We start from the raw sequence: 56046 nt of genomic DNA, 5'->3' as shown, positions 1-56046 counted from the left end.
GACTGACAATAGACTCTCGGGTTACCTATCCTAAAACTACAATCTCCATGTAATGCATTTGATGTATTACCCTTGCTTTTTGTGAATAAGCGTCTACTAAAATAATAATTGTCTCCGCCAGGCCGAAAGGCATGGCGAGAGAGTATGTTTTACCCCCTGTCCGTCCGTCCGTGTGTCCGTGTGTCCGTGTGTCATTCGATCTGTCTGTGTACAGCTAATCTCCGGCACCGTTGGCTTGCTCGCAGCCAAACTGTGCACACACAGTCCCTGGATACCAGAGCAGAACCTCTGCCCCAAATTTTTCACAGGGGCCTGTTATAGCGCCACCAGGAGGCCGATTTGTGCAAAACACATTTTTTGACAGTACTCCTACAGATTTTGTCAAAAAATCCCACAAATCGGTACACAGTATCTCTACAGTCATTAAACGAAACGGGTCTTTCAGATTTCTCATATTCCATCCTGATTGGCTAAAAATGTCTTCCAAAGTTTGCAGGAGTGCTCCGTTTTGAACAAAATGCCTCAAATCATGAACACAGCATGCACTTTCCGAGAAATTTTGCAAGCACATTCCCATTAGGCCGAGGAAGAACTACCATTTGAACATTTTTAAATCAGCCTCATGGTGGCGCTATAACAGGCCGATTCGTGTTTTTACCTATAATTGCACCGATCTGTGTAAAACTTTGTATGCACACTCCCTATAGGTCAAGGAAAAACCTTTGCCCTGCATTTTTCACATTTGCCTTTTATAGCGCCACCAGGAGGCCGACTTGTGTAAAACACATTTTTTTATACTACTCCTTCCAACTGTATCCAAATTTCACGCAAATCGGTACACATGATCTCTATAGTCATGTGATCACGACGGATGTGTTTGATTTTTCATACTCCATACTGATTGGCTAAGATTGACATCTAAAGTTTGCATTATTGGCTTGTTTTGAACAAAATTCTGCAAATCATGAACGCACCGTCCAATTGCGCTCAAACTTTGCACGCACATTCACACTATGTTGAGGAACAAATGCCACCCTTTTAACATTGGCCTGTTATAGCGCCACCAACAGGTCTAATTCAGCAAAACACATGTTTTTGACAAAATGCCTCAAATCATGAATGCAGTCAGTGTCCGATTGTCGTGCAAGGCCTAAGAAGAAATGGCACCCTTTTCACGTTGGCCTATTATAGCGCCACCAGGAGGCCACAGTAGCCTACCTGACCTGGCGGAGACCTGTGCTCCGAGGAGCACTTTTTCTAGTTTGTAATTGTTTTATACAGGTTATAATTTACAGTTGCAAAATCCCCTACCAATAAGAACCTTTCAAATCCCATAGAACCATATGAGGAATATGAAGAACTATTTGTAATATAAAATGGTTTGGAAAATAATTCCCCCTTCCTTGAACCTTTTAAATCTTGAGAACCATATGAGGAATCTGGAGAACCATTTGCTCTATAAAATGGTTCTCTATTAGGTGATGGTTCTTCAAAGAACCATATAGCGTTTTAAAGAACCATTTAAGAATCTAAAGAACCATTTGCTATATAAAATGGTTCTTTAGCAGGTGATGGTTCTTCAAAGAACCATATAGGGTTTTAAAGAACCATTTTAAAGAACCAAAGAACCTTTTTTTTTCTGTGTGTAGGGTGCCGCCAAGCTCTTACAAGGGGGCGCCATTGAGTTTTTCTCTGTGTGCTGCTTCATTCAATATCTGTTCACTTCCTCCGTAGTAGGCTACTGCAGGTGTAATCAGTGTTGCCAGATTTTGCAAGAGAAAAAAAGCGGCCAGGTCTAGTTTTACCACTTGTAGATCAAAACATATTGGGAACAAACGTAAAATGTTGTGAATATTTGTGAAACATTTTAACAACATAAATCTTGTATGGGGGTCCCTGCTACCACATATTTTCAGATGGGGGTCTGCGACTCTGCGGACAAATACATATTAATATGGGGGTCCTTGACATGAAAACATGTGGGAACCACTGGTTTAAAAAAAAACATTAGAAAGCATGACCAATTAACAACTACACTTAAAAAAACAAACCTTATTATAAGCAACACTGGCTCTCCACCTCCCCTACTCCCCTACCTGCCAGGCCCAGGCCAGGATTGATGTGATTATACACCAACATGCCAAACTGTCATGACCCCCGTTGTAACAAGTCAATAATTCAATAATTCAATCCGTACCAAACTTGGCTGAGCCTGGCAGGGCCTCTGCGGGGCAGCATGTGGTCCTTGGTGTGAAAGGGCCCCTTTCAACCTAAATTCACTCTAAATAATCATGTTTTCCTGTTTCAGGATGAATTATTTAACCAAGTAAAGAGCTGTGCAATAGACGCCTTAACAGACGACGTCACACTGATACGAAACAGTATGCGCGCGCAGGTCGGCAGCAAAAGAACCCCACCGCTCATAAGATGCAATGTAAAAGTGGTCACAGTTTCACGTGTAAAAATGCATCCCATCAAACTTTCAGATGCTGTTTTTCTCCCAGTATGGAGGAAGAATGCTTAGGATTTTTACTGTGATCTCTCGCTCTTGAAATATATAATCCTTGGTTTCTGTTGTGTGTAAACAATAATAACAATTCAAAGCAGTTGTCCTCAAAACTCCACCTCCAGTGGCTGTCATAATAACCGAGGGAGCGCTCTATGATCATGGCACCAGAACCTGCTTGGCTGGCGCAGCTGCAGCCCGTCAAGACTAATTTATGCTCCGTCCCGCAAAGGTGTCGCGCGCAGAGAACGGCCGAGAATAGCAGATCTCCAAGCTCACAGCGGTCGCATCCGCGACGCGGTTATGAGCTTGTATGTCAGCTGTTCTCGGTGCGCAATACCGTTGCGCGATGAAGTATATATGTGACGCCAGGGCGCACCCCACTAGCCTACACACAGAGGAGGTTGAATGAACTGAAACAAGCTCACCCTAAAACTGCAGGTTTGGGGATCTGATGGGAATTGATTACATGAAACAGTCACCTGTGCGTCCAGTCTCAATGTTTGTAAACAAATAATTGGTCTATGGGTGTCCATTATGCTGGTTTTTATTTTTATTTTTATTGTTTTTAGATAAGATCATTTGGCGGCCCGATATATTGATGATGTCGTTATGTGGTGGGATGGCACTGTAGATGAGCTGTTGATATTTCACAAATACCTTAATGTTCAAGGAACAGAAAGCCTGCAGTTTCTATTAGACACAGAGTTAATAGACACAGAGTTAATAGACATAAATGGTGCCATCTTATCATGAGCATTAGTGAGGACCAATTGAAGATGGGTTGAAAATGGGTGAAGTGGTCCTTTAACAATGCAAACACAAATAAAAGCCTCTCTTTGGAGTCTAATGAATAAGAACATGATTAACTTCTAAGATCTGGTAATTAGTAAAAATGACTTGGGTTATTTATACTAATATTTACAGAATTACAAATACTTTACTTTACTCCATGCAAAGAATTTTTACTCTGACACCTAGAGGAGCTTCCCATTATGGTCCGTTTCAAAGACTACATAGGATTTATGACAACGACAGAGATGTTCCAGCCAAAAGCAGGGAGATTTACAGTCGATTTATAGAAAAAGGCTATTCCACTAAAGCACTTGATACAGCTCTTGTTAAAGCCAGTTCTCTATAGATAGGAATGCCCTTCTAAATAGGAAGCCCAAAACAACCTAGAGAGATTACGTGTTTTTTTGTTGTGTGTGTGTGTGTGTTTGTTTTGTTACTCGATTCAGCACATATTAAATCAATACAATTAGGACTTGACTCAATGTGACAACCCTTTATGGGAGGTCTTCTCAGACCCCCCTGCCTTTTCTTTCAGGGGCAGACATGGCAACACACTTGGCAACCCCAGAGTGATGTGTTTGTCTGTGTGTGGAACAGATGACTGGGACTCTCTGTTGTGTAAATTAAGCATTTCCTTGGTAAGATAATAAACAATGACCACTTTAATGCTTGGATATTTATTTGATATGACAGAGATATAAGGTATAATAAAGAAGTGAACCTGAATTCAGAGGTTCAGTGTCCGGTTGCCTCGGAAGGTTTCGGGAGACTGACATGAAGGAGTTCTAAGAGGATACAAATCTAACCCCATGGATACATATTTAACCAAATGGACCTGTGATACAGTGTTTAGGTTCTGTTAAATTCCTCATTGCTATGAACACTATCTCTGCTACAACACCCATTCATATTCATAACAATGTGAGATTATAATGAACCAACTCTATACAGTCATGAGAATGAAGCTGAAAGTAAATGAATAATACAATGAATAGACGGGCAATTACAGACAATCATAGAATGTATTGCTGCCACAGTCTTGGTCTTCAGCAGATACGTCCCTGGCAGTACTTGAAACGGAAGCGACGATCCCTGTCAATATAAAACACAGCATAGTAAATTGAATCACCATGTGCAACCAGTGGTGGAAGAAGTACTCAGATATTGTACTTCAGTAAAAGTAACATTACCACAATTACAATAATTACAAGTAAAAGGCCTGTGTTCAAAATGTATTGGTGTGTGTGTGTATCACAAACTAGACCTGTTCTATACTGAAAGTGACCTTAAATGACTTCCAATGTGATTTGGTGCTATATAAAATAAGGCCAATACAAGGGTAGCCTAGAGCCTCCTAGTGTCACCAACACCTGCTGCAACATCTCACCTAACCTGGCCTGGCATTGGCCGGACTGATGGCGTGGATTCACTCACATACGTTCCATGTGTGAGTGGATCCACGTCGTCGGTCTGGCTAGTGCCAGGCTAACCCTAACCCCCAATTAGCACTGTCTCTAACTACCCTCAAGAGACAGTGGGGGCAGTAGCATGCCACTTGGACACAGGCCGGGGTCTGATCAGCCTCGGTCAGGTCGCCTGGTGGAGGGTGTCTGTTGCAAGACCCGAAACACCCATGTTTTATTAACTGTAGGGGAAACTACATAATATTTGTAATAATGAATGATAAAAAACAACATTGCAGTTAGAGAGACAAAGAAAAACAACGTGGGGCTGTGACTGTACTTACTCCTTGCCATTATCGTGGTAACTGTACACGCCTGTCAAGAAGTTTCCTCCAGGAACATTCCAGGAGAGGTACTGGTCCCAGTTGTTCACCCAGTGTGTTTCTTGGCATCCATGTGTTTGCAGTCGAGAGGACTTACAGCACTTAAACTGCCAGCTGAAATTATATTTTATTTATTTATTCATTGGAGGTGGCTGAGGGGGGGGTTGACCATCAATTACATTTTTTTTTCTCCCTTTGTTTTTTTAGATGACAAATATTTGTACCCCTTTTTTCCAGTCATTATGCCAATTAGCCCCCTACCAACACATTTCTGCTCCGGTGGATGTAGTGCCTCGCCACACGCACGAACGCACACACACACAGTAGCTACTGATATTGCTAATTAAATAGTCCTTTCTATAACACCCTAATGCTAATGCCTTATATTTCATGCCTGCTTTTCATGATAATGGGTTTGCATGCATTGTTCTTACCGTCTGTCTTCGTAGCCATTGTGGTGATAACTTTTCATCCCAGTGATGACAAAGTTGTCACGACAGTTGAAGTTCACGGGATGATCAAAATTGTTGACGTAGCCTGACCAGGAACAGACATTGAAGGTCACACCTGCTGCCTTGCATCGAACAGTCCAGCGACGATCTTCATGACCGTTGTGGTGATAGCTTGGAAACAAATGAAAGTGATGGAATGATTGATACTATGTTAACAATGAAATGATGCTTCGATGTGTGTGTGTGTGTGTGTGTGTGTGTGTGTGTGTGTGTGTGTGTGTGTGTGTGTGTGTGTGTGTGTGTGTGTGTGTGTGTGTGTGTGTGTGTGCGTGCGTGCGTGTGCGTGTGTGTTGTGTGTGTTGTGTGCATGTGTGTTGCATGCGTGTTTGTTGTGTGCGTGCGTGTGTCCTCATTTATTTATTTATTTCTGTACCTTGAGATGTGGGAAACAGCTTGGCCCATTGGACATTCACGATGCAAAGGTTGGTCCCAGTCGTTGTCCCATGCTGTCACTCTTCCTCCAACTGTAAACATGTTTCAGAGAAGATTGATTAAAAGTCTTCATTAAAGTATGTTTTAAGAAGAGTTTTCCAGTGTGAGATTCTCAAGGTCCTTACACACGAGAGTGTGACGAATAAAATACAAATGTGATGAATAAAACTATTAATGTGCTGATATGTCTCATTCATACAGGTTGATGCTTTTATTTACGGTGAAAAATCAACCTTGTTTTGCAAAATAATTAAGTGGCTTTATCACCACATAATATTCACGTTCTGGGTGGATGTTCTCATGATACAAACAGCAGATTAAAGTAATGTGAATTATTCACATGAAACACTTTCCCTGGACTTTTAGGCATCGAATTCAGAGCTCAGGAGCCTTGGCAGCAAAAGCTCAGACCATCATTGGTTCTGGACTCAGAGCCACATTGTTTTTTAAGTCTCAGTCTCATATACAGTCCACCTTACACTTTAAAAGGTTTAAAATGTTGCAAAAGTGTTTTAACAGAGCCCAAAATCTGTTACAAATCTGTGCCAATTTTCTCAAAACTGATACCGATACTGTTAATCATTACTTAAATGATTATGTGTGAAAATCATCAATCATTACAGTTGACGGGACATCACAATCACAACGAGACACATACCGATAATTAATACATTTATAAAAGCAAAACAAAACAAAACAAGCTTGTTTAAAATGCTATTCAATTATAAATGTGAAAACTAAAAACGAATTAATTAAAAAAACATGCACATTTGCACTTTCTTAAAGATAAAGATCCTAATGTGGTCACTACAGCAATGTTGCAACAATAAAGTGCCACACAGCAGCAACAGCAGCAATTATCCATCTGTTAATTATGTATCTGTTCAGGTGTTCTAGATGTCCATATCACTTGTTAAAACCACGTACACATCAAGGAACTCATTGAAATAGGCTGGAATAATCTGAAATAATTAAGGATTCACCATTATGAAAGGAAAGCTGAATTCTAATTGTAAAAAAGACTAACAGAATATGACTGAATTGTTCTTACCTGTCAGAAGGATGAGGAACAGAGGCAGAGACAGCATCTTGTTGTCATCAACTATTCAGGGAGAATGTCACCACAGCGGGCAAACATGACAATACATTTATGAACCAGGAAATAATGTGGGTTTGATAGTGAATGGTGAAAAAATGTGGGTGTGTTTGAGTTGTCAGTTTGCCAGGCCTTTAATTGGATGTTTTTATTTTTTTGTTTGTTTGTTTCCTCATTTCCTCATCCAACATTTAGTACACTGTGATTTAGTATTTTAGGAGTACGGTAGCTAGTGGAAAGTCCAAGGCATGCACATGTAACACTGGCGAAAGACACACCCTATAAGCTACACTTGATTTGTTTTGATGTATTAGACGTAATAATTGCATGTTAAATGCTTCTCACGGAAACGTCAAGCACAAAATGCCAATGGAACACTGGAACAAGGAAACTTGAGACAACTTTGATCAGACGTGAGCTAACTTTTAGGTTGGAGGAGGTCCTAGGCTGTGGATGGAGGGTTACAATGGATTATGATTGTGGAGTGTTATTATAGTTGTTATTGTCATTATTGGACACTTTGAAACACTGTTTCTCAACTAACGACAACCAGCTTTACTTGTCCAGTTCTGCCCTCCTTTGCCTTGGTAGCAAATCCTTTTGAACCAGGGGTCATCAACATGTACATGGACAAACATGTCCGTGGCAAGACTTGTCTATGTCCGTGGTACTCTTTTTTTCCTTTTTGTTTTTAAAGAAAAATATATATTCTATATTGACTCATAAAGTGTCTTGTTGACATTCTCATTATGTTGCAGGAGATTTGTATGTTGTACCTGTACACGATTGCATCATGTGAGGACAACAAGACAACAAGATTCCCTGAAAATGTTCATTCAATCCTTTGTGGGATACTAGTATCTTTTATTTTTTAAGACAATGGATTAATGGAGTGTATGAGGTGTGTCAGACAATGAAACAATTAAAGTCAACAGTAATGTGAGTGACCACAGTGAAACATGGTGCAGGAAAAGAGCAAAAACAGAAGGCATGTCATCTGTTGAGAAGGAGCACCGAGGCAAAGGAGGGCAGAACTGGAAGTAAAGAAGTAAAGTTGATTTATGTCAGTTGAGAGAAAGCGTTTCATAGTGTCCAATAATACTAATAATAACCATAATAACACTCCACAATCATAATCATATGGAAACCCTTGATCCACAGCTTCACCATCAGACCTCCTCCTCACCTCTGATCAAAGTTAGGCACCTTTGCATCAAACTATATTGTGACACTGCATTCCTGTCCTTCATTAATCACTCATCATGGACTGTACATAATGATCTGTTTTGACTCTCAAATCATTTTCCATACTACATAACTTCCCGGTCTCCAGGTTTTCGGAAGTATAGCTACCACTTTAACCCTGACATCCTAATTTTGGCTTTTGAGCATGTCATTATAGGCTAAAAAGATAAGAAAATTACTGATCTACAAGCTCACAACATGCTGTGATGTGTTGTGAGCTTGCGGCTTCCCCCCCCCAAATAATATTTTTTAAATGTATTTGATAAGTGGCTTGTTTTAAAATGTGTAGCGCTGTAGAATAGAGTAGACAATATTGCACACCAGGAGTCCATTCTTATATATTTAGGGCTAGGTGATTCTGGCAATATTACCTTTTTTTAAAGCAGTGGGCAATCTGAGGCAAAAGGGCAGGTGCTCATCAATTGAGTTGTCATGCCAGGCCTTTGGATGTTTTTGTTTTTCCTCATAACATTTAGGACACTGTTATTTAGTTCAGAAAGTGAAATTGTTTGCCAAGAACATGAGCATAGCTACCAGGCCTGGAATTTCAGTATTTTAGGGGCAAGGCCACTTGGCCTTTGGTGTGATTTTAAGTGTACTGAAACAATGAATTTATTTGTATTTATTTATTAACACATAGTATAACTATCCGTTAAATAAATACATAAGTAGGCTGTTTATTTCACAAACTAATTGAATGTAATTTACAAATGACCAGTATTTGTAGAAACATAACTAGGTTAATAAAAATGTCTGCTATCTAAATAACAGTCCGTACATTTGAAACTATAGAATCATGTAAACAATGTGTAACACCCGTCCCAGGTAGCTATGAGGATTCTTGTGTAGTAGTACTCTGGGCGGGGCCTGGGTTCGTTTTAATAAAATGGCGCGACTACCTGTAGTCTAACTTTTTAACTATTTTAATCTGTACTTATTTAATTTTAATTCAACTGGCTGGTGCCTCCAAATAAAGTTAGAATATAATGAAATTATACTCCTTTAAAGTATGTTTTTACTTGTTTCCTGCTTTTAACTACTTTTTAAACAAGCATTAATCAACATGAATTATATTATTACCATACATGAATTATCTACGAGCTATGACACAACAAGGTTACTTTACCTTTAACTACCTAATGTAGGCAGGGGTATTTATTACACAGAAAAAACAATAGTCTCTCAATGCATATAAAATAAAAGCAATAACAATGATTGTGAATAAAGGTGAATAAACAAATGGTCAACAGGTCACACACAGTAATGGGCCCCACTCGCACTCACACACACACACACCTGACTGCAACTCAATGTTCTTTTAGTGACCCTAACTGAATGCTTGGGTTGCAGGCCTGAGTCGTGGCTTGGGTGCGTTGAGGCCTAAAAACTGTAGTGGCCGCTTCACTTGTTCTTCCAAGCAGAAAATAAAATGCACGTGCACAGTATGGTACTCACAAGTCCAGGTATAGAGTTAGAAGGGGAATGGTGGGGGGTTACCGCATGATGGGGGGAATGCAGCAAAGGGAACAGTGGCGATGACACACGATGAAACACTCCAGAAGAAACAGCAGGACAATCACTCTTCAGCAGGGCAAAGTCTTGAAGCTCACACTTGTCAGTATCCTAAAGCAAATATATCAGCTAAGTAACAAGTCCATATGCTATATCATGAAGAGATAGTTGTAGCTTGTACTTAACCAATCATATATATTGCCAAGCTATTGCATTTACAACACAATACATAGCCATTTGATGTTGTGAAGCTGCTAATTGCTTATGGCGATTAACATACACATTAACTGTTTCACTACAACATTTTGGTTACAGCACAGAAACACTACAGGCATATATTTACCTCTTGTAGATTAACACAGTTCACACCAATGGATAACTGGTCGTCAACCAAGGTTACAAACTGGCATTTTCACCACACAGGTTACACTGCACAAAACTGTGACTTCTCACTCTGTCTGTCTCTGGTAGAATGACTGATTGTCTGATTTAGAAAACCTGTTCCCTAGCAGGCTGATTAACTCATTTGAAACACCTGTTCCCTAGCAGGCTCTGAGAACCCACCCCTCCACCTGGGACTGGACTCTGATTGGCTGTCAATTAAGCACAAACAAATCAAAACAAAGGAAACTCAAGATTGACACATGCTGCTAACAAGATAGGTTGTGAGCCTACAGACATGTGCTGGGCCATGTACATTTCAAACAAACTATGCCCTTCTACACTGATTACAGGGTTTTAACTCAAAGGACTGGGGATTAGTTTCCTATTTTAATACATGGCATTCTTCCATATATATTTTACCCTATTTAAACGATATGAAGTTAGACTTTTTAGAATAATGTTTTAAATGTTTTAACCTACTTATTAAAGCATGGATTTAAGCCTATAGTCTAAATGAATTAGGAGATTAGTTTTAGACTGGGCTACAAATGAACTTAGCATCTGTCTAAACAACATGCTATGCTATCTGAATAACATTCAGATAGCACGTGCGTGCGTGCGTGCGTGCGTGCAAGTGTGTGTGAGGGTGCATGTGCGTGAGTGTGACTGTGTGGATATTGGCACTGTGCGAGTCCTGCCAAACTGCACTGTTGGTGTCACAGGCAAGCATGTCAGTCTCTCTGTCTGTGTGTGTGTGTGTGTGTGTGTGTGTGTGTGTGTGTATGTGTGTGTGTGTGTGTGTGTGTGTGTGTGTGTGTGTGCGCGTGTGCGTGTGCGTGTGTGTGTACACAGTATTAAAAAAAATATATATATATATCAATCTCAAACATACAGAGGGCAAGATATTAATGCAACACATGGTGCAACTAGTGCACTTGACCAGAGCTAGGGTATACTGTAAGTCGGACTACTACTACTGTACAAAATATGTTTTAATATATATTTTTCCATGGCTGCTTTCAGTTAGCGCACTAAGCTTCTCTAAGAACTTTATTTTTTTCTTGATTGAATTGGATTTATCCCAAAATCAACGTTTCGGGAAAACACCATAACTACGTCCTCATTTGTTGCTGTTGAGCTCAGTGATCATAGAGCCATGTCAACTATTATAGTGCTATTTCCTTGTCATCTTTAGAGAGAAATTTAATCTTCAGTACAATGCTGCCTGATGCTGCCAAAGCCTGCCATGCCTGCTTATTAACACACCACACGCTAAGGTATCAAACATCGTTTGTTATCCCCTTGCCAGCGTAATTACCTTAAAATCCGATGATCTTTGAAACGCCGTGGAAGCGACATTGTGTACAAAAAAAAAAAAAAAAAAAAACATAGTCCCCGTGGGTAGGCGGAGGGATCTGTGTATTCAGAGGAACAACAACATTCCAACCGTGATCCGCCATTGTGGGGCTACAGCCCGCTGAAAACATTGGTTTTCAATGCAAAAAACAGCAACTGAGTTGGAGGTGTTTTTCTGAAAATCCCATAGTCAGGGCGGATGGATGTGACGTTTTCAGGAATGACGTCACATCCACCTACTTCTTCTCTGAGTGACGATGGATCATCCCAAAGCTGTGTTAGGGTGCCTAAAACAACTTTATGCGTCTTGGTGGGCAAGTGGACTATTTAATAGAACGACTTTATGCATCCATGGCGGGTATTGTGTTAAGGCACCTAGGCAAGAATATATCATTCTGTTGGCAGATATGCAATTATTGTGATTTTATTTATTACGTATTGCCACTTTGTATCCCTGCTATTAAAGCTTTTGTTTTATTATTATTGTTAAACAAGCTCCCAGCGAACGGTTGTTCCAAATGTCATGAAATTCCCTCAAGTAGAGATATCACATTCACAAGGTTCAGACATACAGGCAGGCGGTCAGACGGACCGACGGGCAGACAAACCAATAACATAAAGCCTCTGCCTGCCTGTGGGGTCAACAAAACTGTTCCTAAGCTATGTGGGCTATGTAGCTGAAAGGCTTAAAGCAGCTATGGAAGAAGTATAGACAATTAGTAGTTGTACAGTGGTAGTAGTACTTACCCTAGTAGCTCTGACCTGTTTTGCACCAAGGACCACTTTATAGTCAGTATTTTTACAGTCTGCTGCAGTATGATCTAGCATCTGTCTAAACAACATGCTATCTAAATAACATTCTGTTGTACCTCAATAAACAACAATAATGACAGAATATACAGAATTACAGCCAGTGTATAGTAGCAACAAATAGAGACACAAGTGGCTCCACACCTACAGTAACTGTAAACATGTGTCAGCATGTTGAATGATGTGAGAGTGCATGGTGTCATGAGAGGAAACGTGAGAAGAGAGAAAGATGTCACTTGTTCATTTTTATAAACTTGCTGTAATTTGCAATACATTTGTTTTATTGTATTTTAGCACAATCAAACACCACTAATTGGTGCTCACTGCATTATGTGTGCAGACTCCTCAAATTCACTCAAATTAACATTATTGTAAAATCTGCTTAAACCAGACAAAGGAAGAGGAGTGAAAGCGAGGAGGGGAAGATGGAGAGAAAGATGGAGGGAGGGAAGGAGATGACACAGACATCACCCTATTGCTCTCAGCGCTTTTTTGTATTTGTGTGTGTGCGTGTGTGCACACGTGTGTGCGTATGTGTGTGTGTGTGTGTGTGTGCGTGTGTGTGTGTGTGCGTGCGTGCGTGCGTGCGTGCGTGCGTGCGTGTTCAGGCCTGAATGTGGGTGTGTTTGAGTTGTCATTGTGTTCGAAGATTTTTGTTTCCTCAATCGGTCCCCAAGCTTTATTACTATTCTGCCCCCGGAAAATGCTGTGCTAAGGGGTAGGATTTGCATTTGGCACTGAATGCGAGAACCACCGGAGGTAGATAGTTTCATTCAGAATCAGATGTCAGGCAGAATGAGGAAGTGATCAGACTCTCAGAGGACACAGGCCTATAATTATCTTATAATCTCTTTTTTTTTAATATACAGTGATGCTTCCTTGTCATTTGCTGCCATGACATGACAGGCATGACATGCTGCTCATTAAGACACCTATATAGGCTCATTTTGCCATTTTGGATCCCTGTTATGAAAGCGGTTTAACATTTTATTCTAAACAAGTCGTGTTGTTTTTGCCAAATATTAATGTTAAATATTCACAATAAAATCTTTAAAAATGTGTTCGAACAATGTTGGTGAGTGACTCGTAAAGTGTCTGTATGTCCGCATGCACGTGTGTGTGTGTGTGTGTGTGTGTGTGTGTGTGTGTGTGTGTGTGTGTGTGTGTGTGTGTGTGTGTGTGTGTGTGTTTCCTGTCACTGTGAGCCTCACAGCACAGTAGTACACGGCAGAGTATGTCAGTGCAGCAGAGGAGATCTCCAGATGCACATGTTTGTTTCCATTAGACAGTTTAGTAGAGTATATTTTGTGATTATCTGCTGTTTTCGTAATCCCTGATCCTGAAATAAGCACAAGGAATGCTGGTAATTTTCCTGTATAATGACGAAACCAGTAGAAATAATGTGACTTCAACGTACCCTTACAGATAAACACAAGAGACAGTAAACAGAGTGAAAACATGTTGAATGAACCAAGGACACTAAAGTGTCAACTAAAGACATTTAAGCTTCCTCTTTTTCACGTAGCTTTACACACTCAATGCAACCTCTTACATACTGTAGCCACAGGAACTACAGGTGCTGAAGTTGCGGCTGCACCTCCACCCCCAGGTAGGGTAGAGCCGGTACGAACGGTGCGGAGGGACGGTTGCAAGTTGGACCTTTTTTCATGCTACACTTAAATGTCGAAAACATCAGACACGTTTTTTTTTCCCAGTTCTGATCAAAATTGGCGGAGTTGAAGCCACTTTTGTGTATTTCCACACAGTAGTAAAAAATACCCTATTTGAGTGTTTTCCATTTGTACTGCTGTGTTTATTTGGTGCCGATTTTAAATGGATTTTGTCTGTTAGGCTAATCTGTGGGCTAACTACAAAATATTCATTAGCTTTTGTGCTAGCTAGCAAAACATCCGGGGACGGCAGGGAGGGACGGACGGCGCATTAAGCCACTCGGTGCATTTACAGACAGGGAGGAGCGAACGGGCATGTGTTGGCACAAAGTTGAGGAAACAGACAGAGGCGACATTAACATGATACATTTATTTGACTATCAGCATGGTCATTTGCTCGTAGGATTCTACTGAAGCATCAATGAGAGTTAGATGCCAGAAATGTAATTTATGTGCTTGTTAGAGGACATTTCATCCGACCGCGCCGTCCGCCCCCCATGTATGCACCGTTCGCCCCGACTGGTGGCCGTGTGCGGAGAGTAGCGCAACGTCACTTTACTTACCGATTGCGTTGGACTCGTTTCACTAAAATTAAAACGGACTAAGGGTAATGGGAGAGGACAAGTGTCTCTTGTTCACAAAAAAGTATGGTTACATGAAATTAATTAATCTCTGTGCAGGGAGGGAAATAGAAAATGGTGCGGTAGAAAATGGTGCCCTCCCCTACCCTTGTGTCCCGACCGAGGAGGTTGAAAATGAAAATGAAATGAAATGAAATGAAAGTACGGAACATCCTGTAACACAATAATTGTTAACGGGTCTCGATTCGGGTATTTTCGGAATTGGGGGACCTGTGAAGAGCTGTACTGTAGTATTTAAACATGAGATCTAATTTGTTGTGGGCATATTTAACAGCCAATCTATAGTCTCAGTTTCTATTTGGGAGATTAGACTGCCTATGAGTAATTTTTTATTTGATGTGTTTATCTGTGTGTAGCATTAATGTTACTTTAATTGAAGGGACTGATGCAATGTGTCTAAATGATAATGCTGCCCTCGAGTGGTGATTTTTGGAAAAGGCTTCCAGCAGTGCACTGTACTGTATATCAGCTTAGATATAAAGGTGTGTTGGGACCTGAACATATAAATCTGTTCTTTGTAAACCTGAGAGGTTACATGTCTGTATGCCTGTAAACAAACTCCTAGCCCCAAGGTACAGTACAAAATGGAACCGTCGGGTCCATTTGGTTACACTCCCAAATAACACAGCAAATGTACACGGGAGGTGTCCCTGTGTACATTTTATATCTGTTGTATGTGCTTGCAGACAAAATTAGCCCCTGCCCTGTCAATACAATGTGTTCTATTTATCTCATCTCCCAGAGCAGGCGGTCCTGCTCAATCTCTGGGAAGGAGGTAAAAACACACGCCCTGTGTCTGTGTTTTCCACAGCTTCATTATAAACGATGATGAGATGTATTTTACTCATTGAATAGAATATAGTTGCTCATCTTTCTTTCGTTTTGGGTGATTTTGTAACCCCGGGTACATAATTGAACCAAATGGACCCGGGTACATTAAGGTCCCTGTGTACATTTATGTTGTACATCTGTTGTAGAACTGCATCCTTGCAGACAAAACAAGCCCACAAATTGGTATTTGAGTCAACAAACAGCGTTTTCTACCAAAGTGACATCCGAGCGGGGAGGACCAGGACCTGCTCTGTGCTCATCTTCCCCGGGCAGTGCAATGGAGAAAAACACATGGTCGGTCGGTGCTTCTCCTCTTCCTTCCCCTCCTCTCTCCTCTCCTCCTCTGCACTTTTTTCAGCCTTGCAAACCATTTTTTCAACATTTTGAAATGTTTTTATTATATATATATATATATATATATATATATATATATATATATATATATATATATATATATATATACATATAAAAAATCTGTTTCAAGTTATGGCCTCATTCTAATCCCTCAAAGTGGCAAAGAAACATGTTCAATGACTGTTCCTGGCTCTAGCATAGGTTCTTCAACAGGGGTTCCTCAGAGTTACTAGGGCCACCAATTTGTGATAGGAGCGTTGTTTTTTGTTTGTTAGTTAGTTTGTTAAGTAAATATCTGACAATACACATTAACATGAATCTTACATATTATCGCTTGGTAACAAGCCATAGTCACTTCAAAGAAAAACCTGTGGAATACTTCCAAGCTAACACACATTGATGAGCCAATTAGCTAAATAGGGACGGTAAACCGTTGAAGACCCCTACTCTAGTCTAGAATACTAGACTGGTATGTCTAGGGCTGGGCCATATGGACAATAGAACCTGTGTTCCAATGGATCCAATGAAGTTATTGAAATAGTCACAAGCTCTTGTTAAAACTTTCATTGGTTCAATATTCTACTCTGATCTGATCTATACTAGGCTCAGAAGGCCATTTGTGTTACTTGTGTTTGACACTATTGTATGTAGTGCATTAATTGTTGAAAAGTAGGGCATTCATTGACAAAAAAAAACATGAAAAGTTGAAATATGGATATAAGAGGTTTCTGCCGAAGATAAACAATATGTGTGAGTTTTTCTTCAAGTTCAGACTAGAGGTTCTGAATTGTGACATCCCATTCATGCACTAAACTTTTATGGATTCTTCAGATCTGAACTATCTCCCTTTTGTTATTATTATTTATTTTTGTTGGCCAACTAGTGTATTAGTTCAGTGATTCTCAACCTTTTGAATTTCAAGGTTTGATGTGTTTTAGGACACGGGGCCCCCATATGATATATAATGTATTTTTTTTTAATCTCTTGGACCACAATCTACACTGTAATATCCTCAGTGTTAATTTAACTTTGAGAGTGTACACGGGTCTATGTGGTTCCTTGTGTACACTCTCAGAGTTACAGACCCGTTAGGGTCCATTTGGACCCTTGGTGGTCCCCCGAGCCAAAAGTGAGACCAGAGCTGATGTGTATATTTGATAATTCAACTTTATTAAAGCACCAAATCACAAGACACTTGTTGTCTCAAGACACTTTACATATAGAGCCCATATTGTCCCACCCTGAGTAAGCAATTTGATGCTCAATTGAACAGTTTTTTGTTTGTATTGTTTATTTTTTTCAGATTAAGTTGCATGTTGAGGGATCCCTATAGAACGCACCACCCAAAACAAATTAACTTGTGCCGATGGGGGGGGGGGGCACAAGTTAATTTTGTGGGGCGCCACAAACGTGAACAGTTGCACCATCTGTTCCCTGTAGCTTCCTCGTGTCCTGATGGCTGCACCCCACGACTGACACAGGCCTGGATAGGCAACCCAGCGTGGCGGAGATTTTCTAGTCATTTATTCTGTAACTGTCATGGCTGCCAGTTCCCACCTGATGTCGTGCGGGAGTTCAGACTGCTCCAGATTGTACTGAATAACTGCTAGCTTGCATAACGTCTTCAGACTAGGATTCAAGTCTAAGATGAACAGATTTCTGGGTTTGTGTCCGTATCCTCTAAAGAGGATGATACAATCTCCCACCATGCAACAGGACATACAAGTCATCTGAAACGGGTGTTTCCCCTTGGGCTCAACCTTCTTCCAGGAGAAGGTTTCTGGATTGAGTTTCCACAGATCATTGAAAATCTTCTTCAGATGACTGTTGTATCCACCAAATATGTACAGCTCTCCAATGTGAGCAAAGGCTGCAGGGCTCCAGCGTCCTTCTGGGAGAAGCTGTGTAGAAGGCGTGCTCAGCCAGCAGTTGGTCTCCGTGTCAAACACTCTAATGTTGTAGTTTTCGTTCTGGTTCCCTGTTCCCCCAAATACAAACATCTTTGTCCCGATGATGGTGGCCGAGTGCAGTGATGAAGCAGGTGGTGGAGTGCCTGTCTTGTTAATTAAAGACCAGACCATTGTGGTAGTGTCCAACTTGTAGATGTCATTACTGTATCCAGTCAGCCAGTTCCATCCTCCATAGATATACATGACCTTCCCCAAGACACAGGCTGAATGGCACCTCCTCCCCTCTGGAACTGTCCCAGAAACCCCAGGCTTGACCCAACTGTGGGTGTCGACATCAAATGCATAAAGCATGTTGGAGTCGTGCCCCTGGATCTTAATAATGTCGACACGTTCCTCTATCTGAAAATTCCTTACACCGCCCCAGATGTAGACGATATATTCTATGAGCACAGCTGTGTGGGCCACACAGTTGGGGGGAACCTCAGGTGGATGTTCTCCTCTTCCAGTTGTCACAGGAGGCAACTGAATCCATCTCAAAGATACTGTATTGAAGACATGCACTGCAATCTGGTCCCTGTCATTCAAGTTACAGTACCCTCCAAAGGAGTACAGATTGTGTCTTACCGCTACAGCAGCATCTAAGGATCTCTTTGTCCCTTGGTTCAGATGCAAGGTCCAGTGCCACATGTTGGACAACAGCAACAAAGGAGATGAAAATGAAGTCTTCAAATCTCTGTAAAACAATGCAGTGATGTTCCACATGCTAACACTTATATTGGTACAGCCACACAAACACAAACTCCATATTTGGGCAAAACTAAGATCATATTGATGACATCAGTGTGGAACTGATCTCATATCCTGGATGGAAGGCGGTTTGAGGTTATAAAACACAACAACAAAAACAACAAAGTTGTTGTTGTTAGATTTGACAAAAACATTTGGTTGAGTTCTTTGGCCTGCTGGCAGCGTGCACAATCTGACACTGATCATTAAAGTGGTTTGTGAAATTAGCTGCAGACCAAGGATTAAGATTAGATTAGGCCCTCATTGGAAACAAGACTGCAAGGTCTTTCATGAACAGACCTGTTAGACAAAGTATTTTAAATGTAACTGTGCTGTTTTACATTTTTCGCCTAATAAAATATTCAATCAATCAATCAATTAGGAAAATGTGATCAGCCCAGTCTTCTACGATGATTAGACTAAAGGCCAAGGTCCCATGGCTTAGCTTTTGAGTTAAGGACATTAGCCTCAAACACACACCAAGTCTGCATCTAGCCCTGTACATCTATAATGCCACACTTCTGTGTTCTACAAGAACTTTTAATACTTTCAAACAGGAACCTGACATCACAAATGAACACTTTTCTGTAGGAATTAAAGGTGGACAAAGTGTGAAGGTCTTTCCATTCCATGGCTTCTTTAATAAACTGGTTCTCAAAGTCTGGTCTGGGGACCACCACAGGTCCAAATGGACCTCTCAGAGTTAACCCCGTGGGGGTCCATTTGGTTCCATTTGTGCACTCAGAGAGTTAAGGGTCTCAAGTACTCAAAATACAAATCTTAAAAGGTCCACAAAGAACATTTCCAGTCAAAGGTCTGTAGGGCCAGTCATAAGGCACATGATCTGCAAATGTATATTTATCGTCGACTAAAACTATGACGAAAAACAATCTTCTTGATTAGACTAGCCGGCTATGTTTACCAGGTGTGCCCATTGCGTTCGCAAATGGAGAGTGGGGAGGAGAGCTTCCCCGGGTCCATTTGGTTCCATTTATTTAGTACAAACATTCCTACTGCTCAAAAACAGATGTTTGGATTCATATTGTGTCTTTATTAATAAGTTGTGTCCGTGTGGGTGCGGCTAGGAGGCGAATCTATATCTCAGAGAAATAATGAATTCGGGCAGATTATTTATTTGTACACATAGTTTTGGGTCACGTCAAAAGCCCATCCGTGCATCTCTAGCGTGTTGTCATCTTCTCTCCGTCGCCGGACTCCCAGGGGGGGTCCCCACATGATTTTGAGGGGTCTCTCCTAGGTACCAACATCAATACAGCATGGAATTGTGGACAAAATATTATCCAACCATAACAAAATATTCTAAGTTTTGGTTCTGAGAGGCTAAATCTCACCAAATGGTAGTCAAATGCCGAATAAATAATGCACCTTGATATGAAAACCACAGCACTATACAACCAATGTCTTATTGATACTGCCATCATGTGCGAAGAATATACGCATTGCGTTTCCATTTCACACATTTTGGACTTTCAATAGTCGCAATAACAAAAATGCACAAGGACAGGGAAATAAATTAAATACTTTATTTGTTGTTTTTATTAAATGAGTGACCGACAGATTGCCAGCCAGATGTTGTTGAAAACACAGTGGATTCAACTCATAAAACAGAGTTCTAACGGTCAGAAAAGCACATGGCGGGATTTGTGAGAAAGCCCACATTTTGACCCAAACTGACATCAAACACTCCAAACACGACAGAATGTGTAACAAACAAGTTTCATAAAAAATAAAAAGTTCAACTCGTTGCACATCAGAGGCCTTTTTTTAACACGTAATATATACTGAATATTTGCTCCTTGCAGGATTCCGCCTTCCTTCTAGAAGCTTGAGAGTATTATCAGTAAAAGATGAGCCCGATACTCTATGTCAGCGATTCCCAACCAAGTGGGCCCCAAAATAATTGGCAAAACAGAAAGATCGTATTGATGATATAACATAAATATAAATAGGAACTTAAAGTATACTACCTTAGTTCCACTGATCATTAAAATAAACATGCTCTGAAAATGCCCACCCATCTGCCGTGTTAAGTGGTCAGATGGGTGCGCCGAGATTTTCAAGTGGGTCCTGATCCAGTAAAGGTTGGTAACCGCTGCTCTACGTTTAATATTAGCTGAAAAGACAAAATAATTCACGTCCAGATTGGGTAACAGACAGTATTTACAAATTAAGAAGCAAACACTTTGTCGTATTAAAAAATGTGATAAAACTGAAAGGAGCCAATCTCGTTTAACCCATTAAGACCAGGAATGCATCTGTCATTTTCAGATTTCTTTGGCTATTTAAAAATAGTTATTTTGAAAAATCGTGAGAATATGCGAATCTCATATATGCGAAAAATATTTTGTTCCTGGGACACCCAGAATCGGATCTACAAGCTCATAGCGAGGCACTCGGTGCCGCACTATGAGCTTGTAGATCTTCTATTTTTGAGCAGCCAAAGAAATCTAAAAATGACACAGACGCGTTCCCGGTCTTAACGGGTTAAACGTCCAAATTAATTTCAACTTCATCCGACTGATTTGAGCGGAGCGCCGTCCGTCCATCCGCTTGTCGAGAGACGTGATTGGACGAAACTGCATGCTGTGTGGGGGGGGGCGGGGGGCGGAGCTAAGGCACAAAGATAATGTGAAAGCTGTGGGGGTCAGAGTTCATGATGGCTTTGTCATTCCTCACGACACCATAGGAACAAACCTCTGAAATGTTCAACAGACAAACCACTAGGAGATGAAGGGAAAACCCTCTGTATGGCGTCTCTCTGTCCCCTCAAACATCGTGGGGAGGTTCAGAAAACCTTCTGGCTTCCGTTGTCGTCGCTCGTCAGAAACTCGTCAGAAACCTTGAATCTCCATATTTCATCTTTGTCAGTTATTCCGTAAATGAATGCCCTATACGGAGAGTGTTGAACAAAAGTAGTGAAAATAGCAGATCTACATGCTCATGAGCATGTAGATCTGCTATTTCCGTTCGTTTTTATGTTATGAATATTTAACTAATGTTAAGTATTAAGAGTTTGTGACTAAATGATAACTACATTGGATCCATTGGAACACAGGATTCTGGACATAGGTTTTCCCTTTCAGGATTCAAAAGCATCAAAAGTATCAGAATAGAGCTTGTAGATCTGCTACTTTTGATGCTTTTGTGTGACACTGTAGATGATCAAGTAGGGCACTCATTTACGAAAAAAAACCCCACAAAAAGTTAGAATATGGAGAGAAGAGGTTTCTGCCCTACGATATGGACGTTCACAGGAGCTTCTGGCTTACATATGAAGGATCCTGTGTTTTCTTTCCATGTGAAGGTTCCTGTGTTGTTTCCATATGAAGGTTCCTGTGTTGTTTCCATATGAAGGTTCCTGTGTTTCCATATGAAGGTGAAGTCAGCTCTTGGCTTGTTTTCTCCTCAGCACCAATTCAGCTAGCAGCTTGTATCTGATCATACAGTCCTCCTGTAGAGAACACACACACACACACACACACACACACACACACACACACACACACACACACACACACACACACACACACACACACACACACACACACACACACACACACACACACAGAGAGTAGAAGCATACACGGTTAAATGGAAGCTTGAAAGTCTTTAGTTGACAGCTTGTCCTTGTTTCATCCAACATGTTTTCATTCTTTTTACTGTTTCTCATGTTTATCTGTACGGGTAAGTAGCATTATTTATTATTTATTCATGTCAAGGACCCCCAAAATTATATTGTATTTTGCCACGGACCCCCATCTCAAAATATTTTGTTCCAGGGACCCCCAGAAGCAAGGATTTGAGTTAGAAATGTTCGCTTTAAAATAATATAAATATATTAATTTGCACACTTTTTCTCGATTTTTCAAAAATAGCAGATCTACAAGTGTAAAATAATGCTTTTTTTTTTAGCTCAAATCAAAAAGTGACCCAGATGCGTCCCAGGTCTTAATGGGTTATAATGGCTTTTTTTCTGGAGAGATCTGATGTTTACAGTGAGAGAACAAGATGCAACCTGTTGTTCTTGAATACGCTCGACCGTAAGCCGCGCTATCACGACACGCACAACAACAAAATAAAAAGCTACTAAAATACGTGATTTAAAGCAAGAACCATAGGCGCGGGTTTTTAAAGGACAACTTCACCCCTTTTCAACCTATCTTCATATAATAGGTCCTCACTAATGCTCATGATAAAATGATACCATTTTTTCCTACTTGGTCTGTGGGGTTTCTGGACTGTCCACAGTCCTCCTATGAGAATAGGAGGACTGTGGACAGTCCAGAAACCCGTCTACCAGTGACATCATCGTTAGGCATGATTTTTTTTTCCAACAAGATTTCACATTTTTTATTTTGATTTTTATTAACACGAGAACAATGGCTTCTTTTATTGCATTGCAACTTTCCAGGAATAGAAAGCCTGCAGTTTCTATTAGCTTGGATTCCCCATTGATGATGTCACTGGTAGACGGGACTCTGAACTGTCCACAGCCCTCCTCTGAGACACAGACCGAGTAGAAAAAAATGGTACCATTTTATCATGAGTATTAGTGAGGACCAATTATATGAAGACAGGTTGAAAAGGGGTGAAGTCGTCCTTTAACTGTGGCGGATCCGTTATGGAGTTATGGAATTTCTGTACGGTACCTCTCGTCCTAGGATATCATAACGTCATAATAAAGGTAAGAATAACGTGGGGCGAAATTCCCCTTCAAGTATACAGTACTTTTGTGCACAGTAATGAGCAGGAGGAATATCTGTCTAGTTTTTCAAGATTTTGAAGGGGGAAAAAAATCAGACCTTTGTCTTGCCAGGCACCAGCTTGGCGATGCGGTCCCAGCGCTGGGCCGTTCCTCTGGGGTTCTGCTGTAGAGCTAACTCCAACAACCGCTGCTGGCTCTGAGTCCACACCACCTCCTCCTCCGCCGCCGCCTCCTTCTTCACCGGCTCCTTCTTCACCACCTCCTTTTTCACCCCGTCCTCGTCCTCCTCTTCCTCCAGGGCTGTGGGGTCAAAGTCGCCCTGTCTTCTGCGACCTTTAAAACAAGGCAGGGGCAACGGACCGTTTTTAAAATACTGGATCTTCAAATAATGTGAGAAATACATTACTTATTGTCTATGAAAATGCCAAATCATAACATATGTTCCCTTATGGGATTATAAGACACCAAAAATATCAATAAACAATATCACATTCACTTCTTGTAAACTGCAAGAATAAAAAAAAATTATTTGGTTAATACCCCAAAACTAAAATATCGTCTCCGAGTGTAATAATAACATTGCGGTGTTGTGCGGGAATGTCCCGCATTAGAAGTGCTGCATTGGTTCATAAGGTTCATAAGTGCTGCATTGGTTCATAGTTATGTGTCCCGTGGATGGTTTGTTTGATGGTTTCTTAAACATATTTGTCAGAGACGCATCACAAAAAACAGTGGTTCTCAAAGTAGGGTCCAGGAATCCCCAGGGGTTCTTGAGGGGGTTCCACGGTCCCCAGCTAAATTATTGAATGTAACTAGAAATAGACCCTAAGGTCTGTAACTCTGAGTTATGGGGGTCCGTGGACCAAACTGGAGGGGGGGGGTCCATTTGGTCCGATTCCGGATCCCAACCCTAATCAGAAGTTGTCCCTTCACTGTTGCCTTACCTTTCGCCTTTACTCCTCTCCTCCTGATGACCTGTTGACCCTCCTCCTCCACCTCTTCCTCCTCCTCCTCCTGCTGCTCTTCCTCCTGGTCCTCCCCGCCAGCAGGAGGCGCAGGAGCAGCAGGAGGTTCTGGTTCTCTGTGTGTCATCAGGCTGTCTGGCACGCACCCAGGCCCCGCCGCCCTCGCTGACATCACCGACTTCCCCTTCAGCTCCGACAGCTTGACCAATCCTGGAGCAGGACAAGACAGATGGCAACCATGACACCACAATACACACGGTCTCTCCTTAAAAACACACACAATCTCAGCCACTCGCTCACTCCCTCCCACTCGGTTACTCCAGCTTGAACTCCAGCGGAATTTGACGTCGCTTTGAAATGACGCTAGAGTGCATTCCGATCCTATGAGGCCAACTGGTTGACCACTCCGTCCTCACATTCAATCCTCTCCTCCTCGCAGGAGCGGGGCTTAGGCACGAGTGGAGGACGCGAGGAGAGTGAGCGAGTGTGAAAGTGTGGGGTTTTGGAATTCAGCTCTAGTGTCCTTGTTCTGGGGAGAACATTCGATCTGCAAGCTCACAGTGCATCCGTGTTTGGATCTTCTAGATCAGATATTTTCTGAGACATTTAGTGTTGAGGCCCGTTTTAGATTATTTGAAGTTTTGTGTGTAGAGCCTAGCGCTCTACACACAAAACTTCAAATAATCTAAAACGGGTCTGTGTGTGTGTGTGTGTGTGTGTGTGTGTGTGTGTGTGTGTGTGTGTGTGTGTGTGTGTGTGTGTGTGTGTCCAGGGCTAACGTCACAAACGGATAAAATGGGCATATTTTGGGGATATTTACGAATGGTGATTAATCAGTTGATCAAACCTAAACTGTGATTAATCTGATTAATCTTTTGACAGCCCTAGTAGTTAAATAATGTCAGGTTATTTACAGTCATACTGTATGTTCATTATGTGTTAGTAGTTTAATTTACAGTAAGTCACACTATATGTGTATGTATGTGTTCACACAGTCATACAGTACCTGAAATGTTGACACACTCTTTGAGCTGCTTCACTTTGGACGTCACCTGAAACATACAAAACATCAGTCACGAGTACTTTTAAAACATACAGTACATGCTGTACATAATACAAAACATCACACCCAGTTATGAGTACAGTACATACAGTATACCTGTTTATTACATGCTTGATTCTGATTGGTCAATCGCTGAATTCAGCGGTGTGTTATTTCTGGATAATGACCGATGGGCTCAATAACAGACCGCTGTCTAATCAAAGGCTCAGAGCACCATAGACCATATTCACACGGCGGCCATGTTTCTATGAAGTCGATGAAAGTAGCCACCCTGGGTGGCGGCACTTTCAATGTTAAATTCCAATATGGCCGCCGTGTGAATATGGTCTATTGCTGCGCTGCTTGATTTTATGCTGTGTCCAACATAACAGCCATGTAAACAAACACACCATGTCATATACAACTAAGCGTTGCTCTCAAGAATGTTTTTGAAAACATTTGAAGCGAGAAATAGACGATGCAGAGACCAAAAATGGATTCTATTTGATCGACAATTCCTTGTTTTCCGAGGCGACCGTGTCCGCGCAGCGCAACACTTATTACCTGTTAATGCATACATGGGCAACTGGCGGCCCGGGTGCCACATGCGGCCCCCACCTTCACTTAATGTGGCCCGCAGGTTAATATCGGAATACTGATATATTATTGATTTCAGCTGTTACAATTCTAAACATGACCCGCTTTAATTACTGCTACTATATTAGTAGTGGCTGAAGGACTAGTATTAAAATTCTATTGTCTTTTTTTATGTCCAATGTATTTGTAATTAAGTTCATAAAGTTAACATTAGTGTAACTAAATGCATTTGAAATTAAATTAAAAAAATACTTTTCAGGATTCCAATTGAAAAATTGCAAAAAATAAATCTGAATTCCAATTCAAAAACAGCGAAAATAGCAGATCTGCAAGCTCAAAACGCACCGCGCTGCGACGCGTTTTGAGCTTGTAGATCTGCTATTTTTGCTATTTTTGTGTGACATAGAATCGCCCGACAGTATATGCAATGTGGCCCTCTGGAGTGAGTGTTGAAATATAGAGGCCCTCTCCATCATCAAAGTTGCCCACCCCTGTGTTAATGGTTACCTGTTAATTTTAGAATTGATTTTAAGAATTTTACTTAAGACCTTTAAAGCTGTGAATGGACAGGCCCCCCTTTATATTTCTGCCATGCTGGAACCTTATAGGCCAGTACGCAGCCTCAGATCCTCGGATAAGGCCCTCCCGGAGACCCCCACACCCCAGCTCATCACAAAGGGTGGAAGAGCCTTTGCAGTCCGGGCCCCTAAGCTTTGGAACGCCCTACCTGTCACCCTGCAAAGACGTGCAAAATCAGTATCATCTTTTAAAACTCTTCTGAAAACGTATCTCTATGCTAAGGCCTTTTCTTAAACTTTACTGTCACTTTTGTTTTATTTGAGTATATCTGTATGTATTTTGTGCCACTTGCTTTATTCTCTGATCGTCTGTAATGGCTTTTATCCAAAGTTGTATCATGATTGTTCTTTTTATTCTGCTCTGTAAAGCACTTTGTGACTTGTCTGGAAATCACTTATGGAATACTTGCATTGCCGTAAGCAAGGGAATACTTTGTTTTGTTGTTACTTTTGGGTCAATGCATTAATGTATTTATTAAGTAGCCGTGTAATAAGCGGGATAATTGTCCACCAACAGGGGTTAGATTTTTTTTAGAACTAGTCACCCTTTTCAAGGCGTCAAGAGTTTGCAGGTTTGCCTTCAGTCCACTCAAAAGTATGCTAATATTTATGTTAGTCATTGAAAAATGACAATGCATATGGGAGTATAGTAATATTAAACAACACATGGTAATATACTTAAGAGACATTTGTCATTTTGAGCTGTTAAATAGCATCTGCTTGGCTGGTGAGCCCGAAAAAAAGTGTTTGTTCCATGTTTCATTTCATAGCTGGTTTTATCTCCTAACAGGTCCTCTACACAGTAACACAGAGTGTTAATTTTACTCTGAGAGAGTATAAATGGAACCAAATGGACCCGTAAGGGTCCATTTGGTTCCATTTATACTCTCTCAAGAGTTACAAATGGATACATTAACACTGAGGATTTTACTGTGTAGTACTGCTGGTTTGTAGCTCTACATACGTATGATGGACCTTTAAAGATAAATGCTGTTGTCCTTTAGACCAGGGGTTTTCAACTGATTTCGACCCAGGGACCACCATCCTGACTAAAAGCAACCTGGGGACCACCACTATTGTGCGTGGCGGGTCCATCATAGACCCACCCCACACAATAGTGGTGGGGGTTCATGTACCACAGGGAACTGGAGAAAATAGCTATAATATCAATATAATATCTAATAAAATACAGCGATTTTGTTTGAATATGATGGAATATGATTAAGGATTACTGTGATTATGGTAAGCTCACATTTCATATTACACACACACAATACAGTAAGAACTCCTGTAAGTTATTAAAAGTAAAAAAAAATGTTTTTTCTTTTTGGCCAGGGACCACCTGCAATACCTCCGCGGACCACCGGTTGAAAACCCCTGCTTTAGACTGCTAGCCTGTTTATTTAAATTATCTGGTCTGTGCAGTAATGTGTGGTTACATTTATGTTTCATTGTGTTTTATCTATTGACTATAATTGTTCTTCTACTGTGTTTTATTTGCTTTTAACCTGCTTGATGCGTACCTCCCTCAAGAGGTCTTGCCTTTTGCCGGCTGGTTAAATAAAGGTTTAACCACTTGAAATAAACAAATAAATAATGAACGTCAGATCTTACTTCAGAGACCGATCTTCCCAGTTCGTGGGCGATCTTCTCCCATCGCCCAGGAGTTCCTCCAGGGAACTTCTGCATGCATCTACTGAGCATGCTCAGTTCATCCTCTGTCCACTCTGAGGACTGACCGACAAAATAAACGTGTTACATGCATTCATTCATTTATTCTGTTGATTTACTTTCGTTACATTCATTTATTCATCAAGTATATGCATCTTAGTCTTTATAAACCTATATGTATAGTGAGTACATACACCTTGTTCTTATGGCAAGTAAGCATATAATCCGTCTTAATCATTATAACCTTTTTTTTTACATGGCTCTGAGAATGTCTATTAACCCATTAAGACCTGGAACTGAGTCATTTTCAGATTTGAGCTAAAAAGCATTATTTTACACTATGGACTATTCAAAAATAGCAGATCTACAAGCTCATAGATCTGCTATTTTTGAAAAATTGTGAAAATGTGTGCAAATCTTTGAATATATATATATTTTTAAAGCGAACATTTTTAACTCAAATCTTTGCTTCTGAGAGTCTCTGGAACAAAATATTTTGATGGGGTCTGCGGCCAAATACATATCATTTTAGGGGTCCTTGACATGAAAAAGATTGAGCACCACTGATATAGAAACATACGTTTTTCAGAAAACTGTTGAGATTTAGGAGACATGTAGGAATTGGCTTCAGGTCTCAATGGGTTAAGATGTGTCAATGGTTGGAAGCATCTTACACATCAGTGTACTCTGTGCTATTTTTTTTTTTTTTTGAAAGAGCAGATTGGCTATGCTTGGATGTATGGAGGTGTATCTGTGTACATATCTTACCAGAAGCCATGCATGGACACTATGACCTCTATGTGTGTACTACTGTGTACATATTTGATCACATTACAACCTCCACTCTTCTGATGTTTTTATATTGACTGTTCCTCATGCTCTTTCAGAGCGGGGTAAAAAACAAAAACTTTTAAAATGTGCTGCCCCCTTTACTTGGAATACCCTTCACAAAGATGTGAAGCCATCAGAACTCATCCCTTAAGCATGGAAGTATTGGAGTTTAAGAAAAGGACCTTTTCCGTGTATGACTGTGTGTGTGTGTGTGTGTGTGTGTGTGTGTGTGTGTGTGTGTGTGTGTGTGTGTGTGTGTGTGTGTGTGTGTGTGTGTGTGTGTGTGTCTATCTGTTCTAGGTGCCCGGCTTATTGTGTTCTTGCTTTCTTGCTTTATAATAGCTTTAGTTAATGGTCAGAACATATGGTACTGTATGTGTTTTGCTAAACAGCTCTATGTAACTTTTTAACAACTACAGTATATAGCATATTATGTCCCAATTTTTTTTTATAAAGTTACGTGTTTAAGCTATAATAATCATCCTTGCATAAATGTATAGACTCAGGGGGGTCCCTGCTAGGGGCTTGACTGTGTTACTATGTATAGGGGAGACAATAGTGCTGCTTTAAGTCTTTAAGTTTGTTAATACATCCATAGTTTTTTGTACATTTGTTGTCTTGACTCCTTATTTTTCACAACTTTTAATTTATTTTCAGACCCCACATCCTCTAGAGTCTAGACCAACTGTCGTAATCGGTCGTAACAATGACATAACATATTTTTTGTTCATGAATCTACATATTACATAATTAATAATATATTTTAGCGGATAAATCTACGAGTCAAAAGACAAATACCTTTTTCTTGGCGCCCTTCTTCTCCTCCAGCCAATCGTTCATCTGCTCCTCGATCTCCTCAATGGACGCGCCCTGATCATAGCTCTGGTAGGCCCCGCCCACCTGACCTCCTGACTCCTCGTACACAGGAAACTCCACCTTGGTCTTCTTCACCTTTGGACGCTTCTCTCCTGCAAGGCGAACAGGAAATGATGCGGTACGTCGTGAGCTTGGAGTAACGCGTCAAAAAAGCACAGATCTACAAGCTAACAACGTTGCTATGCTAATGTAAGATACTATTCTATAACACAGTGGTTGTCAACCTTTTCAGGCCACGACCCCCCAAAATAATCATATTTGAACCTGGGGACCCTCCAAAATAGTCATATTTGAACTGGGGACCCCCCATAAATAATATATTTTTTAACTGGGGACCCTCCAAAATTGTCATATTTGAACTGGGGACCCCCCAAAATAATCATATTTGAACTGGGGACCCCCGACCCTGACAAGCACTTGGAATTGTAAGAGTTAAGGCATTACATTTAGTTTGACTCGGTTCCACACTGAAAATAGCAGATCTACAATCTCACAACGCCTCGCAGCGTTTTAGATCTGATATTTTCACAATGTTTGGCAATTATTTGGCAATTTGGCCAATTTTTGACCAGCTTTTATAGTATAGTTTGTTGATTAATTTATTTTCTTTTTAGGTATTAGGTATTAAAAGTCCTTAAATTGTCACTTCGCTGTCACTTCACTGTCATCTAGGGACCCCCCCCCCCACGACCCACAGGTTGAGAACCACTGCTATAACAGATCTACAAGCTAAAAATGTTGAGTAAAGTTAGTTCTTTGTCGTTTTGAGTCGTGAGGCACTCACTATGGGGAAACAGCGCCATCTGGCGATGCAACAGAGCTACACAATACGCTCCCGGGGCCCATTTCATTGGGCTAGAGGGTATGTCACGCAACCGGCTGTCCCTTCCCCTTTCCGGAAGGACATATAAGGGCTGGTCGTGACGTAGTACTTCCTCTTCAGTTCCTCTGTTCGCAGATGTTACAAGGCTACACGCTTGTTAAAAACTGAATTCTACATTTATTCGACAATTACTACACTTCAGGACCCAAAGTGAGAAACCAGCTTTAGCCCTAAAAGCGGAGACTAGGATAAGTCACCCACGGGTTTTCTCGCTCGACTAAACTCCAGAAAACTAACTTTATTCTACCTCGTGGTGAGCCGGTGTTAGCCCTTAGCTGCCTCTGAGCCTAGTCGCTAGCTGTTACTAGCTTCGGCTACCTCCGCAGCGCTAACCCCCTTTCCCGCTGAGCTAACTCCCCGAACAGAGCTGTTAGCCTAGCTTTTTGTGAGCCGACGTTAGCTTAAAGCTGTTCTTAGCCTAGCCGCTAACTTACTAGCTTAGCTGTTTGGCTACTTCCACAGCGCTAACCCCCTATCCGTTGAGCTAACTCCCCGAATAGAGCTGTTAGCCTAGCTTTTTGTCGCTCTTTTCCACGATACTCGAACTGTGTTGCTTGTCTCGTCCGGCTCCCGGTGAGGCTGCTTCGTCACAGATACGGCCTGTGCCGGTAGTTTTAGTGGACACCAGCGGCTCTCGCTCTGTCCCCCCGAAACTAGCGGAGACTAGGATAAGTCACCCACGGGTTTTCTCGCTCGACTAAACTCCAGGAAACTAACTTTATTCTACCTCGTGGTGAGCCGGTGTTAGCCCTTAGCTGCCTCTGAGCCTAGCCGCTAGCTGTTACTAGCTTCGGCTACCTCCACAGCGCTAACCCCCTTTCCCGCTGAGCTAACTCCCCGAACAGAGCTGTTAGCCTAGCTTTTTGTGAGCCGACGTTAGCTTAAAGCTGTTCTTAGCCTAGCCGCTAACTTACTAGCTTAGCTGTTTGGCTACTTCCACAGCGCTAACCCCCTATCCGTTGAGCTAACTCCCCGAATAGAGCTGTTAGCCTAGCTTTTTGTCGCTCTTTTCCACGATACTCGAACTGTGTTGCTTGTCTCGTCCGGCTCCCGGTGAGGCTGCTTCGTCACAGATACGGCCTGTGCCGGTAGTTTTAGTGGACACCAGCGGCTCTCGCTCTGTCCCCCCGAAACCCTCCCGCGATACTCGAACTGTGTTGCCTGTCTCGCCCGGCTCTCGGTGAGGCTGCTTCGTCACAGATACGGCCTGGCTTTAACCAGCTTAACTGTTTCGGCTACAGCCGCAGCTGCTTCTTTCACCACGCGATGGCTCGCTACGGTCAGGCCAGGGCCTGTACGGGGAACGCCGAAGGTGCTAGCGGTGCTCGCCCAGCACCACCGCGACACTCCCGCCTCCCTACCCCAACTCCAGCTGCCACGAGCGGTGGCCCGCGGTAAGCTAGCCCGACCCCCTTCGTGAGCGGAGTACGCGACGTTGACCGCCCTGTTCCTCCCAGTGTCTACAGAGCAGAAGCAGGGTAGTTTTTTGCACATTCTGTGAGGTCAGTACAAAATATAATGCCTGTTTTTTGTGCCAATAAAATTTGTTACAAAGAACCAAACCTTTGCATTATTCAAACCATGTCGACATGAGTCCACAATGCTAGGAAAATGGTCGGTGCTCGTCCTCCTACACTGTCGGATACAACATGTTATGCATATCAACGTCAGTATATTGTAGTACTTAACGCTTATCACTGTGCCAATATGTCTGTCACACTTGTCACATATTGCATTTCCAAATACGGCTGGGATACGATATAATGCCTTAATGTCAATATATTGTTTTTATTGCCTGTTTTTGTGCTATTATGGTTGTTCTTTCACCACACCCTGCATGGTTCAGACACTATCTGAAATAAACCCATAGTGATTGGACGGAACCGGTTTCTCGGCCTTCCAAACACTGACGGGATACGAAGTATAATGCGTTTATCCATTATTTTTATATAATGTTCGCCATTATGCCAATGTGTTTGCTACACTAAATTGACTAACTCTGAACTAAGCCCTTAATGATTGGACGGAACCGGTTTCTCGGCCTTCCAAACACTGACGGGATACGAAGTATAATGTGTTTCTCCATTATTTTTATATAATGTTCGCCATTATGCCAATATGTTTGCTACACTGAATTGATTAACTCCAGTGCAGATGGGAAAACCAGTCTCCAGCCTCCACAGCCAAACAGAGGAGCATGTCGCACTTACTGTAAGATCTGTGAAGGAATACCCTGTGATTGTGGTTTTACATGCGTTGAAAAGTACAAAACCTTGTCTTTTTCCAACTCCGCCTGTGTGCCAGGGAGAACGAGGACCGTTCTCGATGGTCTGCCTTTGGGCCCACAGTATCCGAAAAACCCCTCGTCGGTTTTTCAGATACGTGTGGGACAAGCAATCTGACCCCCCCCCATGAGCCCACAGTATTTGGTAAAGCCGGTTCTCGTTTTTCCAAATACGTGTGGGACAGAAACACTGCTTGTACTGACTCCTTTGAAGGTAACAATAAAACCAGTTGTAAAATCAATTGTAAGAACGGTACCACCCCTGTCCGCCAGAGGGCGCCTTTGCACCTTGGCACAGGCGTCACGCCCGTTTTTACAACCGATTCCACCATCTTGGAGAGGGCGCCAAAACGCTTCTGCATCACAGGGCCCTCTCAAGATGGCCGAACGGAAGGTAAACAAGTTACATACTTCCGTGTCCGACCGGAGACGGACGTCGAGCGTCCCCCACCGGATGTTGACGTCGGGGAGGTACCGCGTACTGTCTCACGTGACCTCCCCGAATCCAACTGTTTCCTTTTCCGACCGGAGACGGACAAGGGGCTTCTCCGACCGGATACCAATGTTGGGGAGGCACCGCGTGCGGGGTCACGTGACTTTCCCGAATCCTTCTGTCAATCAGGTAACACCCGTACTGCCTCTATCGAGCGTCACACGTTTGGCAACGCCAGAGCGTGCGAGCGCGTCACTGGTCTCCATGACAACGGGCAGACAGCCGGTGGAGCGAGCAGTTTCTTTAACTCGCCTCAACCCACTAGCTCGCTGTCTAGCGAAATGGAAAGCTTGCGACCCGTCTCATTGGGTGCTGCGCACCATACAGGAGGGTTACAAGTTACAGTTTTGCATGAAACCCCCGATGTCAGACAAAGTGATTTTCTCCAGCGCGACGGGCGCAGCGGCAGTTACGTTACGAGAGGAGGTTCTCTCTCTCCTAAACAATGGCGCAATAGGAGAGTTCTCCCCAGATCGGAAACGCCTGGGTTTTTACTCAAAGTTTTTCCTGGTTCAGAAAAAGGGGGGGGTGTACGTCCCATACTGGACCTGAGAGGTCTCAATACATTTCTAACGAAATTCAATTTTCGCATGCTGACGAACGCAGCGTTACTACGCACGGTGCGTCAGGGCGACGGATGGACCAGCATAGACTTAAAGGATGCGTGTTTCCACGTTCCCGTCTACCCGGTGCACAGGAAATTTCTGCTGTTGTTTTCACCTAGCGGCTACCTAGCCTCGCTTACGACAACACTGTGTTGCTTAATGCAGCAGGTACGTCAGTGTTACACTGTTTTTTCTGTACTGGTCAGGCTCAGTACAGCAGTAACACACTGTGGTTGTACCGGTCAGCTCCCCTGGACAACAACGTGATTTTCCACGTACCTTTACATGCCTCCTATGTCAGACACAGGATGTTCCTCTCATGCGGAGAGGTAATGCAGCCATGTCTCTGAGAGAGAGGGACTCTCTCTACTGAGCAAGGGCATCTTCAGAAAACCGTCTACGAATTGGAACCTAGAGGTTACTTAGGTAACCCCGTTTTTTTTTCCCAGTTTTTGGTACAACTGGTTTTTCGTGTGTTTTCTGGCCAAAGAAGGAGGGGGGAGGCTATGTGACCCTTTCTGGATGAAGGGGTCTCATCAAGTCTTACGTTACGAAATTCAGGTTTCGTATGCTGATGACCGTGGCGCTCCTGCGCACGTTCGGTCAGGGGGACAGGTGGACCGACGTAGCCCTGAGGCGCGATTACTGTCGGTTTTTCACTGTCGGTTTCTAGAAGGAGCGTTTTGGTTCCGTCCCAGCAGTCCTCCCTTATAGGGTTCTCACTGGACTCGACCACGCTCGCAGCACGTCTGTCTCAGGAGTGGTTAGACGGCTTCCTGTCCTGTGTGAGGCCTTTCCACGTAGGAAAGACAGTCACTTACAGGCTGTGCGTGCAGGTGGCGGGTCTCATGACTTCAGCCATACACCTGACCTGCCTAAGTAGGCTATTTTGGGACCTTTCAGAGGTGGATGCGGGCTCTCAGGATCCCACCTACCGTGGACCCTCGACAAGGTCTGGTGTCTCCACTTGCGTGGATTCACTTAGGCTGTGCTCATGCGCACCCTTTCTGTCAGAAGGCGTCAGGGGAGGCGCTGTGATCTCACGGACGGCTGTCACGACGGACGCCAGCCTGGGTTGAACCAGGTTCGATCGACCACAGGTCGATTTGTTTGCCTCAACAGAGAACGCGAAGTGCTCTCGCTTTTTCTCGGTGAAGGCAGCGGACTTTTCGTTGGGACTGGACGCGTTGGCTCACAGCTGGCCGAGGGAACTGCTTTATGCAGTCCTGCCGCTGGAGTTGTTCCGCCCGACGTTGGAAAAGGTCAGGCCCCAGGGCCTGACTGTACTGCCAGTTGCTCCAGGTTGGGGCGTGTGGGGATCGGAGATAACTTCTCTGCTCCACGCCGAACCCGGGTCCCTTCCTCCGATCGCGGACCTGCTGACGCAGGTGGGGACCGAGATCAACCACCCCAGCCCCTGGGACCTAGATCTGTGGCTCTGGCCTGTGTGAGGGCCAACCTAGATTCGTGTGGTCTGCCCCCTGACGTGGTGGTTACCATCCAGAGGGCGAGGGCCGTTTTCTACTAGGGCTGCCTATGACGTCAAATGGAATATTTTCGTGTCATGGTGCCAGGGGCAGTCACCAGTGGTGGTGGCTTTTCGGGCCCCGGTACGCGGCTTCCTTTTTCTCTTGCAGAGCAAGCTGAATCAGGGTTTGACCTTCTCGACGGTCATGGTGTACTTGGATGCCATCTCCGTCTGCCACGAAGGTTTTCGAAGGCGGGACGGTTGGCGATCGTCACCTGGTACGGCGGTTCTTGGGCGGGGCCAGACGGACCAGGCCGGGTACCAGGCCTCTGTTTCCAGCTTGGAATCTGGCGGTGGTGCTGAATGCACTCTGCCTTCCCCCCGTTTGAACGTCTCGAGACTGGGAGCCTCAAGGTGTTGAGTCTGAAAACAGTCTTTTTGGTGACCCTGGCTATGGCCAAGAGGGTCGGTGACCTGCATGCACTCCCGGTGAGTTCGGAGTGCTTGAGGTGCTCTGGGGATAGCAGACGGGTTCTGCTGACGCCAAACTTGGCGTTCGTTACCAAGACCGGGGGGGTTGCACCGGCTCCGGTCGGATTGGTTGCGTTTCATCCACCTCCTTTCGCTTCGGCGGTGGATGAGTGGTCACTTTGTTTCTGTCCAGTGAGGGCTTTGAGGCTCTACTGTCAGGTGACGGCGCCTGGTAGGTCGTAAACACGATTGTTTGTCACCTACGGCTGGGGTGACCAGCGGAAAGCGATGGCCAAGTCAACGCTTTCCAGGTGGATAGTTGAGGCCGTACGGCTCGCCTATACTAGTAGTGGGGCCCCAGTACCTGTTGGATTGGGGGCGCACTCGACTAGGGGATTGGCTGCTTCCTGGGCCCTCTCTAGAGAGGTTTTCGGTCCAGGAGATTTGCAGGGCTGCTGACTGGTCGTCTCCTTCGACCTTTGCAGCTTTCTACAGCCTGGACATGGCGGCTTCCTCGGTGACGCACGCAGTCCTTGGCGTGGCAGCCTCATCTACTTGAGGTGCCTTTCTCCCCCTGATGTGATCCCGTGGGGCTAACAATCTGTTGGGTCCTAGGGAGCAGGGGGGCCCTGTTCCCTTACTAGGAGGTTAGTAGGTGACGAGCCTTGTCTTCTATTAGCTGAATGGGGAAGACTTCGGTCTGTCGGGGTTTTCGTTTATCTCATCCCTTGTGCCGTGTCCAGGCCCGGTGGGCCTGGGCGTCCCTGAAGCGGGGGCCCGCCGTGTGCGGGTCCCTGAGCCAGTAGGGGACGTGCGGTTTTTTTCTGGGGATACAATGTTTTTAACGCTTCCGGGGGGTTTATAGATCCCATAGTGAGTGCCTCACGACTCAAAACGACAAAGAACTAGAGGTTACGTAGGTAACCCCGGTTCTTTTAGTTTAGGAGTGAGGCACTCACCAAACACCCCTTTGTTTCGCCACTGCGAACAGAGGACCTGTGGTAAGAGGAAGTACTACGTCACGACCAGCCCTTATATGTCCTTCCGGAAAGGGGAAGGGACAGCCGGTTGCGTGACATACCCTCTAGCCCAATGAAATGGGCCCCGGGAGCGTATTGTGTAGCTCTGTTGCATCGCCAGATGGCGCTGTTTCCCCATAGTGAGTGCCTCACTCCTAAACTAAAAGAACCGGGGTTACCTACGTAACCTCTAGATTCTATTCTACAGCATTTTAGCAGACACTCTTAACTAGAGCGCCTTACAATAAGCAAGGTAAACACATACATCAAATGCAGAGACAGTAAACTAGGATCACCGGTAAAACATGAACATAGCATCTGACTCTAAACGATATACTGTCATAAATAATTATCTGTACATTGAAACTACAGATTATTATTTGTGATAGTAATTGTTTAGATTGCCAACAACGTTGCTATGCTACTGTAAGATACTATTCTGTAACAGATCTACAAGCTAACAACGTTGCTATGGTACTATGATATACTATTGTCCAGCCGTACTACAATGGAGTAATGTTTGTAAAAGTTGATTACTTGGAACGATTTCCTCTTCCTGTTCAGCCTCTTCTTTCAATCTCTGCTTCATCACTTTGTATTCCTCGTAGTACTGCTTCACTTCCTGTAACACAAACACACACACACACACACACACACACACACACACACACACACACACACACACACACACACACACACACACACACACACACACACACACACACACACACACACACACACACACACACACACACACACACACACACACACACACACACACACACACCTTCATTAATCTGTGAGAGGGAGTGACTTGACATTACGAGCTAAGTGGAGAGGCGGGGCTACAGTACCTGGATGGTCTGTGGAAGGGACTTGATTGACAGGTAGAGCCAGATGCTGACTTTGAGTGGCAGGATGTCCTGCCAATGAGGTTTATCGCACAATCTAACACACAACAACAACAAAAAACGACGCATTACAAAACAAACACAATACACATTATGAAGCAATATCTGTCTGTCTGTATACCTGTCAGCCAGCCTGTCCTGTGTCTCAGCCCCATAGACGGTACCTTTATTTGACCCAGACAAAGCAGTCCGTCTAGGCCTGTTTTCCAATCCAATCAGATTCATTTGGCTACATTAAATCAGTGGTTCTCAAACTTTTTCACGTCAAGGACCCCCAAATTGACACTTATTAGCCCGCGGACCCCCATTTGAAAAGATATGCCAGGGACCCCCATAAGAGAAGATTTTTAAGGCTCTAGCAGTGATTCTCAACCATTTTAATTTCAAGGACCCCCCAGTTTGACATGCATTAGGGCTACAGACCCCCATTTAATGGCATTTATATCTCTGGGACCCCAATTCATATCGTACAATCAATGTTAATTTAACTCTGAGAGTGTACAAGTACCTAAAGTAGCAGATCTACAAGCTCGGTCCCATTTAGACCTGGAAATTCATCCGTGTCATTTTTATGATTTTAGCTATATAGCACATTAGTTCTCAAAATGTACTTTGGCTATTCAAAAATAGCAGATGTACAAGCTCATAGCGAGTCACTTCGTGCCGCGATATGAGCTTGTAGATCTGCTATTTTTGACGAATTGTGAAAATTGGTGCAAATCTTTGAAAATATACATTTTTAAAGCAACATTTTTTTAACTCAAATCTTTGCTTCTGGAGGGTCCCTGGAACAACATATTTTGAGATGGTGTGTGGGGGGGTCCGTGGCCAAATGGTTTGAGAACCACTGACATAGAAACATAGGTTTTTCAGAAAACTGTATTTAGAAGACATAGATTCGGGTCCTCGGGTCTAAATGGGTTAACATCCTTAGACCTTTTGAATCCCTCACACTACTAGAGGATAATCTCGCCCAATATTAACTCCTGATCTACGGTCAGTCTGTCAGCCAGTCTGTCTACCTGTCCTGGAGGTTTCTGGAGTCGTCTGTTGTTCTGGAGTTTAACTTCTTCTTCTTCTCTTTCTTCTTCTTACTCAACAGTTCATCCTGTCTCACACACACACACACACACACACACACACACACACACACACACACACACACACACACAGTCAGTGTGAAATTTCGATTTCGATTCTCAATTCAAAACCAATACTTTGACAATCCTCTGAAAATGTAAATCATTCAATGTTCAATGTCACTTTAAAAAACTAGCCATGCAACTTGTTACCTTGAAAAAAGGAGATAAAAAGTTCAATAAGGTCAGACTACAGACATCCCTTGTTCATCCGTTGATTTTGAGGTTTAATTTAGAATCTGGCCACAGGTAAGCAGAACAGTGGACATTGTTGCTCTTGTCTTTATGTTTTTTGTTTTTAGGTCATTTGTTATTCTTTGTGTTATAATGTGTGTCGCATGCAAGGCTGCTGTCACAAGGCACATTTCAGTGAAAGCCGATAATAAAGTAGTATTGTGTCATTATTGTGTTATTACCTGCTGATCCTTTATGACTGATGTAAAAATCAGTTAGCTTGCAGTAGGCCAACATTAAACTCAATTCAATTCATACATCTCAACAATAGTCCCTCTAGCCTATAGATACATGTCTGTGAGGAAGCAGGCAATCGGGTGCACGCTATCCATCCGGGGTATGGGATGTACACAATAAACACTCCCGTCTGATATCAACTGCAAACACGCAACTATTGCATCCTAGTTAGCATGTAAAACAGATTTTCTAGTGACAACACTGTCTTGTCAAAATAAGTCTTGTTATAGGAGATTAATAACGACTGCAACAACATGCAAAAACATGTCTCTTCCTCACCAAGCAACACTGACAGTGAACAGTGAACGAGTGAGTGACAGAGAGAAGACAGAGAGACTGAGAGATGCAGATACACATAAGTGACAGAGACGGACAGAGAGAGATGCAGGTAGACATACAGTAAATGTGTCCTAACGCTTGCTTTTAATGAGGACAAAGACAGATTCCTGCTAGAGTTCTCAAATTCTGCCCCACCCTACGTTTTCGGGAAGAGCCGGGCCCAAAATCTATGCTAATCAGTAAGGCCAGGCCGAGCCTCTGGTTCCGTAAAGAAAAAAAATCTATTACCGCCAAAAAATAAATGCCCCTAGCTGCCTAACGGTAAGGCAAATGGAAATGGCAGTGGATGTGTTGGATGAAGCTAAAAGGGAACTTTACTGTTAGTTAGTACTGGTAGTTTGTCGCTGTCCAACCTTCCTAGCCTGTGTTATGAAAGAAAAACAGGCGACAATGGCCAAAACTCAATCGAAAATCTGCGAAAGTTGCCGTTTTCAAGATGTTTTGGCCATTATCTCTGGAACGGAAGGTCCAATCTGCTCAGTTCAAAGCTTGTTGGATGCGTGACTTTGAGGACGACATCTTTTCGGGCCTAAAAGTATGGTTATAGGCTCTATGCACAGCAGCCATATTGGAAATAAATTCAGCCTCTTCTTACTTCCTTCACAGGTGTTACCAATGGTACTAATGAAGGCTCTGTTCCATTCTGGTTAGGGTGCTGATATCGTGCATGTTGGCTCACTAGAAACACACCATTTTGGTTCCCAAATGGCCCCTTATGGTGGGTGTGTAACTCTAAGAGTGTAAAAATGAAACCAAATGGACTCTTACGGGTCCATTTGGTTCCAGTACACTCTCAGAGTTATGGGGGTCCTTGCAATTAACACATTGAGTGCCAGGGTTTTTTCAAAACAGGGTACCTCCAGTGCCTGGAATTTTAACAATTTTTGGACCTTTTTCAAGTTGTCACAAAACATTTTCAGTGATCACCGTCCTCACGGTGATCCCCTCATTACACACATAGAGGTCTCGTACAATCCGGGGAAAAAGATTAAAAACATTCGGTAATCCGTTCCATAGTTGCAGCCAGTTGAAAATAGTCGAAAATACATCGTAAAAACAAAAAGTACACAGGAGCCGAGATACAGGCTTTTGAAGTCATAACTCAACCAGGAGGTGGATTGGAGTCTAAATCTTTTTTTTTTTTTTCATATTTTTCCCCAAAAACGGCCATAACCGTTTTTGGCACACCATGTTAGGATTATGAAAAACGGTCCGGACCGTTTTTGGCACTCAATGTGTTAAGACAACGACTATGGCACACTAAATGGAACAGAGCCTTAATTAGTATCATTGGTAACACCTGTGAAGGAAGTAAGGAAGGGGCCCAATTCATTCCCAATATGGCTGCTGTGCATAGAGCCTATTGTTCGGGCCGGGCAGAGCCTCGGGCCGGCCCAGTAGGGGCCCAGTTAGGGCCCTACTGGGCAGTGAATGATGTCACTCACCAGTTGTTTCTCCAGGTAAATGGACCAGATGACGGCGTAGTGTCCCACAGTGAGGATGAGGAAGAGCAGGAAGCCCAGCTCAGCGTTGCTCATCTTCCTCACTCTGCGGTAGTAAAACATTGGCTGCCTCCAGTCTGGAAGGCCATTCACCAGGATGTCATCATACCTACACACAAACACACACACACACACACACACACACACACACACACACACAGCTGAACAAGGCCTGAACACCGCATGTCACCAGGCTGTCCAAAGTGTTCCACACTGGAACCCTTTACTTTGACAGACTGTTTTTCCTTATATTTGGATTATAGCCTTGCATGTGGATTGTTCCCTGGCCAACGAGAACTACTTTTCCTTTGTGGATCTACCATGTTGCTGTTTATATGCTGCTCTGCATAGTAGTGTATATGTGTCTGTCATTTAATGTCACTATGAATTGAGTACAAAGGACCACAATGGAAATAAGCCAACGGCTTTCTTCAGTGTCTTGTTTTTTTTTAATTCCTATTAGCTGACCTTGTATTGAGCTGTGCTTCTTTCTTTTCTGCAAACTTCTAATAAAGTATTCAATCAATCTATCATGTCCAACCTCATGCGCATACCTTCTGCTTATAATGCTGTACGTACTGTTATTACATGGCTTGGTTGAATGCTTGATTCTGATTGGTCAATAGCTGAATTCAGCGGTGTGTCATTTCTGGATAATGACCACTGAGCTCAATAACAGGTCACTGTCTAATCAAAGGCTCAGAGCACCATGGCTGCGCTGCTTGATTTCATGCTGTATCTCAACATGACGGCCATGTAAACAAACGCACAATGTCATTTACAGCTAAACTGCTCTCGAGAATGTTCTTGAAAACATTTGAGATGAGAAATAGACAATGCAGTAACTGAAAATTGATTCTATTTGCTCGACACTTCCTTGTTTTTCCGAGCCGACCGCGTCTGCCCAGCGCAACACCCATGGAATACTTTCATTACCGTAGGCAAGGAAATACTTTGTTTTGTTGTTACTTTTGGGTCAATTTGTTCATTTATTTATTAAGTACAGTAGCTGTGTAATAAGCAGGATAATATACCCCATACCGGCCGTTGTTCATAAATAACCCCCTTCAGGATATAAATAACACCTCGGCTTTTGCCTCTGTGTTTAATCATCCTGTCGGGGGTTATTTATCAACAACGACCGGTGCGGGGTATATTATCCCCTGCTTAATAGATGTCTTTGATTTGTCTTTGACAGTGAGATATAGGTTAGAACCCAACTCCCCTCAGTCAATGACTCGACATAAAGGTTGTATAACACCTCAATTACTGAACAGTGAGTGACTATGCAGTTCAGTTCAGTGAGTGACTATGAAACACAGGCGGAAATCCAGCCAAGCAATGAATGAACTGACACAACAGAACCCACCAAAGTGTTTCCTACAATCTTTCCATTCAACAACTCACCTCTGTCTCCGTTCTTCGTCCTTCAGAACTTCATAGACGGACACCAACTATAACACATTAATATGTAGTATTATGATTTTTTTATTTTATCTGAACCGAAACAGCAGTATTTCTGCACGTTAAGGTTCCATCATCCTACATGCGGTTACAAAAAACGTAGAACAAACAAATATGTGTATTTCTTTCATTATGTTGCATTAAACATAACTCACAACGAGCACACGCTTATAGCAAAGTTACACAATACATGCAGTGATGGTAGTCAGTCATTCAAGTTATTTTTTAGCCCGTTGTTTTGGAAAATGTTTATAACATTTTGAAAATTAGATAAAATTGGCCCCAAACAGTGCAGTCCCCAGGGTTAATCATAATGAGTTTAATTGTAAACAGGTGCTGACGAGGGTTAAAACCACTTAAACCCTCAAGACTTAGTAAACTGGACCGGAGTTGGCTCTGTTAGTACTTTGACTGTTTTTGTTTTTAATGTCTACATGTAGATCTGCTATTTTTGGCTAATGTTCCCCTAGAATATTGATGCCTGGGTTCAAGTAGGTTAAGTGATGTTAATATTGACGGTGATGCAGCTTGAACAACTGGTCGTCAAGCCTGCAGGCTGCCAACAGTCTGGAGACTGAACATATTTACACTGCACTAATCTACATTAAGACCACTTAAAACACTATATACACACTAGGTCGACCCAGGGTCCCCCAGGGCTCTGTACTAGGTATTCGTAGTGCTTGCATGTGCATGGTTAAAGCTACATGACATATGAAAAACACAGCGCCAGGTGTGAATGATACATTTGTGTGACGTTGTTGATTTGTTCAAATCTCTCTTGGCCGATCTAAAAGGTCTATCTCGCGTCCGGCAAAAGTCCGTGAAGATTACCTTTTTCGCAACATCGTATCCAAAAATAAATAAAAGGTACCTACAGACGTTTGCAAAATAGTCGGAAGGGAACATTTAAGCGACGGGGTGGAAACAACCGTTTAAATCGCTTACTGCCATGTGCCATGTTTTCCCATAGTAGCCGAATCGGGAGCAGAACTAAACACCTGCCGTCGGGAGGGCCCACCCGGGTTGAATAGGTAAACATGGTGACTAAATGGGCTGATTTAAACGGTTGTTTCAACCCCGTCGTTTAAATGTTAGTTCACTGACTTTTGCCAGACACAACCTTTGCCGGGACCCTAAGAAGCGGGGACCTCATCTCGGAGCTATCGTGGAGACTAGAGTGAGGCTGCAAAGTTTGATGTTTTGATGACATCAAGCATCATGTGAACACACAGCGCACAAAGAAATGCATGCTTTGATGGACATTACGGCCTATCTTTGATTCTGATACTCTCAAAGGCCAAGAAAACCAATTAACCCGTTCAATCCGGGCACGCATCTGTGTCACTTCAGATTTCTTTGGCTATTCAAAAATAGCAGATATGCAAGCTCATAGTGCGGCACCGAGCTTGTAGATCTCCTATTGTTTTTTAATCGTGAAAATATATATATTTTTAAAGCAAACATTTGTCAAATCTTTGCTTTTCTCAAAATATTTTTGAGATGGGGTCCACGCCACGGCCAAATATATATCATTTTGGGGGTCCTTGACATGAAAAACTTTGAGAACCACTGATTATAGCAACATGTTTTAAAAATAAAGAATCCCCAGAGGCAAAGATTTGAGTTACAAATGTTCGCTTTAAAATAATATGCATTCAAAGATTTGCAAAAATGTTCATGATTTTTCGAAAGAATTGCAGATCTACAAGCTCATAGTGCAGCACTCGGTGCCCCACTATGAGCTTGTATATCTGCTATTTTCTTTTAATAGCCTAAGAAATCTAAAAATGACACGGATGCGTTCCCGGTCTTAATGGGTTAACCCATTTAGACCTATACGTCGTTATACCTTTCAAACTGGGAACGCCTCTGTGTCATTTTAGAGGCAGCGGTTCACTTCATGCCGTGCTGCGAGCTTGTACATCTGCTATTTATGAACATTTGATAAGTGTGAGAACTACCAAATCCGCCTCAGGTCTAAACGGGGTTAATGCTGTCATGGTAACTCGTTGTGGCGGTAACTTGTCGTCGACGTTGTATCACCACGGCAACGTGTCGTCACGGTGACGTGCAGTCATGGTTACCTGTCTGAACTGCGTCTCCGCGTTCTCCTCATCTTTGTTCTTGTCAGGATGCAGGGTGAGAGTCAACCGCCTGTACGCCTTCTTGATGTCTGTGGAGGACGCATCCTACACACACACACACACACACACACACACACACACACACACACACACACACACACACACACACACACACACACACACACAGTTATATCCACATAACTCTCCACATAGAGAGAGAGATGGGGGGGAGAAATAAGGAGAGTTTTTCGTTGCCATGTCGCACAAATGCTTGCTCAGGGTGGAACAATGCTGGGACTATGCTGAGACAAACTTTAAACTTGTTTAAAGTTTGTTATGAACTTGTTATGATTTGGCACCATAATGTAACTTGTGCCGTTACTTTAAGTTAAAGTGATGCTACTCTGATACCGTTCCTTTTTCTCGTCCTGTATCTGCACCGTTTCTTTTTTTAACATATCCGTTTATTGGGTCTTTAAGATTTTGTTTTTCCTTCTGAAAAATAAAAGCCCATTACAGTGACATCAAAAACATTCATATTGCATGGCTATAAAAAACAGATGCTACCAATGACAACACTATATGAACTATATGTCACTGACTGACTGCTCCTTCTGTTAATAAGAGACCAGACCACACACACCACTAGCCTGTGTGTACACACACACACACACACACACACACACACACACACACACACACACACACACACACACACACACACAAGCTAGAAGCTAGTTGCATTGTGGTGGATGTCAGGGCAGCAGCTGTTACATATCTAACACTCTGACATGAAACGTTGAGTTATCAATTATAAAAAAAATATGAATTAATACATGATTAAGTAATAAAATGCACCTGGGGGGGGGCGTTTAGGAACTGATAGAATCTGTGTGGAATCTCTTATTCATGATACAAGTCATAAGGCAATACATTATAAAGTAATAGCAGTGGTGTAAGTAACTGAGGACATTCACTCAAGTGCTGTACTTTAAGTACAATTTTGAGGTATTTTGGGGCGGGTGTAACCGCCCCCTAAAAGTGAGTTTTGGACACTGACCAATCCTGCACCGTGATTGGCCAATAATCTACAACGCAGTCTACACCCCTAACCCTTCCACAGTCAATGCAAATCTATACTTTTGCAAAGTCAGCCAATCACATTACAGCTAGTGTCATCACCACTAGCTGTAATGTTAGTGGGGGCGGCCATAGCTGAATGGGGGCGGCCATAGCTGAGTGGTTAGTGAGCCCGCCAAGGGAGCCAGAGGCCCTGGTTGCCCCAGGTTCGATTCCAGGCCACGCCAGCATATATGTCGATGAAATGAAATTTGTCCCTGAGCAAGACTCTTAACCCCTAATTGCTCACAGGTTCTCATTGGAAACAAGACCGCAAGGACTTTCATGAACGACCTGTTAAAAGGAATTATCCTTTATCCTTATGTGATTGGCTGACTTTGCAAATTCAGGACTGTGATTGGCTAGCGAAACACATAAAAACAAGTAATAAGAGTATTATTAGATCTGAGGAATGGAGAGGGTAGAAATTCTGAGGAAACTCCTCCACCAGGTCACTTTTACTTGAGTCAAAAAAATGTGAATACTTTCTCCACCACTGCTTATAGGCTCTATTCACAGCAGCCATATTATGAAGACATTAACAGGTGTTACCAATGATACTAATGAAGGAGGCTCTGTTCCATTCATGGTCAAACAGAGTCAGGGTGCTGATATTGTGCATGTTGGCTCACTGGAAACACTCTGTTACACCAGTGGGTCTAAAGTTGGGGTCCAGGGACCCTCGTGGGCTTCCAAATGGCCCCTTACGGGTGTGTAACTCTGAGAGTGTACAAATGGAACCAAATGTACCCGTAAGGGTCCATTTGGTTCCCTTTGTACACTCTCAAGAGTTATGGGGGTCGTGGAAACCACTGTGCTAGACTAAATGGAACAGAGCCTTCATTAGCATCATTGGTAACTGTGAAGGAAGTGATAATATAGCTGCTGTGCATAGAGCCTATTGACAGGTCAAGAGCCTTGAACCCATATGGGACCCACGTGGGCGTGCTGGCTGGGTTGCGGGTGTGTAACTCTGAGAGTGTACACATGGAACCAAATGTACCCGTAAGGGTCCATTTGGTTCCATTTGTACACTCTCAGAATTATGGGGGTCGTGGAAACACTACACTAAATGGAACAGAGCCTTCATTAGTGTCATTGGTAACACCTGTGAAGGAAGTGATACTATATGGCTGCTGTGCATAGAGCACATTCATTACAAAAGTCATAGAGTAATCCGTGATAAAAAGTAATAAGAGTAGTATTAAGACCTGAGGAACGGAGAGGAACTGGTAGAAATTCTGAGGGAACTCCTCCACCAGGTCAAACAGCTCCATGTCGTACTGTTCCCAGCACGCAGCGCGGGGCGGGAACGCCGCCAGCAGCAGCACCACGCAGCACAGCAACATGATGACGCAGCATTCAGTAACAAATATCAAACACTTTAGTTAAAGATCATATTCATGAGGATTTACTGTCTGGAACAAACACACTATGGAGCTGAAACTCAACTGATGATGCTCTCTGCCAGCTCAGCGGCACTCTGACGTCACGTCCTGTTACCAGTGTTGCCAGGTTTGGGGCTTAATTCCACTTCACCAGGGGCCAGTTGCACCACCTCACACTCTTTAGCCTAGTTGTAGCTTAAATGGCTTTTTAAAAAGCTGCTATTTCTTGTTTTTTTATGTGAAAATGTGTGCAAATCTTTAAATATATATATATATATTTTAAATGTATATTCAAAGATTTGCACTCATTTTCACGATTAAAAAAAAAAATAGCAGATCTACAAGCTCATAGCGCGGCACTCGGTGCTGCGCTATGAGCTTGTATATCTGCTATTTTTGAATAGCCCAAAGAAACCTAAATGACACAGATACTTTCCCGGATTGAATGTGTTTAAGCTAGGCTAAGTTTGAATTTAGTGTGAGGTGGTGCAACCCTTTATACAGTCTATGGGTGCAACTGGCCCCTGGCTTTCTTTTAGCAGCTGCGGGAAGCCCTGGTTTCTATTAACAATCAACCAGTGTGATCCGGTCCAAAGCCCCGCCTACTGTATCCGTTATTTGCACGGATGACAGAAACGTTTCCGTATCTGGTATAAGACCCGGACCGGATCAGCAACCTGGAAAGCAACTTGATCCCTGGCTACTAGGTTTGGCGAGAGAAATAAGCAACCACGTCATGAAAACTAAATACTATAAGAGAAGAATAAATACAAATACTATGATAAGAAAAAAATACTGTAAAAAACAATTGTAACAAACAAACGAACGCACTCATAGGCCACACGAGCAATTCACGTTGGCTATTTAAAAAAAAAAAGATTTGGGGGGATTTTTAAAAATATTTTTGAAACATTGTAACCACACACATCTGGTATGGGGGTCCCTGGCATAACATATTTTCAGATGGGGGTCTGCAGACTAATACATATTCATTTTGGGCCGTCCTTGACATGAAAATGTTTGAGAATCACTGCTCTAAAACAACATTAGGAGACAATCCCAAATAAGTAACTACACTTTATAAACAAGGCCAAAAAAACGCAACTAGCAACTATAAATGTACAAGCAACTTTACAGGAAAACAAGCCCACAGTCGCTTATAATAAGCGGACATGGCAACGCTGGTCGGCTAGTGGAAGAGTTTTATTTTTCACAATAAAAGTCAAGGTGGTTGAGCTCGTTTTGTACCACAGCGCCACCCGGTGGAGATGTTGCCAAAATGTAGTTCATTATTCCTAGTAATTAGTTGTAGGAATAGTAATAGTAATATTTAGATGATGATAATATCAATGATAATAATAATAATAATAATAATAATAATAATAATAATAATAATGATAATAATAATAATAATAATAATAATAATAATAATAATAATAATAATAAGTGAGCTTGTAGATCGAAATAACGTTGTACAAAATAGGGCTTGGTTAATGGATAATTATCACATGTCACTAAAGTTGTCAAATAATCGTACAGGAGCAAAAAGTATACTTGCCTCTGTATCAAAAACGTATCCTACGTACTCAAGTAAAAGGCAGGTTATGGTCATTTCAAATACATTCTAATTAATACAATCAAACAAAACAATTACATCACCAAACCAGTTCAGCTATAGTATTAATGTTGTCCACATGAGGGCAACACAGACTGTTGAATAAAAACAGATGAACAGAGTCTCAGGTCTTTGACCTGCTGTAAACATTAAACACAAGATTTAACAAATTCCATGGATTTAGATGAATGTTGTGTTTTTGTCCCATTCTATTTGTTTTGTTTGTCGTTCATGGGACTTTATAGGACAAATAAACACACAGTGCCAATCACTTTTTACTGTACATATATTTATTTCTGATTACTATTCGTTTAATATGAAGTTTTTTTTGCAATGTATTGTATTGTCTGTCATTAAATGTTCCTATGAATTGAATACACAGGACCCCAATGGAAACAAGCCATAGTGCTTTCTTGGGGTTTTATTGTGCTATTGCTACTTTTACTTAAGTAAAAAATATATCTAAAATATATAAAAGAGTACTTCCACCAGCAGTGGTGGAAAAACTACCAAAAGTACCAAAAGTAAAAGTACTAAAATGTTTGAAAATAGCAGATCTACAAGCTCACAACGTGTCATGATGCCATGCGTTGTGAGCTTGTAGATCTGCTATTTTCAAATAGCATAGGTATAAAATAGGGCTAAAGTGGTTAATGTGTGTTTCATAATATAATAATTGATAAATGCAAAGTAACTAGTAACTAACGTTTTCAAATAATTGTAGTGGAGTAAAAGTACAATATTTGCCTCTGAGATGTAGTGGAGTAGAAGTAAAAGTACCGAAAATTGGAAATACTCCAGTAAAGTAAAAAATACCTCAAAATTGTACTCAAGACAAGTACAGTACTTGAATACATGTACTTAGTTATTTACTTTACACCAGCTGGTTATTAGTAGCTCTGGTTTATGCATAGAGTTATAATAATATATCTAGATCTAGGCCCCGTCCACACCTATTCATTTCAATGAAAGTTCCTCACGCGCACATAAAAGCACCCAATAGAACCTCTACTTCCTGGATTGGCTCCAATATCGGAGCCAATAGAGAGGCGCACTAGTGTTTCAGACGATACAAGCATGCGCAGTAGTGTCCCGAATGCGGAATTCCTGCAATACCAGACTTGGCCACTAAGCTTCTTCAGACTTCAGTCATTCTCCGCTGTTCTGGGGGCTTGAAAACATTTATTTTGAAAGCCATGTGACCCGGATGTTGTTCACACACCTATGCTGCTAGTTAGCCTCTCGGCTAACGGAGTGTGTACAAACTTTAACCATGTCAATTAACATGGCAAACACCTGTTTACACTTGACGTCATGGCATTTCAAGGATTAAAAAGTTAAAAAATGACGTCACATATTGCTCCTGAACGAGAACACACCACACTGTGTGAGGTGAGGAAAAAATTAGAATAAATAAATACATGATGATATTCAAATACGTGATAATATTTACATATTATGCATCATTATGATTTGACTTTAAATAATTAGTGCTGATGCGTAACAGCTGTGCTGGTAGGCGGTGCTATGTAGTGAAGGCAGCTGGACAAAATACTTAACTACTACTCCATTACTTCATAATGGATTACTTTATGACTTTTATAATGAATAAGCAGTGGTGGAAGAAGTTCTCACATTTCTTTGCTTCAGTAAAAGTATCAATACTGCAACGCAGAAATACTGTTACAAGTAAAAGTCCTTGAATTCAAAATTTACTTGAGTAAAAGTACAAAAGTATGGTATCAAAATGTACTTAAAGTGCCAAAGGTAGAAGTACTCATTATGCAGAATGTCCCATTTCAAGTTTTCAAATGTGTAAAATGTCTTAAATTCTTTTGAACGTAGCAGATCTACAAGCTCACAATGTGTCGCATTGCAACTCATTGTGAGCTTGTAGATCTGCTATTTTCAAATGGGCGAAATATATATTGTATATATGTCAAGTGGTTAATGTGTTTTCTAATGACAGTCAAAAAACACTTTGGACATGTCTGTCCCAAGCATTCAGTTTAATGTCAAGCCTGTCCTGTTTGTCCCTAAACTTTGAGTTTGTATTTATTTACAACAATTTGCATCTTATCCTCTCTCTCTCTCTCTCTCTCTCTCTCTCTCTCTCTCTCTCTCTCTCTCTCTCTCAGTGTGGTTATAGTTTTCCAGATGAGACTCTATCAGACATCAACCGTGTCCGCTCCATCTACAGGGACCTGCGTATGTACACCCAATTTTACTGTAAGTTTGAGTTACATTTAAAAAATTAAATATAACTAAAACAGTAAATGCCAATAAAAGTGCATCAAATAAACCAGGGGTCTTCGACGTCTATCAGGCCAAGGAGGACCCCTTAGCTGAGAGAGAGATGAAGCAGGGACCCCCCACTACTTATTGGATTCATGTCAAAAAAAGAAAATGGGTATTTTCAGACAATTAACGAGACGATCTACAAGCCGATATTAATAGCCGATCTACAAGCTCACAATGCGCCTGCGACGCGTTGTGAGCTTGTAGATCGGCTATTTACAGATTCCCCCCAGAATACGGATGCGAGGGTTCAAGTGGTTAATGTAAAAATAACAAAAACTAGAAAAAGTGCTCCTCGGAGCACATGTCTCCGCCAGGTCAGGTAGCCTACGTTATTGTGGCCTCCTGGTGGCGCTATACTAGGCCAATGTGAAAAGGGTGCCATTTCTTCTTAGATCTTTCACGGCAATCGAACACTGCATGCAGGATTTGAGGAATTTTGTTCCAAAAATGTCTTTTGCTAAATTAGACCTGCTGGTGGCGCTATAGCATTTCCTCCTCGGCCTAGTGGGAATTATGTGCAAAATGCCACGGAAATTGCACGCTGCGTTCATGATTTGAGGCATTTTGTTCAAAACGGACCTGTCCTGCAAACTTTGGAAGCCAATGTTAGCCAATGTTTGTCAATTAGGATGGAATATGAAAAATCAGACAGATCACATGACTATAGAGATACTGTGTACCGATTTGTGTGATGTTTGGACAAAATCTGTAGGAGAAATATCCAAAAATGTGTTTTGCACAAAGCGGCCTCCTGGTGGCGCTATAACAGGCCAATCTGAAATATTTGGTTCTGAATTGGCATCCAGGGAGTGTGTGTGCACAGTTTCGCAGTGACCGGGCCAACGGTGCCCGAGATTAGCTGCACACAGACAGAAAGAATGACACACGGATGGAAAGACGGACGGACACACACACACACGGACAGATGGACAGGGTGCAAAACATTAGCCTGGCAATGGCCAGACTGATAACGTAGATTCACTCTCACGTTCCTCCCCGGTATCAATCTGGACTTCGGCCCATAGGGAGGGAGCGAGTATGAGAAATCAGAAAATGATCGGGCCAATCAGTGACTGCGTTTCAACTGCTGTCCGTACAACAGTGAAAAGCATCAAAACCATTTTCTGATTCCTCATACTCGCTCCCTATGGGCCGAAGTCCAGACTGATACTGGTGAGGAACGTGAGTGAGTGAATCCACGTTATCAGTCTGGCCAGTACCAGGCTAGCAAAACATACTCTCGCCATGCCTTTCGCCTGGCGTAGACAATTAAAAAAAAGTCCCCATCACACAAAGATTTGGCGGCCAGCCTGCAGTATCTCTTGGGACCCCCTAGTTGAAGACTCCTGATCTAAACCATTGTGTGGTTTCAGTTTGATAAAGTAAAGTATTGTCTATTGTGGTTCCAGGTTTTCCTAACAAGGAGAAGAAGAAGCTGGTCTATTTGGCTGGAACGATTCCAGTCAGCTATGATGGTGAGAACCTTCAAAATAAGAGTTCTTACAGAACGACTGAATGTGCCATCAAACCTAAAAGATAATTGGCATTAATGGGGTAATATTAGAGGTTATAATAATGTTATTAGTGTCTTGTTTCATAATATTATAATAAGGTTATTATGTACGTTATTAAGTATGTGATTATAATAATGTTATTCATATTATAGGTGATTATAATATTCCAGTGTGTATATTATTAATTTAATGATGTTATTGTTATTTTAGGAGGCGATTATAATATTCCAGTAAAAAATAGCAACATTTCGAGCTTGTAGATCTGCTACTTTTGAAACTTTTGTGTGACGCTGTAGTATGATAAAAGTTGGGCATTCATTTACGAAAAAACACAAAATGTTATATTATGGAGATAAGGGGTTTCTGCCCGATAGCATCGATATTAAAGGTAGGGTAAGTGATGTGTATATTTATATATAAAGTACTATATTCTGATAGTAATCATTGCTACAGAGCGTTTGTTCGGTCACAGGGGTCTCTCCAGCTCTAGTAAACAGAATATATGTACATTTTCAGGTACAGTAGGTGACAACATTTAAGCCAATCAGGAGAGAGCACTGAAAATGCATTTTCTGTTTAATAAAGAGCTGGAGAGCCATGGGAGACTCCTTTTACTGAACAAACACTCTATAGCAATGAGTACTATCAGAATGTAGAGCTATCTAACACTTATTTTAACCAAAGTAAATCACTTACCCTACCTTTCAACAATGTTATTTTGTAATGTTTCAGGAGGTGACTATAATATTCCGGTCTGCATGTGGATCCACGAGACTCATCCTGTGAATCGGCCCAGGTGTTACGTCTGTCCCTCGGTTACCATGGTGATCAACCCCAGCTGTCCCTGTGTGGACAGCAGTGGACACGTCAAGCTGCCAGGCCTGTCCAACTGGACCGGAGTGAGTCTTTGTGTGTGCGTGTGCGTGCGTGCGTGCGAGAGTGTACAAATGGAAACAATTTGGTTCCATTTGTACACTCTCAGAGTTACACAACCGTAAGGGGCCATTTAGAACCCCCTCAAGGAACCACGAGGTTCCCCGGACCACACTTTGAGACCCACTGGTGTTGCAGTTTCCATTGAGCCAACATGCACAAAATCAGCACTCCATTTTCTTATTTTACCAATAGGAAATCATGTGATAAGGCCTTTTCTCCATTATATACATGATCATATTGTGTACAGCAGTGTTTCTAAAACATTTTCATGTCCAGGACCACTAAATTAATATGTATTTGGCAGCAGACCCCATCTAAAAATACGTTGTGCCAGGGAGCATGGGTTGTTTTTCACTTTTCAAGAGTTTTTGAAAATAGTTGTGAGCTTGTAAACCGTCTATTTTCAAATAGCCAATATATATACTGTAGGGTTAAAGTACTCAAGGACGCCACTTTGAAAACTACTGGTAGATAGAGTGTGTTACAGATGCCAGCATAGCTCTCTGTATAAGGTACATTCTAATGCCAGCCTTACATCAAAGCTCACAACACGTGTTGTGCGCTTGTAGATCAGCTATTCTCGCTGAATGTTGGATTCCTGGATTCAAGTGGTTTGGTGTGTGTGTGTGTGTGTGTGTGTGTGTGTGTGTGTGTGTGTGTGTGTGTGCGTGCGTGCGTTTCAGGGTGCATCCAGTCTCACTCTGCTGCTCACCGAAATGAGGCTGGCGTTCCAGAAAGACACGCCTCTTTACGCCACGCCCCTCACTTCGCACCAAACCCCGCCTTCTCCTGGCCACGGAGCGCGCGCAGAACAGTCCGACCAGCAAGGCGTTCCCACTGAGGCCAGGTGAGAGGAAACGTTAGTCACTTAAGAATATCATGCTGTATTCTAATATAAATATTACATTTACTGTATATATTCTACTGTAAACTAGGGCTGTCAGAATGTGTGCTTGATGTGTTCTTGGTTGATTGATTTATGGGATTAACGTATTATTATTATTATTTTATTTAGATTTATTTTTACCCCTTTTTTTTCCTCCCCAATTTAGTCGTTATGCCAATTAATTCCTCCCCACAAACATTTCTGCATTGTCACTGCTGTTGTATCCTACTGACTCACCTGCCAGTGAGGAGCCCCCACCGGGAGGACGTAGAGCCTTCGTCCTACTCCTCCCGCCCAACGTGACAAATATCACCCTCCTCGCCGGCTTCCCTCCCCCTAGCACGGGCAAATTGTGCTTGTATAGACGCTTGACATAGAATGCACCCCGGTGGATTTGAACCCCCAGTCTCCGTGGTGGCAGGCAGGTACTTTACCCCTGCACCACCTTACGTGCCCTATGCATTAACATTTTTAATCTATTTAAATCAACTTCTCATGTCAGGCGTGGCTCTCTAGATCTCCCGCAGACAGCCTGGCTCTCAGGCATATTAAAGATGTGTCCACGCAAAATGAAGGCCAAAGCTGACTATTTTGAAGAGCCTAACGTCTAGACTAACGTCTGTTAGTGTGATGTTGAGACACAGAGTACAGGTCTGTGTCTCAGAGTGAGTACACTGAAATGGTGCCATCTTATGATGAGTATTAGTGAGGACCAATTATATGAAGTTACATTGAAAGTGGGTGAAGTGGTACTGGTAAGTACAGTACTCAAGTAAATGTACTTAGTTACTTACTGTCCACCACTGCCCCCCTAGCTCACTTCAACCCCCCCCCTGCTGCGGATGGTCTGGGAGCGTGAGGTTCATTTTTGAGCTGTTCGTTTGAACCCCAAAAAAACAGCACGGGTTGGAACCTTTCTTTTTTTAACCCCCCGTCGCCCATCATTTTGGCTCCCATTACAGATATTTTTAACCTGTCTCTTCAGACAGCTGGAATTCCACACGCTTGAAAATGTGTTGTTGTGGTGCACCCAGCTCTTTTTAAGGGAGGACGTTTTACATTTGGATTTTATCGTGTGCAGTCTGTGCACTTTAACTGTGTCTTGTAAATTATCACTTTGTGTTTCTTTTCATTGTTTTAACCTGAGTGTTGATTTATTTTAGCCCCCTTTCCCCTGTCCCTGAATCTAAACTTGTGATTAATCTGATTAAAATGTTTAAATCTTTAAAAAATATATTT

The 56046-nt window shown here is 42.4% G+C and overlaps 3 protein-coding genes across 3 annotated transcripts in view; 1 reads left to right on the top strand and 2 right to left on the bottom strand.

Annotated features, from left to right (window-relative positions):
• Nucleotides 1-3962: 3962 nt before the first annotated feature.
• Nucleotides 3963-7179, bottom strand: LOC311045877 (dermatopontin-like). The gene is made up of 5 exons (XM_084057944.1): nt 7083-7179; nt 5973-6063; nt 5522-5710; nt 5049-5201; nt 3963-4393 (listed from the first exon to the last, which is right to left on the bottom strand). The coding sequence occupies exons 1-5, from the start codon at nt 7117-7119 to the stop codon at nt 4348-4350; spliced, it is 516 nt and encodes a 171-aa protein (XP_083914070.1). The 5' UTR covers nt 7120-7179; the 3' UTR covers nt 3963-4347.
• Nucleotides 7180-20156: 12977 nt separating this feature from the next.
• dnajc1 (DnaJ (Hsp40) homolog, subfamily C, member 1) lies at nt 20157-47641 on the bottom strand. Its single transcript, XM_084057929.1, has 13 exons — nt 47379-47641; nt 45049-45153; nt 42905-42951; nt 41441-41606; nt 39069-39154; nt 37990-38083; nt 37673-37757; nt 29835-30004; nt 28149-28268; nt 25324-25369; nt 24297-24527; nt 23450-23685; nt 20157-22098 (listed from the first exon to the last, which is right to left on the bottom strand). The coding sequence occupies exons 1-13, from the start codon at nt 47514-47516 to the stop codon at nt 22030-22032; spliced, it is 1593 nt and encodes a 530-aa protein (XP_083914055.1). The 5' UTR covers nt 47517-47641; the 3' UTR covers nt 20157-22029.
• Nucleotides 47642-50438: 2797 nt separating this feature from the next.
• LOC311045867 (E3 ubiquitin-protein ligase RNF31) overlaps nt 50439-56046 on the top strand; it is a 24613-nt gene continuing 19005 nt past the window's right edge. Inside the window, exons 1-5 of the mRNA XM_084057928.1 lie at nt 50439-50562; nt 51309-51399; nt 52881-52946; nt 53718-53884; nt 54605-54768. Of these exons, the coding sequence (XP_083914054.1) occupies nt 50515-50562; nt 51309-51399; nt 52881-52946; nt 53718-53884; nt 54605-54768 (536 nt within the window). The 5' untranslated portion in view covers nt 50439-50514. The remainder of the gene's footprint in view (nt 50563-51308; nt 51400-52880; nt 52947-53717; nt 53885-54604; nt 54769-56046) is intronic.

This window comes from Gymnoscopelus microlampas (genome assembly GCF_963454915.1).
Source record: "Gymnoscopelus microlampas genome assembly, chromosome: 5".
Classification (NCBI taxonomy): Eukaryota; Metazoa; Chordata; class Actinopteri; order Myctophiformes; family Myctophidae; genus Gymnoscopelus; species Gymnoscopelus microlampas.
The sequence above is the reverse complement of the archived record's forward strand: the minus strand, read 5'-3'. Positions and strand labels throughout refer to the sequence as shown.

What these genes read in the sequence shown, in the direction of transcription:
- LOC311045877 (XM_084057944.1), bottom strand. Translation starts at nt 7,119, where the DNA reads ATGCTGTCTCTGCCTCTGTTCCTCATCCTTCTGACAG. An exon ending in AATGGCTACGAAGACAGACG is followed by an intron (nt 5,202 to 5,521) that starts GTAAGAACAATG and finishes ATATAATTTCAG; the next exon opens with CTGGCAGTTTAAGTGCTGTA. An exon ending in TACCACGATAATGGCAAGGA is followed by an intron (nt 4,394 to 5,048) that starts GTAAGTACAGTC and finishes TTATATTGACAG; the next exon opens with GGATCGTCGCTTCCGTTTCA.
- dnajc1 (XM_084057929.1), bottom strand. Translation starts at nt 47,516, where the DNA reads ATGTTGCTGTGCTGCGTGGTGCTGCTGCTGGCGGCGTTCCCGCCCCGC. An exon ending in CCCTTCCACAGACCATCCAG is followed by an intron (nt 37,758 to 37,989) that starts GTACTGTAGCCC and finishes TTTGTGTTACAG; the next exon opens with GAAGTGAAGCAGTACTACGA. An exon ending in GAGAGGAGTAAAGGCGAAAG is followed by an intron (nt 23,686 to 24,296) that starts GTAAGGCAACAG and finishes CTTGTTTTAAAG; the next exon opens with GTCGCAGAAGACAGGGCGAC.